The sequence below is a fragment of the Bufo gargarizans genome, chromosome 1, assembly GCF_014858855.1.
Source record: "Bufo gargarizans isolate SCDJY-AF-19 chromosome 1, ASM1485885v1, whole genome shotgun sequence".
Classification (NCBI taxonomy): domain Eukaryota; kingdom Metazoa; phylum Chordata; class Amphibia; order Anura; family Bufonidae; genus Bufo; species Bufo gargarizans.
Genome location: NC_058080.1, coordinates 745917532 through 745989620, shown reverse-complemented (window position 1 = coordinate 745989620; position 72089 = coordinate 745917532). Strand labels below are relative to the sequence as shown.

The following is a 72089-nucleotide window of genomic DNA, read 5'->3' as shown; positions in this document are numbered from 1 at the left end:
TATTGATGATTTTGGCTACAGCTCATGAAAACCCAAAATTCCTATCTCAAAAAATTAGCATATCATGAAAAGGTTCTCTAAACGAGCTTTTAACCTAATCATCTGAATCAACTAATTAACTCTAAACACCTGCAAAAGATTCCTGAGGCTTTTAAAAACTCCCAGCCTGGTTCATTACTCAAAACCGCAATCATGGGTAAGACTGCCGACCTGACTGCTGTCCAGAAGGCCATCATTGACACCCTCAAGCAAGAGGGTAAGACACAGAAAGAAATTTCTGAACGAATAGGCTGTTCCCAGAGTGCTGTATCAAGGCACCTCAGTGGGAAGTCTGTGGGAAGAAAAAAGTGTGGCAGAAAACGCTGCACAATGAGAAGAGGTGACCGGACCGATTTCAGACCTCAGTCCGGAAGCAGTGGACTGAGTCTGGAGTATAAACATCCAGAGCCACCGTGTACAGGCGTGTGCAGGAAATGGGCTACAGGTGCCGCATTCCCCAGGTCAAGCCACTTTTGAACCATAAACAGCGGCAGAAGCGCCTGACCTGGGCTACAGAGAAGCAGCACTGGACTGTTGCTCAGTGGTCCAAAGTACTTTTTTCGGATGAAAGCAAATTTTGCATGTCATTCGGAAATCAAGGTGCCAGAGTCTGGAGGAAGACTGGGGAGAGGGAAATGCCAAAATGCCTGAAGTCCAGTGTCAAGTACCCACAGTCAGTGATGGTCTGGGGTGCCATGTCAGCTGCTGGTGTTGGTCCACTGTGTTTTATCAAGGGCAGGGGCAATGCAGCTAGCTATCAGGAGATTTTGGAGCGCTTCATGCTTCCATCTGTTGAAAAGCTTTATGGAGATGAAGATTTCATTTTTAGCACGACCTGGCACCTGCTCACAGTGCCAAAACCACTGGTAAATGGTTTACTGACCATGGTATTACTGTGCTCAATTGGCCTGCCAACTCTCCTGACCTGAACCCCATAGAGAATCTGTGGGATATTGGGAAGAGAAAGTTGAGAGACGCAAGACCCAACACTCTGGATGAGCTTAAAGGGACTCTGTCACCAGTTTCTAACCCCCCCTTTTATAACTATGGTTCTCTCCATGGTCCCCTTCTCATTACAAAGCTGTTGTTAGAAGTTAAATCCGCCGTGTAGTTTTCATAAAAATCGCTTTTATCTAACCTGTCAATCTTCAGGATAAGGTGCCCAGGGCGTTTCTGATGGTCTGAATCTGCCGCTCTTCGCCGCCGCCGTTGGTGCCCAGCTCCTCCCATGATCCTTTCAGCGCCACCTCGATGTAATGCAATCCGCCTCCGGCTCTCCTCAGTGCCCCCTCCTCCTTTTCAAAGATCTCGCGCGTGCGCACAGGCCTGTGCCTGATGCGCCCGTGCGGACGTTTAGATTCTGCCTCGTTGAGCGAAGTGCGCATGCGCGCGAATGCGCGAACGCGCGCGAATGCGCGAACGCGTGAATGCGCACTTCGCTCCACGAGGCAGAATCTAAACGTCCGCACGGGCGCATCAGGCACAGGCCTGTGCGCACGCGCGAGATCTTTGAAAAGGAGGAGGGGGCACTGAGGAGAGCCGGAGGCGGATTGCATTACATCGAGGTGGCGCTGAAAGGATCATGGGAGGAGCTGGGCACCAACGGCGGCGGCGAAGAGCGGCAGATTCAGACCATCAGAAACGCCCTGGGCACCTTATCCTGAAGATTGACAGGTTAGATAAAAGCGATTTTTATGAAAACTACACGGCGGATTTAACTTATAACAACAGCTTTGTAATGAGAAGGGGACCATGGAGAGAACCATAGTTATAAAAGGGGGGGTTAGAAACTGGAGTCCCTTTAAGGCCGCTATCGAAGCATCCTGGGCCTCCATAACACCTCAGCAGTGCCACAGGCTGATTGCCTCCATGCCACGCCGCATTGAAGCAGTCATTTCTGCAAAAGGATTCCCGACCAAGTATTGAGTGCATAACTGAACATAATTATTTGAAGGTTGACTTTTTTTGTATTAAAAACACTTTTCTTTTATTGGTCGGATGAAATATGCAAATTTTTTTAGATAGGAAATTTGGGTTTTCATGAGCTGTATGCCAAAATCATCAATATTAAAACAATAAAAGGCTTGAGCTACTTCAGTTGTGTGTAATGAATCTAAAATATATGAAAGTCTAATGTTTATCAGTACATTACAGAAAATAATGAACTTTATCACAATATGCTAATTTTTTTAGAAGGACCTGTATATATATATATATATATGTAATAAGGCCATTAGGCCTGTATTTGTGGGAGGAGTTAGTCCCCTACTTAAACGCCCAGCCCCACTCACCTCTGCCGTCCAGTCCAAGTGTCCAAGCACTTCCGGTTTGCGCATTCGCGGGTCCGCGTCACTTCCGGTTCGGGCGTCCGACGTTTGGGGCGGCTCAGCGTGTTCGGCGGTCCGGTCTGGCTCCAGCCTAATCGTAAGTTGTGCTACTCCGGTCCCCACCTCACCGCACGGCAGTCTCATCAGGGACCGGAGCGCACATGCCGGCAATTTACAGGGGTCTCCACCCGCAGTCCACCCCCCCCCCCCCCACGTCACCATCTGGGCTGGTCAGTGCACGTCTGGGGTGGGGAGGGTCATAACACTTTCCTTAGGCCGCAGCACGTGGGAAGGCCAGTTCTGCTTCACAGTCCTACCTTCCTCTAAACTTTCTTTCACTCCGGGCTCATTTTCAAATTGCATCCTGTTTGGCCTGCCAGCGCCACCTAGTGGCTCTCAGGTGCTCTTCTCTTTTTTTTTTTTTCTCTCTCCCCCCTTTTCTTCTCTTCCCTGTCCTTCCACATCATGCATTTCCCCGGCACCAAAGCAGTAGCCAGTTGCACGCTTACCTGGAAGTCACCACGCATAATCATTCGCACAATAGTTTCCATGCCTCACGTGCACAAGTACACTCAGCCCTGCATAAATATGCTTTCTTTTCTCTACAGGTCATACTGTGCGGAAAAAATAAATAAATAAATAAATAAATAAAGGGGTTCTCTTTCCAAAATAGCACCGTCCGGTTCGGTTTCCTCACGTGTCAAACCCTGATTCTCGTTCATAATCCAGGTATAATTCCTTTTTTTTTTCTCCCAACGCTTCACTTTCTCACATAGTACGCCCATACATCACGCTCGCTCAGATTCACATCTGTCTTAAACCCCCAGGTCTCTTCCTCATGAAAACCATCTAACAAACCGAACTTCTCCATAAGTTAAAACGCAAGAACCTGGTTCTCGTTCCTTTATCCAGGTATAGTTTTGTTCCGTTATATTCAAAGCCGCAGTCAGCCCCCATTGTCATTTACCACGCTCGCATACCTCTCATTCATGCCCCCAGTGGTTCTCCAGGCGCTCACACGCCACGCTCACAGATTTACATCTGTCTCAAACCCCCTAGGCTTAGTCGGCGATATCAACTACCGCTGGGCCTGTCTTCCATATACCCAAGATCAAATCCCTGGGTATAATCACCATCAAGGTTAGTATTCTACCATCTCACAATAATTCGCCAATTATCCCATAGATGGTACATGAACTGGCTCACAGGGTCTGGACTTCAGACCTAGCTCACCGAGGCATTTACCAACCATCTCCCACCTCAACACGGAGGTACGGCCCAACGCCCAAATCATAGTTAGTCGCCTCATTCGCTCTTCTATAGGGCCTTAGCCAGGGCCTCACCTCTCACGGCCACACGTTTTTGAACCTTTTTAACAGTCATCGAGAGGCCAACATCCCGCCACCACATCTGTGGCAACGTAGTTCACCTCGCCCAAACCATAGTTAGAGCCTCTCACCGCCGCTTGGCATTAGCAGGGCCTCATCCGTCACCAGTCTAAGTTAAAATTTTTCGCTTCGGCATTAGCCTTACAGTCCAGTTCACAGGAGCAACCCCCCCCCCCCCCAACCCCTTGAATTTATTTTATTTTTCTCAGACAGCCCTACTAAATCCAACTCATTAATTCATTTTCTAGAATGTCGCAAGACGCGTCTCCCATGATTGAGGTACCTGATGAGGACATAATATCCACTCCCGTCAGACCAGTTTCCCCTGGAGTATCTCTCGCCCCTTCCACCCCCACGTCGTTGAGAGCATGGACCATACCCAAAATCACAGCCGAACTTAGACTCAGGGGCATCCCCTTTCCTGCTACGGCTAGAAAGGCGGAATTATACAGACTATTAACTAACCAAGCCCCTGAGCCTAGGCCAGGCAGTAGCTCTCAATGGCAACCTTCCGGCGCCGGCATTGCCACCCAGGACACCCTCGCGGCAATCCTGGCCAACCTACAGACCTTAAACAGCAGGTTAAGCAAGGTGGAAAGTGCTATAGCCTCCCCAGGTAACCTTCCTGATCCTTCAGCCCTTGTCCCGGCGGTACCCACGGCACCAGCACCCGCCCCCGCGCTTCCCCCCCCAGCCCCTGCTCCTGTCACGTCACCTTTCGTGTCACCAGCTCACTCTGTCCCAGACTCCATTAGGAAGGAGATCCTTGATGGGAAGGACGTGTGTCTGGTGTCTTTACTCATCGCCTCCCAGGACGTACTGGAAAACAGGGCTTACAATTTTGGCGATATCTCGGTGGTCCTAAAAACCAGAGACCCAAGGCTCAACAAGAAATTGTCAATTCCTAATTTCGTGTTGGCCTTCGGAATATACCGTGATGTCATCTGCTCCGTGTATCCCCACAGGAGAGAGGAACTGGACCTCTATCTCCATAAAGTTGTGGATTTGGGCGTCAAGTACGGGGGCTCATCTTTTTATGATTACCATAAATCGATATCAGCGAAAGCGGCGACACATTTGAAGCAGTTCAATGTCAGAATCAACTGGTGTCAAATGGACACAGAACTCTTCTGTCGCCATTTCGCTGGTCTGAGGCCCCCGTCCTGCTCCATTTGCAATTCCTCTACCCACCTGGCCGATTTGTGCCCTTCCATGGCCGACCCATCTACCACCACCCCTCAATCCTCTTCCACTCCTCACCTCAAACAGGAAGGCGGACAGCGGGATAAACTAGGGAGGCCCATCTCCTTTTTAGGGAAGGCGCAGGTGTGCAACAACTTCAACGCAGGTTCCTGCAGCTTCAGCGCTTGTAGATTGTTGCACATCTGCTCCATCTGTTTCAGGGCACACACCAAGACCATGTGCCCGGCCAGGTTGTCCCCCAACAAATGACTAACCGACATTAATATCGACAACCTGGCTTTTTATTTAAAAAGTCATCCGAGTAAACATCTGGTGGAGTATTTGATAACAGGTTTTACCCAGGGCTTTCTCACGGGTCTCGTGGCCATTCCCCCAGGGATACTGGAATGCCCCAATCTCCTATCAGCCTGCCTAGACCCGGAGGCCACGGACGTTCTCCTCTCCACAGAAGTAACTCAAGGTTTCATGATCGGCCCCTTCATCTCCTCACCATTCTCCTCCTGGCGCACTAACCCTATTGGCATAGCTGTACACAAATATTCCAATAAAAAACGTATGATTATTGATTTATCGGCACCGCACTCCTCTTTTGTCCCTAGCATCAACGCACTCATTCCCGCAGACGAATTCTCACTACAATACGCAAAAATAGACGACGCAATACAAACCATAATTTCATCTGGTAGCAACGCTTGGCTTAGTAAAACAGACATTACCAACGCATTTAAATTACTGCCCATGCACCCATCACTTTGGCACTTGCACGGTGTTAAATGGCGAAACAGATACTACTTTTCAACGCGTCTCACCTTCGGGTCCAGAAGCAGCCCAAAACTGTTTGATATTTTCGCCGAAACTCTTTGCTGGTTGCTCCTGAACATTATTAGATGTTACGCCGTCATTCACTACTTGGATGACTTCCTCATCATAGAACCGAGCACACGCACACCCACAGATATCCTCAGCACCTCTGCTCTCTTCGCCACCCTCGGGGTACCCTTGTCCCCCGCTAAAACCATTGGCCCCACCACCAAACTCACTTTCTTGGGGATAGAGCTGGACTCTGGTACCTTCCGCGCCAGCCTTCCCCCTGAGAAACTGGTCCGCCTAAGAGGGGATATAGATATGTTCCTGCAGAAGGATGCTTGCACCAGGAAAGAACTTCAGTCCTTATTGGGGTCCCTGAATTTCGCGATGCGCATCGTTCCGCAGGGTAGATCCTTTGTGTCCAGGCTCCTCTGTCTACTTCACGGGGTTCCAGACGCCTGCCCTATCATGTTGGACCAACACGCCAAAGCTGACCTACTCATGTGGGGGAGGTTTTTGACCCAATGGGACGGCATCTCCATGTTCATTCCCCCTCTCTCCGATTCCTCTCCCTGCATCTACACTGATGCTGCAGCCAACACAGGCTTTGCAGCCATATTTGGCAATCACTGGTTTAGGGGTCACTGGCCAGCAGAGACGGATGCCTTGCCGGGGTTTAGAGAAACTTCAGCTCTGTTTGAGATTTACCCTATTGTGGCGGCCGCATACACTTGGGGTCACCTCTGGTCCGGCAAGGCAGTAAAATGTTATTCCGACAACTCGTCAGCTTGCGACATCATCAACAAAGGTCGCTCTTCCTCTCTCACCATCATGCGGCTGATTCGCAAGCTGACCTGGTTGGCAGCAACCGTCCAGTTTCACTTAATTTGCATTCACATCCCGGGCATTCACAACACGGCTGCTGACGCTCTGTCTCGATCTCAATTTCAGGTGTTTTTCCAGACACTCCCGTCAGCCCACCATCAACCATCCAGAACACCGAATTTTCACGAGCTAATCTTGGATTGAACGCACTCATGCACCACGCTAGGACTCTCACGCACCAAGCACTATCACCAAACACTACTATCACCTACAATAGGGCACTTACCATTTTCAACAAATTCACAGCCGAATTCGGATTACAAGGTGATTTCTCGACCCAAACCATGGTGGCTTTCGCCTCTTTTTGCCACTTACACTTAAAACTCTCCCACAACACAATTAAATTATACCTCACGGGGGTACAGCACCACAGCCTAACTAATTTCCCTAACAATACCCCCTTTCTGTCATCATACCCCATCAAGAAAATCTTAAAGGGGATCTCTAAAGTATCGGTTCCACCTATCATCACCAGACTACCTATAGATGGCCCTATCTTTAGAGCACTTAGCAACCTCCTCGACGAATCCCCTTTTGATCCTAACACTAACCTAGTGATCAAATCAGCTATCTATTTGGCTTTTTATGGGTTCTTAAGACCTAGGGAATTTACTGTTGTCTGTCAAGGAGATACCACCCACAGCCTTAAAACCTCACAACTCACTAAAACAGATGACCATTACATTCTCTCAATCCCATCTACCAAAACTAATCAGTCCTCACACCCCACTATCATTTCTCTCTTTCCAACAGATAATGCTTGGTGCCCAGTTAAGACACTAGACCTCTTACGGTCAACAAATAGCACGCACTTATCAGACTCTCCACTCTTGCAACTGCAAGGGCGCCCTCTCACTACAGCAAAGTTCACCACACACGTTAGAATCCTACTGGGGAAATTGGGTCACAACCCAACTTCGTTCTCCGGACATTCCTTTCGCATAGGAGCCGCTTCATCAGCCTCTAGCACTAACACCCCGGTCCACATCATAAAGAGACTGGGTCGCTGGAAGTCCTCCATATACAATGCGTACATTCCACAACCAGAAAGAGAACTTCGCCTAGCCTTCAGGAATTTAGTCATGTAAAGAAATGCAATAAAGTGTGGTTTTCTGAACTTCTCTTTGCCCTCTTTTATTTACAGGCCCACTCGGACGTTGGTTTCGGCACACCACAACCAACTTATTTCTCTGGCACTATCCAGCTCATATTAAATTCCGAGCACAAGTAATAAGGCCATTAGGCCTGTATTTGTGGGAGGAGTTAGTCCCCTACTTAAACGCCCAGCCCCACTCACCTCTGCCGTCCAGTCCAAGTGTCCCCACCCACCAGCACCCTTGGCACATACAATCCTCCTTGGTGGGCCCTCTTTTATTTACAGGCCCACTCGGACGTTGGTTTCGGCACACCACAACCAACTTATTTCTCTGGCACTATCCAGCTCATATTAAATTCCGAGCACAAATATATATATATATTTAAAAGCAAATCATTTAATGCTTTGCTAGATTATGAGTCTTGATTCTTCTGCAGGTAGAATGAAGTCTCATAATATCCTAAGACTACATCTCAATATGGAGATGATCAATTAATTAATTAATTTATTCGCCAATCTAGATGGTATAATTTCACCCACACTATCAAATTAGTCTTAATAAAATGAAATATCATTTTCTGTATCTCTTACCAAGTCCTAGTAGAAATCTCACTTCTGCTCCTAGGAAAGCTGGGTGGTTCATCATAGAGCATCTAACCATGGCTTTCATCCTGATAGACCCCTCTAGAGAGCTCAACTTGTCTCCTTCTCCTCCCTTTCTTGTGTGTGTTTGTCCTTTCTCCCCCCTGTGTATCGTTTATGATCACAAACTTATCAGTTAGACACACCTTCCTAGTTTGGAACTTTCCAATCATAGTCGGATGGGCGTGATCATTGATAAAAATGTGACATCCTAACCTTACCCAGAATGCACTTTTGCTACTGTTGTAATGTCACCTACTCATACCTAAGTGGCACTGCTGTGTAAGCTATTTGCATCATAGTAAAAAAAGGTTTACTTATGTAAGTCTGAATAAAACGTATTCTATACATTTTGACCTTAAAAGCTTTAATTCAAAGCTATAGGGATTAATTCTGACACTTGTAGCAATTAGAGACAGACCTCTAGGCGTGTCTCTGAATGTTTCTCACACTGTTTATTTAGGGATCATAAATAACTTCACTGGCCTTGTTTTCTCGCAGAGGATATCAAAGAGGTGAATAATTGTTACAAAACACACATTTTCACAGACACTCTTTTAGAGACAAAGATTCTCCTAATGAGAAATATATATAATATACTGGATACATGTCTTCATAACATATAAAAATATAATATATAGTAATATATATATAGTTCAAGAAAATATATATATATATATATATATATATATATATATCCTACTGATTGTCTTATGCTAAGGACTAAGGCTCATTAAATGAATACATGAATATTATATATTTGCTTCATTGATAAATGCCTAATTGTATAGGTAATTATCACCAGCTGCATAGAGCTCATCTTTATCTCCCGTTATAAATTTAAAAGTAGACAAGGAGGATTCTTCTCAGACTGGTACACTCATGAGAAGAATAACACTAAAGAGCAGAAACCTTTGTATGACCTTTCCTTGGCCTACTCAAGACATACCAAAATTGTAACTATAGTCGAGCATGGCTCTTAAAGGCAATGCACATTCATCTTGACTAAAATAATTGGATATCAATGCATTTACCTATGAAAAGGCACAACAACCTATACCGCAGTAGGATCTCTCAGTGGTGCTTAAAGTGTTGAGTAGTCCTCCCTTTGAACCCTTGGAAGAAGTGGACTTTAAGTTTTTATCCTGGAAGGTAACCTTTTTGTTGGCCGTAACTTCGGCCAAACTCATTTCAGAGCTTCAGGCTTTTTCGGTGTATGAGCCATACACTTTATTTTTACCGGACAGAGTCCTTTTACGTTTTTTACCAACCATTAATCAAGTTGTGTCTTTGCCTGTGTTATATTCCTCTTCTTCCTCTGCAGAAGAAACTTCCCTCCATACTCTGGATGTGGCCAGATGTTTGAGAATCTACATTGAGAGATCCCGGGAGTTCAGAAGGTCAGAGAATCTTCTTATCCGGTTCTTTGGCAGGAATAAAGGGAAGAAGGCCCCTAAGCCTACTCTAAGTAGATGGGTCAGAGAGGCCATCAGAGAATCTTTCGCTTCCCAGAATAGACCTCCTCCTGCCTTTGTCACTGCTCACTCCACCCGAGCAGTCTCTACTAGTTGGGCCGAAAGGTCTCTTATTCCACTAGAACAGATCTGTTCCGCGGCCTCCTGGAGCTCACATTCTACCTTTGTGAGCCATTATAGACTCAACCTCAGGGGTTCAGAAGACACTGCCTTTGGGCGATCTGTTTTGAATTCCATTCAGCATTGAAGTCCCTACCCTTTAGGCTAAGTCCCCACATGTGCTGCTGGTTAGGACGTAAGGGAAGCGTTAATTTCTTAACGATAATTTGTTTTCCCTTAGTCCTAACACCAGTTTCTTGTTATGACACACTGATGTATGGGGGGTTTGGCCTCTTATAGTGAGGCAATGGGGGCGTGGATTTATTTGATTACTTTACTTCATTAAATATTCCGTCTGTCCTACCAGTTTCACTGGGGCGGATAAACCCCACATGTGCTGCTGTTAGGACTAAGGGAAAACAAATTATCGTTAAGAAATTAACGCATATAGAGATCCAAGTGCACGAGTTATGGTCAATAACACACTGTCCCCCACCTTTTCAATAAGCAATGGGACTAGGCAAGGTTGCCTGCTCTCGCCACTACTATTTATCCTCTCCATGGAGCCCCTCCTACAAGCCATTAGGCTTAACCCAAAGATACAAGGAATAAATATCCATAATGATATACACACCCAAGCAGCATTTGCGGATGATCAACTTTGGATTATTACAAACCCTATGGAAGCCTTCCCAGAAATACATACACTGCTAGATGATTTCGGCTTATTCTCTAACTTTAAAGTAAACTTTGCTAAATTCCAAGTATTAAATTACTCTAGATCTTTTAACACAGAAATTGCTTGAGAGAATTTCACCTTTTACATGGGCACCACGTAGCATCAAATTCTTAGGCATTAACCTCACTTCCCAGCCCTCAACACTATACTCTGAGAATTATAAAAATCTCCCACACATATTGACGCCCTCATCAAAACTTGGGACATACCATTCACCTCCTGGTTCGGGCGTAGATCTCTTATTAAGACAACAATACTTCCAAAAATATTGTATTACCTACAGGTTTTGCCGATCTCCCTTCCAGGACACTTTTTTTTTAAACAAAAGTAAAAAAATACCCATTTCTTATGGAATGGTAATAGACCTAGACTACCGTATGCCTAAACTGTCAAATCAATTAAAGCTAGTGGTCTAGGGGTCCCAGATTTTCATTTATATTACAAAGCTGTACAAGGTTTACGAGTACTAGAATGGATACATAATCCGCAGGACAGAATGGACATATCTACAGAACAATCGTTGACATGTATATCATTAAGATCTCTGGTCTTGATGAAAATATATAAAAGAGACCTGATGAGGGAGGTGGATTACCCAATGACCCGTAACACTGTCACATTATTGCATTCTGTTCTGGCAGATACCCTACTCACAAACCCATTAACTCCACTGCTACAGGTCAGAGATATAATGTGGGATTCCCCCCAGGAATTTAGGGCTTCATTAACTGACTCATAAAAAGAATAAAATAGCAATATGGGATATCCTAAATGAGAAAAATGAAACCCCAGGAACCGACCTTAAGGGTTCACTAGCACCTGATCTTACTTACTTTCATAATTCACATCTCCTACAAGCCCTCAAAAAAATTGAAATACCAAAAGGGGTGGACTATACTGGTTTTGAGCAGATGGCACTAAGTACTAGAGAACCAGCAAAGAAAATATAACTTTAGTAGCTTTAAACGCTACTTCTTACAAAAGGTCTAACCAATAAACCTTCTTTCCTTTCTCACTGGGAAAGTGACCTAAAAATAAACTTTACAGAAAAAGAAGTAAAAACTCTTTTAGCATACACACCTAAAATATCTAGGTGTGTCCGTCTTCAAGAGAATTATGATAAAATGCTCACTAGATGGTATTACACCCCGGAGAGATTAAACAAAATGTATCCAACTGCATCGCCAATATGCTGGAGATGCCACAAAGATATGGGCACACTTGGTGGTCATGCTCAAAACTCTGTGAGGATCAGATAGAATTGGATGAGAAACAGATCATCAATTTATCAAGGCATGTCCTAACATCAATTAACAAAAGTTTTAGAAAGGGCTCGACCAGCAAACTACTGGAGCACAGCCTTTCAGTTACCAACTGAAAAGAAGAAATAAATCAATAATAATATAGGTTGGCTCACAGTATTTTTGCATAAATGTTTTAATGATACACTAAATCAAATGTTAAAAATAAACTAGCTTTGTGACATCATATCAGCATACATACATACATAAATGTGTACAAATAGGCTATTATGTGCGGAGCTCACGCACAGACCTAAATGATTGGAGTACTCCTAGAAATGAGACCAAATAGCTACGGTGGGGCTGCGAGAAATATTCACTTGAATTAGACCGTTTAAATGTCCAGGGCATAAATATCTCTTTGCCAGATGATTGAAACAAAGGTTGCAAAATTTCTTTGCTAGTTGCCACAGGAAGGTTCTCCGTTCAAATGTCCTGTAACAAATCGTAACTGCACTTGTTTGGCAGTGTTCCACTTACTGTTTGTTTATGTAGTAGAACTTCAGACTCGCTCTCTCAGCGTCTCACTGCCTCAGCGTCCCACGTGTCCAACAAGTTGGTCAATCACTGGTTGATGACGTAGACGCCTGGAGCCGTCGAGCCCACGAACACTGCTTAGGCTTAGATGGTAATTGCCTAAACCTGTCAGGTCAGCGGCAGTGGATGCAGCAAGATTTTACCTTCTGTTTGCGGTCATAATAAATATACTGTCCCAGGTTTTGATCCTCTTTAGGGATAGATGTTGACAATAAGATATATATTGTTATAAATTTGTGAATAATCCTTGTGCACATTGTGAAGGTATTAATTGTGGCTGAGCAATCAGGTCAATTCACAATCCAATCCATATTTTATATTGAACCCAAGAGGGTATTTAAAGTCATGCTTTGTACCTACATTCAGCATTCTGTGATTACCTACTGAGGAAGGAACTTGTTTCCGAAACGCGTCTAGTGTGTATAGAGACCAAGGCTACTGGTGCGGTTTTTATTGAAAAAAGCGAGAAGAGGACTTTCTTCAATTCCAACATCTCTATATTCTTATAAAGATCTGAAGACGTCCCAGACCATTGGAAAGGTTCAACATCTATCCCTAAAGAGGATCAAAACCTGAAACAGTATATTTATTATGACCGCAAACAGAAGGTAAAATCTTGTTGCATCCACTGCCGCTGACCTGACAGGTTTAGGCAATTATCATTCAAGCCTAAGCAGTGTTCGTGGGCTCGACGGCTCCAGGCGTCTACGTCATCAACCAGCGATTGACCAACTTGCTGGACACGTGGGACGCTGAGGCAGTGAGACGCTGAGAGAGCGAGTCTGAAGTTCTACTACATAAACAAACAGTAAGTGGAACACTGCCAAACAAGTGCAGTTACGATTTGTTACAGGACATTTGAACGGAGAACCTTCCTGTGGCAACTAGCAAAGAAATTTTGCAACCTTTGTTTCAATCATCTGGCAAAGAGATATTTATGCCCTGGACATTTAAACGGTCTAATTCAAGTGAATATTTCTCGCAGCCCCACTGTAGCTATTTGGTCTCATTTCTAGGAGTACTCCAATCATTTAGGTCTGTGCGTGAGCTCCGCACATAATAGCCTATTTGTACACATTTATGTATGTATGTATGCTGATATGATGTCACAAAGCTAGTTTATTTTTAACATTTGATTTAGTGTATCATTAAAACATTTATGCAAAAATACTGTGAGCCAACCTATATTATTATTGATTTATGTCCTAACATCATCTGAAAAAACTATTTTAAGTAAGGGCTTTACCTTCACTCCGGTACCACAGTGCGATAAATTCCTATGGATCAAGGATGTGAACCTCTTTGCACGTAAGATGGCCCTGCACAAGGTACATAAACAAGAAGAAAATGATGCACGCAGGCTATATGACAAAGAGATGAGATGCATGGAGATTTTGGAGTCCCTACAGAAGGAGAGTGAGGGCTATCAAATTAGCCTTGACCCCCCTTTCTCAACATTAAAACCAAAGTAAAAAATGACTCCACAGTTTACGCAGTTTCAAGAAATAGAGACTTTTGTGCAGTTAGTTACCCAGGACATTAAATCCCTACAAATGAGGAAAGATCACATTGCACAAAATCTTAGCAAAGAGGAACAAAAAGCTTTAGAAACCCTTAGGAAGAATGAGGATGTCATAATAAAATCGAGTGATAAAGGGGGAAATATAGTCATTCAAAACAGAAATGACTATGTTGATATGGTGCTGAGACTCCTAAAGGACAAGCAGACATATCAACCCCTGGCGAGTGACCCCACAAAAGAATTTCTGAATGAACTAAAAAAAATACTAAATGAAGCACTTCAAGAGAACATCATAACAAGGGATGAATTCCAATACCTCTATAATAAAAATCCAATGATCTCCACCTTTTATGCTCTCCCTAAGGTGCACAAGGGTAAACAACCTGTCCCAGGAAGACGAATCGTCTCAGGTAACGATAACCTTACGCAATCGGTTAGCGAATATATTGATCAAATACTAAGACCTTTCGTAACCACTCTACCTTCGTATATCAAGGACACTGAAGACCTTCTCTTAAAGATCAATGATATCACAATCACATCAGACACGATTTTAGCAAGTTTGGATGTTGAATCACTCTATAGCAACATCCAACATTCACTGGGAATACATGCAGTAGAGTCCTATCTAAACACTAGAAGTCAGAATTTCAATAAGCACAATGAATTTGTTCTACTATCACTAAGGTTTGTTTTGGAGCACAACTATTTTATTTTTCAGGGTCAATTTTATAAACAAATTAATGGGACCGCTATGGGGACGTCATGTGCCCCCACTTATGCTAATTTATTTTTAGGGTGGTGGGAAAACAATCAAGTGTTCACGGAAGGAATGTCGTCCTATATCTGTCACATTATATTTTGGGGCAGATATATAGACGACATCCTTATCTTATGGGATGGGGGTCACTCACTTTTTCATGAGTTTACACAGAAATTAAATAAAAATAACATAGGTATGAAATACACCTATGAGATTCAGGAAAATGAGATTGTATTCCTTGACTTAAAAATAAAAAAGACAGAGAGTGGCCACCTAGTGACAGAGGTCTTTAGAAAGCCAACATCAACTAATAGTTACCTGCACTGGGATAGCTAGCACCCAACGTCTCTGAAAAAGGGAATTCCTGTAGGCCAGTATTTGAGGGCACGCCGGAATTGCTCGTATGAGGCCTCGTTCTCCAGAGAAAGCGGACAACTCCTTCAGAGATTTAGGAAGAGAGGATATCCGAAAAAACCTCTAAAAACTGCATACAACAGAGCCAATAGAGCTAAGAGAGAAGATCTTCTTAAAGAAACTCCCCCCCAAAAAAGTGATGTCATCAGGTGTATAGGTACCTATGATGGGTACAATAAAGAAATATATGGAATCTTAAGGAAACATTGGCATATAATAAAATCAGACAGAGATCTAAATATGATTGGAAGAGTCAAATTGGTGGTGGCTGCTCTCTATGTAGCTGTATGGTATGGTGCTGCAAATCCAAAGAGAGGACACCCTACCTCTCAGAAGTAGATAAAGTTTAAAAAAGAGTGTGAGGACGAGCACTCTCACAATTGGCATACATTTATTGAGAAATTGATACAATTAGTTAGCTATAAAATGGATAAAACAATAATACAATAAAATACTATAAAATAATACACGTGTATTCAAATGGCCACAATGGGATGCTTATTGATGTCAAACAATTTGACAATCTCTATCAGTCCTATGAGAAAATGAAGAATAGGCCTAGTATGGCCTGATATCCACAGGAGTCCAAGAAAAGCCCCAAGAGATAACACTATTAAAGGTGTAGCTCCACAGGTTCTGGTTGATGTACCAATATTGAATATAGCAGATGATAGTCCCGTCACATATATTGGTATTGTTGACAGATGAGAGTAAACTTATCAGCTTTACAATTGTCGGCTTTACAACCGCTTACCTCCCCTCCGTATACCACCTCAGTCCTGCGGTTTGCTTCAGACTGGATAAATGGGGCTCGTCGAATACGGCTTATCCCGTTGTTGTATTTGGTGGCCGGGCTTATCGACTGCCGATCGCTTACTTCCAAAATCTGTTCTCTTGTGGTACGAAGCAGGCGTGAGGAACCCCGGTTGGTAAAGGGCTGGCGTCTCACGTGGTTCTGTTTGGTATCCGCGTTAGATACTTGCGGGGTACGATTTACGTCACTTCCTGTGACGTATTCTATCTAGTACATCCGATACCTCCAGGTTATAATTTTCGGATATCAGAAGATACAGTACCAAAGTTCGATTTGCATGGCCATGCAATTGAAGAAATGCCGATAAGTATATGGCGCAATCCCAGACGCGTTTCGGGAGTTATCACACTCCCTTCCTCAGAGAGATCTAAATATGGTACTTACCCCGAATCCATCAGTCACATATAGGAGAGGCACCAATCTTAAAGATCAATTGGTGCACAGCCACCTTACGGAGAAGGGAAAAAAATCAGAAAAACCTGTTGATAGATATCGAGGATCATCGCTATGTGGAGAGTGCTCTTTCTGTAGATATGTCCCCCGTATAAAAAGGTATATCAACCCTACGGATAAAAAAGAGTACGAGATAAAACAACTCATCACATGTAAGACACAGGGGGTGGTGTATCTGGCCTCCTGCCCATGTCCTAAATTATATGTGGGCAAAACAATACAAAAGCTAAGACGCCGCATTTCAGGGCATATTAGTACCATCGAAACAGGAAAAGATACATCAATAGCCAGACATATTAAATATTTTCATAACAACAGGAGCTCCGTCCCTAGATTCTGGGGCATAGAGAAAATATCCCTAGGACCAAGAGGGGGAAACTTGGATAAGAAATTATTACAGAGTGAGGCTCGCTGGATTCACAGACTAAATACAATGAGCCCACAAGGCCTGAATGAAGGCTTCTCCTTCACAGCCTTTATCTAGAGGAAAGTACACCAGAAGAAATAAATTAAAATTAATATTACAACGAAGAAAGTAAAAGAAGTAAAAAGAATAAATAAATATAACTTACCTGGAAGAAGAAGGTTAAGTGGCCTGAATCCACCCGAAATCATATAATCGGATCCCTGACTAAAATATAAGGATAAAAAGAGTCGAAGTGAATCTCAGAGCATCAATTCAGTGCAGATGTATGTGCCTTATTAAGGTAATAGAAGCACGTTATGGATGAATCTATATTGGAACACTGCCGAGTATAGCCATACCTGTGATTAAAATGCTAAAATTACTATGCATGCACAGTACCCCTTTCTTGAAAAGGAATGACCTAATGATATAAAAAATTCTCCTTTTTAAAAAAAAAAACATCTAGTTTAAGTGGTATGTCTAGTATAGTTGCATCCCTGATCAAAATGCTAAAATCTTTACAACTAAATGTACTGTTACCTGCAAACCAGGTGCATTATCTGCAAACCAATGATGCAACAACCAGGAGATGTCTGAGTATAGATCCAGGCTCAATATCGCTATGTCTTCGATGAAAACTCTAAGTCCTTGCGCATGCACAATGGGTAATATCTTGTATCCAATTTCCAAGTTTGTGCGCATGCGCAATGCGTAAGTACGGACGCAGGTTGAAAAGTATAGGCGCATGCTCAGTACCGTCACATTTCTGATTAAAAACTAAAAGTTCTTGTGCATGCGCAGTAGGTAACAAGAAACGCAAGACGCGATTATATCACGCAATTTCTTGCGCATGCGCAATAGGCAATATCTTTGGATCCAAATTCGAAGTTTTTTCGCGCATGCGCAATATGTAAGCACGGACGTAGGTCGAAATGTATAAGTATAGGCGCATGCTCAGTACTGCTATACTTCTGATTAAAAACTAAAAGTTCTTGTGCATGCGCAGTAGGTAATAAGAAACGCAAGACGCGATTAGATGACGTAAATATAGTAATGAAGGTGTTTGATTGGGCCACCAAAACTGTCAATCAAGATGTGCAGCAGCGATTGGCTGCAGAATACCTAATGAACCACCCATAGAGGATAAAAGAGCTTTTTTGAGAAACAATCTTGTTGATAGTAGCTCCATTCCCCTGAAGAAGCCTCGCTCAGTGGTGAAACATGTTGGGGGAGCTTTTGTCTTAAGGTTTTAGATTAGGCAGGTAGGACCAAGTATCACGGTGAGGAGTATCTGCAGACTCCTCTACACCCTGATAACAAGTGGTGGAGAGTCGCGTTTAAAGATTGATAGACATTGAAAATAAATGTTTAAAGCGACTGAATAGGTGACCTCCAAACAGAAATTCCATCAAGGCGAATAAAGCATATCGCTAAACAGAAAGCAAAGATGGACGCTTGTTATGGAGATAGAATATATGGGTGAAGTAACCCTTATCTCTGCCCACAGAGCCCCGCTGTACCTAGAATTTTAAAATTTTCCTTTGTTCTCCCACTTTATATTATTCTTAATAAACACAAATAAACGTTATATTTTAAATAGACCTGAAACGGGAGTCTATTAGTCTAGGAAACTAGGCTATTTGAACTATATAATTTGAATATCCTGGGTCCAAAGGGTCTTTGAAACATTACATGCTCAAAACTCACACCATTCTGGGTCTGAATATGTCAGGTTTTGACCAAATGACATAACAGGGTATTTAAACAATCACCACAAATGTGTCTTTTAAGCCTTATGGATGGCGCAAACTACACCAGGCAAGAAAGTCGCCTATACCATCATCTCTTAGCAGCGGCAAGACTACTAATTGCCGCAAACTGGAAATCAACTAGCCCCTCTTTAACCATGGTTAGCCAAATGTGACGAGATTTGTCGTATGGAGCAACTTGCCCACTGGGAGGAAAATGCCCGAGGTCTGTTTGAAAAGACATGGGATCCATGGCAAAAATTTTGAAACTTTGCCCAACCGACTTAAACAGAAACCACTAAAGTTTCTAACTTCATATCAATATACACTTTCTGCTGTCTCACCAACCAATTTTGCTAACTTGTTAATTTTAGTTTAGCAACACTATTGCCTTAGAATATTAAATACAGGAAATTGACTGGTTAAACACTGTATTTATTATAGCAATGCAGATGTAAGAAAAATATATGTATCAATACGGTATATATGTATATTCAACATGTTTTGAAAACCAAACATCTATACAATATGCTTCTGTATTGTAAACTAACCTGTATCGCTACAGACGTATTTACAATAAAAACATTTTAAAAATTAAAATTATCCCAGTGAAATCTGCCCTCCAAAAACCACATGCCACTCCTTTCCTTCTGCGCCCTGCCGTGTGTCCATATAGCAGTTTACGATCACAAATGGGGTGTTTCTCTTTAAGTTGAGGGTATTAACATCCAAATCAGGTGAACGGTGTAGGAATTACAACCATTTGCATATGTGCCTCCCACTTGTTAATGGACCAAAAGTAATGGCACAATTCGCTTCTCAGCTGTTCCATGGCCGGTGTGTGTTATTCCCTCATTATCCCAATTACAATGAGCAGATAAAAGGTCCAGAGTTCATTTCAAGTCTGCTATTTGTATTTGGACAAAACAATAGCTGATCTTAGGGAGACGAGCTACAGAAAACACTGTGGAGCCTCATTTAAGAGTCTCGACACAGCAATCCAAAGTGCAAAGCTCCCTGGGAAACAGTGATATGCAAAATAACCGTGGAGCCCCAGTTATGGGTCTTCAACACAGTGAAAGCCAGATATCCTTCAAAGGAAGGAAAACCGAGCAAAGGGGTGTCCCCATTACAGAGATCACCAAATCCACCATATTAAGTGGCCCCTATGTCAAGATCCCGCTCTTTTACAAGTTAAAGGATGTGACGGGGAAAACCTAAGCCAGTTATCCATCCACAGACAGCTGTTTCAGGGTGTTGCCCCTCATCAGTGTGGCGTAGGATTCTGGCTAACCGGGAGCAATGCCTTGGAGACTACTCAAACAAAACAATAGCTGATGGCGCTCCACGGTTATTTTGAATATCACTGTTTCCCAGGGAGCTTTGCACTTTGGATTGCTGTGTCGAGACTCTTAAATGAGGCTCCACAGTGTTTTCTGTAGCTGGTCTCTCTAAGATCAGCTATTGTTTTGTTTGAGTAGTCTCCAAGGCATTTCTCCCGGTTAGCCAGAATCCTGGCTTAGGTTTTCCCCGTCACATCCTTAAAGCTTGTAAAAGAGCGGGATCTTGACATAGGGGCCACTTAATATGGTGGATTTGGTGATCTCTGTAATGGGGACACCCCTTTGCTCGGTTTTCCTTCCTTTGAAGGATATCTGGCTTTCACTGTGTTGAAGACCCATAACTGGGGCTCCACGGTTATTTTGCATATCACTATTTGCATTTGGAATCTGTTGCTGTCAACTCTCAAGATGAGATCCAAAGAGCTATCACTATCAGTGAAGCAAGCCATCAATAGGCTGAAAAAAAAAAAAAAACCCCATCAGAGAGATAGCAAAAACATTAGACGTGGACAAAACAATTGTTTGGAACGTTCTGAAAAAGAAGTAACACACCAGCAACAGAAGTTCAGCAACACCAAAAGACCCCGGTGGATGACCGAATAATTCTTTCCCCAGTGAAGAAAACACCCTTCACAACAGTTGGCCAGATCAAGAACACTCTCCAAGAGGTAGGTGTATGTGTGTGAAAGTCAACAATCAAGAGAAGACTTCACCAGAGTGAATACAGAGGGTTCACCACAAGATGTAAACCATTGGTGAACCTAAAAAACAGGAAGGCCAGATTAGAATTTGCCAAACAACATCTAAAAAAGCCTTCACAGTTCTGGAACAACATCCTATGGACAGATGAGACCAAGATCAACTTGTACCAGATCTATAGGAATAGAAGAGTATGAAGAAGGAAAGGAACTGCTCATGATCCTAAGCATACCACCTCATCAGTGAAGCATGGTGGTGGAAGTGTCATGGCGTGGGCATGTATGGCTGCCAATGGAACTGGTTCTCTTGTATTTATTGATTATGTGACTGCTGACCAAAATCAGCAGGATGAATTCTGAAGTATTTTGGGCAATATTATCTGCTCATATTCAGCCAAATACTTCAGAACTCATTGGACGGCGCTTCACAGTGCAGGTGGACAATGACCCAAAGCATACTGCAAAAGCAACCAAAGAGTTTTTTAAGGGAAAAAAGTGGAATGTTCTGCAATGGCCAAGTCAATCACCTGACCTGAATCCAATTGAGCATGCATTTCACTTGCTGAAGACAAAACTGAAGGGAACATGCCCCAAGAACAAGCAGGAACTGAAGAGAGTTGCAGTATAGGCCTGGCAGAGCATCACCAAGGATGAAACCCAGCGTCTGGTGATGTCTATGCGTTCCAGACTTCAGGATTTGCAACCAAGTATTAAAAAGTGAAAGTTTGATTTATGATTATTATAATGTCCCATTACTTTTGGTCCCTTAACAAGTGGGAGGCACAGATGCAAACTGCTGTAATTCCTGCACCGTTCACCTGATTTGTGTGTTGACCAGACTCTTGGCTACTGAGACTGGACTTGCAGGTGAGGGCCTGCTGCCGCTTTGTTGACTCTGGCAATTTTTCAACAAGGACCTTCTGGTATAGCACCGTTTTGCTTGTCCTCTCCACCAGAGGAATGAGAGATGAGAAGTTCTCTTTGTAGCGGGGGTCGAGAAGGGTGAACAACCAGTAATCCGTGTTGTCTAAAATATGTGTAACGTGCGGGTCGTGGGAAAGGCAGCCTAACATGAAGTCAGCCATGTGTGCTAGAGTACCAACACTCAAGACTTTGCTGTCGTCATCAGAAGGTGAGATGACCCTGTAAAAGATTGTAGGTGAGGGCCTGCAGGTGAGCTGACCCTGTAAAACATTATATGCGGGGCCTGCAGGTGAGCTGACCCTGTAAAACATTGTATGTGAGGGCCTGCAGGTGAGCTGACCCTGTAAAACATTATATGCAAGGACATATATGCGAGGGCATTTTATGCAATGAATAAGCATGTTGATATGATGGAAGAGGAGAAGAAGGAGGAGAAAAGGAAAATTCAACCATATACACATAAAGGAGGCCTCATTCACAATGTGGTACAATAGTTCAGGTAGTGGGACTCCTACACTCATAAAGACTATGCACTAAGTGAAAGGACTGCCAAAAATTACAAGGAATCGGCACTCCAAAACACCCTTTGTTACACATAAAGGAGGGCATCATACACACCCTTGAAAAATTATGATTGGTGGCCTGCTTGTGACCCTCAAAAACATTTGGAGCAAGGGCTTGCTGATCTGACCATCCAAAATATGAGGGGCGAGGGGCTGCTGCTGAGCTGACCCTCTAAAACATTAGGGTCGAGGGCCTGGTGGTGAGCTGACGCTCTAAAACAAATATGTTGTATCGAGTAAACCAGCTGTGGGGTAAACCCATTGAACAGTTGGTGGTGCCCCAGGCTTATCGCAAACTCGTGTTAGAGTTAGCCCACCAACATGTTCTTGGGGGTCATCTGAGAATGCACAATACACCTTCTGAATATACGTCAGAGCACGGAACCATAGTGGTTGTAAGTTTGGGCAGGTCAGCAAACCGTGTAAGAGGTTTGCCTTTGGCAATGCACATTTAGGGCAGTGTCTCAAATAATGAGCTGGAGCCTCCCTGTAGGGCAAGTCGAATGCGTACGTTGCTTTATGCAGTATGCACAATTGCGTGTCCCTCAATTGCTCGTTTAAGATTGATTTCCTGATAAATTCAAAGCCTTCCCTCATCTTTTTGGGTTCGTCCTGATCCTCTAACTCTCTCTCCTATGTGTGAAAAACTCTATTTACCAAATCTAACGTTTGAGTACTGTAGATCCTATTATACAATTCTGACATACATAGTACATAACATATAAGGCCGAAAAAAGACATTTGTCTATCCAGTTCGGCCTGTCATCCTGCAAGTTGATCCAGAGTAAGGCAAAAAAAAAAACCCTGTGAGGTAGAAGCCAATTTTTCCTCACTTTAGGGGAATAAAAAATTCCTTCCCGACTCCAATCAGGCATCAGAATAACTCCCTGGATCAGCGACCCCTCTCTAGTAGCTATAGCCTGTAATATTATTACACTCCAGAAATACATCCAGGCCCCTCTTGAATTCCTTTATTGTACTCACCATCACCACCTCCTCAGGCAGAGAGCTCCATAGTCTCACTGCTCTTACCATAAAGAATCCTCTTCTATGTTTGTGTACAAACCTTCTTTCCTCCAGACGCAGAGGATGTCCCCTCGTCACAGTCCTGGGGATACATAGATGATGGGAGTGATCTCTGTACTGACCCCTGATATATTTATACATAGTAATTAGATCTCCCCTCAGTCATCTTTTTTCTAAAGTGAATAACCCTAATTTTGATCATCTTTCAGGGTACTGTAGTTGCCCCATTCCAGTTATTACTTTAGTTGCCCTCCTCTGGACCCTCTCCAGCTCTGCTATGTCTGCCTTGTTCACTGGAGCCCAGAACTGTACACAGTACTCCATGTGTGGTCTGACTTATGATTTGTAAAATGGTAGGACTATGTTCTTATCACGCGCATCTATGCCCCTTTTGATGCAACCCATTATCTTATTGGCCTTGGCAGCAGCTGCCTGACACTGGTTTTTGCAGCTTAGTTTGCTGTTTATTAAAATTCCTAGATCCTTTTCCATGTCAGTGTTACCGAGTGTTTTACTATTTAGTATGTCCGGGTGGCTTGCATTATTCCTTCCCATGTGCATAACTTTACATTTGTCAGTGTTAAACCTCATCTGCCACTTATCTGCCCAAGACTCCAATCTATCCAGATCCCTCTGTAGTAGTATACTGTCCTCTGTAGTGTATATACAGTATACTGTCCTCTGTAGTATATATACAGTATACTGTCCTCTGTAGTATATATACAGTATACTGTCCTCTTCAGTGTTAATTACTTTACACAGTTTAGTGTCATCTGCGAAAATTGATATTTTACTATGCAAGCCTTCTACAAGATCATTAATAAAATGCACCAGTGTTCGTTGTCATAACATACACCTGCCCATACTATAACCCCACCGCCACCATCGGCCACTCGATCCACAACGTTGACGTTAGCAAACCGCTCACCCACATGACGCCACACACGCTGTCTGCCATCTGCCCTGAACAGTGAAAACTGGGACTCATTCGTGCACAGAACACCTCTCCAATGTGCCAGTCACCATCGAATGTGAGCATTCGCCCACACAAGTCGGTTACGACGATGAACTGCAGTCAGGTCCAGACCCCGATGAGGACGACAAGCATGCAGATGAGCTTCCCTGAGACGGTTTCTGACAGTTTGTGCAAAAATTCTTTGGTTATGCAAACCGATTGATGCTGCAGCTGCCTGGGTGGCTGGTCTCAGACCATCATGGAGGTGAACATGCTGGATGTGGAGGTCCTGGGCTGGTGTGGTTACATGTGATCTGCGGTTGTGAGGCCGGTTAGATGCACTGCCAAATTCTCTGAAACGCCTTTGGAGACGGCTTATGGTAGAGAAATGAACATTCATTGCACGGGCAACAGCTCTGGTAGACATTCCTGCAGTCAGCATGTCAATTGCACGCTCCCTCAAACGTTGCAACATCTGTGGCATTGTGCTGTGTGATCAAACTGCACATTTCAGAGTGGTCTTTTATTGTGGGCAGTCTAAGACACACCTCTGCTATATTCATGCTGTCTAATCAGCGCCTTGATATGCCACACCTGTGAGGTGGGATGGATTATCTCGGCAAAGGAGAAGTGCTCACTAACACAGATTTGTGAACAATATTTGAGAGCAATTGGTTTTTTGTGTATGTAGAAAATGTTGCGTTTATATTTTTGTTAATTGTATAAAGAGCTGGACAATAATCCAACGGATAAATGCCTTCCAGAACTGAAACAAACACTATCTGAAGCAAGGGATAAAGAAGTTATGACCAAGGATGAATTCACACGCCTGAATAATATACATCCGACAACTGCTACATTTTACGCTGTCCACAAGGTCCATAGGAAATCGAAGTCCGGTTCCTGTGTCATGGAATAACAATTTTAAGGCTGTATCACACCTGCCGATTTTTCGGCAGAGGATCGCTAATGAGCATTCATATTGCAGTATAATACTGCCGCCGATTGTCCGATAAATGAGCCGGCGGCAGATCATGCTGTTTAATTACGATCTGCTGCCGGCAAACCACTAAAGCAGGGATCAACAACCTCTGGTACTCCAGGTGTCGTGAAACTACATTTCCCATCATGCATACTTGATTGGCTGTTCTCTGAACTCCCACAGAAGTGAAAGGAGCTTGCTGGGAGTTGTAGTTTCACAACAGCTGGAGTGCTGAAGGTTGCTGATCCCTGCACTAGACAGTATGGGGACAAGCGTTGGCATAATAATTGCTTCTCCATATACTGGGGAAGAGAACGCAACATGTGATAGCAGCAGTCTCTTCTAGTAGCGGCCTGTGTAATACAGGCTTTACTAAAATATCTGCAATTAATTCCTATCACCACCTGTCTCCACTCTGCCATCTTTCTTGAAGGACACAAAGGACACTGTCACCCGGCTCCAGGAAATTCCCATCTCTCCTAATAGGAGCTGGCCATTATGTACCAACATACATCATGAGCCGGGAAATAAAGCTTTTTTTATGCACAAAACATCTAAATCATAATAAATTTGTCCCTACGCTTTTTCTATTTCTTTTGACACAACTGCTTCATGTTTAATGGAGAAAATAATCATCAGATCACGGGAACAGCTATGGGGGCGGTGGGAGCACCAAATTATGTAAATTAGCTTTAAGGGTAGTGGGAAACACCTTAGTATTCACGGGGGAATTAAGTTAATTCACAAGTCACACCTTGTTTTGGAGGAGGTACATCGATGATGTACTAATATTTTGGGATGGCACAAAGGCACTTTTTCATGAGTTTGTCATTAAACCAAATAACATAAGAAGGACAATTATATCGTAAATACATGACAGAACAATTTTTTGGATGTGAGAATCACTCTGGTGCCTGGTGGCAGTGTCCATACAGAAATTTTTGGGAAACCAACATCTACCAATAACCTGCTACACTGGGACAACTGTCATACTCTTACATTGAAATAATTGGGATCCGTACTGGAGAATATTTAGGAGCAAGACAAGTGTTCAGAAAGGATAACATTCCAACAAGAATGCCAATTACTATATTGGAGATTTAGAACAAGAAGTTACCCTAAAAAACCCTACACAGGGCGTGTGCCAGGACTCTGGCTACTGATCGGAATGAATTACTAGGAAACAGAATGAAAGATAGAAATTATAAATTTATTGGATATATCGGCACATCCGAGCAGCACAGAGCAGATAACAGTATCTTATGCTGACATCGGCACATTTTAAGAACTGATAACGATCTAAAAGACGCTTTAACGTTGGAAACATCTATTACCTACCGTACAGATAGTAATCTTCTGGACAAGATCGGTCGGACATGGCTGCAATCCCCAGTGACTGGTTCATACCCATGTAGGAGATGTTCCTACCTGAAGAAAACCAAATAATTTACAAATCGAATTCATAGTAAAATATACCGTCTAGAACTTCACCAGTTGTCAAAGTACAGGTGTCATATACATCGCAGAATGCACCTGTCCAAAAATATATGCTGGCAAAGCAATCCAAGAACTAAGACACAGAATTTCACAATTGAGAAGCAACATTATTACGAAGGCAAACTGTCATGGCTGTAAGTGAGCAACAAGAGCCTACACGGTGAAAAGCAACTGACCGGACCCAAACTAGGGAGGATAAAGGGAGACCCCTGTCAAAGCCTAAAAGCTCTCCCTAAGCTGCTCAGCCTATGCGAACACCCCAATGGTGGATGATCGCATATCCTCATACCTCGACTATATAACACCTGAACACCCTACAATAGTGAGGGGACACGACCACCGGATCCCTACACTAGACACGGAGGGAGTCAGGGTCACCTGGGATCCAGCAAACAGAAAATCACAAATGAATGTACACTTAACTGAAGGAGGTGCAGCTGCAGTGAAAACAGATCCAAAGTCAGCAGACAATATCCGAAGTACTTGCTTCAGCAGAACACAGATCCAGTGAAAAGATATCACACAGGTGAAGATACTCAAGCAAGAGATACAGCTCAAATGAAAAGTATAATCCGCACCTCTACAGAGGAGGAGGGGTGATTTAAAGGCAACAAAATCAAACACAGGAGAGACAGCTGGGAGGAAGGAAACAGAAAGTAAAGACCTCATCACAGGGGCGGAGAAACAGGGCAGAGGGAACTCCTCCAAGCTCTAGTAGTGACATCATCACAGGGGTGGAGAAACAGAGCTGTGAGAACGTCTCAAAGCTCTGGTAGTGACACAGACACCTCCATATACACCATGTGAGACAAGTTCATGGAGGTGACCCTAAAAGTATTATCTATTGTGGAATAAGTCAGAAGACACTTGCACGGAGGAGAGGTAATCTAGACCGGCCATTACTACAAGAGGGAACACGCTGGATCTATCGCCTAGAGAGCCTGAGTCCTAATAGACTAAATGAAGGACTTACGTAAGCTTCATGTTTGTAGGAAGAAAAATATCCTAGTATCAATTGTAAATGACATAATGAAGAGAAATATAATTGGAGGCCTCAATGAAGCAGGATGTGGCAAGTCATAAGAACCCAATGTCCAAATTCCCAAAAGACAGACACACCGTGATGGCTCAAAAGACAGAAAATAAGTCTTTTGTTTGGATCCATATCCCAATGTAGACAGTACCACAAAGGATGGAACAGTTTTCTGGTCTTTTTTATGGAACTTAAAGTCACAATAAAATGTCCTTCCCTTTCCACAAACACACTGATGACACTGCTGCTGACAATTTTCTGTGGGAATAATGCAGGAGCGGCGCTGTCTTCTGTGCATTTAAATATTCAGAAAAAAAGCTTTTTCTAGTGTAAGACACAAGTAGTCACCCTAAAATCAGATTATCCCCCACCACCACGAGATCTGTCTGAAGATGTCCTGACACAGATTTCCATTTACTATTTCAGGTGTTTTCACAGAGATAAAAAACGTTACCCCAGAACTGTAAAACACACGTTTTACACTAGTATTGAGATTCTTCCCTCCACCAACACTTGTACCGTGTAGAGATGAGCGAATTCCTCAAAAATTTGATTTGGTCGGTTCGCCGAATTTTACGAAAAGATTCGATTCGATCCAAATTTATTTGTGGCGAATTGCATTAAACAGCAATTTCCTGGCTGTAGAGAGCCTGTATAGTGGTGTAGAACACTGTGCCTTGCAGTAACGCGCATATGGAGTCTGCTGTGGTAGTGAAATAATACTGTGAGTCAGTATGACATGCAGATGACAGGCGTCCCTCTTAGAATCACTGCACACTTCACTTATTTGAGCAGTTACGGGGCAAAAACTGACCAACTAACTCAAGTTTGAACTCAGCCTTACAGGTCGATGTTAGTGTCAAGAAGAAGCGCACTCTTTTTACACCGTCATCAGCTGATTCCACATAGATGTCTACAGAACCATTTCTATTAAACGCTTATACAAGTAGAGCCCCCCGACAGAGGGGAGAGGGTGTCAGCAGTAAGTTTGTGTTGACGTCACTTATTATTTTGCCCTTCCTTGATCCGTCAGAGCAATAACCCCCCCCAAAAACGGATCCTGTCTGTTGAGCATCCGCCTTCACATGGTCAGCATTTGGTCAGTAATCCATCAGTATTGCTAAAGCCCAAAAAAACAGGAGTGGATCCAAATCAGAGATGAAACGTGAATGGAATATTTGCATGTCTTCTGTGGTTGTGTGTCATACAGGCCTTACAGCTGCTACATAGACAGGATCCGTTGTGCGTCTCACTTTTCCTTTCTTCTGACAGATCAGAATAAGGGTCAAATAAATGATAATAGTGGCCCAGTGATGAAGTGGGGAGGGTGGGAACAGCATTAGAAGTCCACAGAGTGACCCAATGACATAGTGTTGAGATGGCAGCAGCATGAGGAGACGACAGAGTGGCCCAGTTAAAGAGTGGGGAGGTGGCAGCAGCATGAGGAGACCACAGAGTGGCCCAGTGACATAGTGTTGAGGTAGCAGCAGCATGAGGAGACCACAGAGTGGCACAATGACATGGTGAGGTGAGGTGAGGGGCAATGGTGAGAGTGGTGAGGTGAGGGGCAATACCAGTACCAGCTGAAGATTATGGTTGGCAGTAATAGCACCTGGTATCAGGTGTGGCAACAGGCATGTTGGAGCATCAGAATAGTAGCTGAAGAAGGTAACCAGTAGAAACAGGCCTCTTTGGTCAAAGTGTAGGTGTGGCACCATGGATGATCTAGTCCAGGGATCAGCAACCTTCAGCACTCCAGCTGCTGTGAAACTAAAACTCCCAGCATGCAACATGCTCGGCTGTTATTCTAACTCCCATAAAAGTGAATGAAGCACTCTGGGGGCTGTAGTTTCTGAACAGCTGGAGTGCTGGAGGTTGCTGATGCCTGATCTAGTCTGATGCATCAGGTACTGGTATTTGAAAATCCTGGCTGATCCACGCCTGCTGATAGAGCTGGTACTGTTCCTGCCCCCCCAGCAGCCAGTGGAACATAAGCGCAGAGGGCCCCCTCCGGGCAGACCTACATGAGGATGGGTGATGCCACACATAGGCAGCGGCCAACTAACTACATAGGATGTCTCGACATTAGTTCAGTTTCTCCTCCCTCTTAGCGGGTGTAAAAAAAGGCCCCCATTTTGGACCGGTAGTGAGGGTCTGACATGGTGGAGAGCCAATAGTCATCCCTCTGCCGAATGGTGGCAATTCGGCTGTCATTACGTAATCAACTGAGCATGCATCGGGCCATTTGCGCAAGTGACTTGGAGGGACTCCCTGCCTCCATATCCACTGCATACTGCCACAGTGTGTCTGGGTCATCTGCCTCGTCTTCCTCATCGCTCTGCAGCTCCTGCTCCTCCTCTCACCTGTGTAAAAAAAACACCCATTTCTCTACGCATTGCTTGTGCTCGAATGTCCTCCTCTAGTTTAGCCCCCAGTGTAGTCGCCACATCTCCTGTCCCCTGGCCAGCCAGATTTAGCAGCATCTGTTCCAGGACATGAATCAGTGGAATGACGTTGTTCATCCCATAGTCCTGGCGACTGACAAATATAGTGGCCTCCTCAAAGGGCCTGAGCAAATGGCAAGTGTCACGGATGGGCTGCCACTGGCAAACATTGAAGTTACTCAGGAGAGTACCTCTGTCCGCCTGTATCATCAAGAAATCGTATATGGCCTTTCTCTGTTCATATAATCGGTCCAACATATGGAGGGTGGAATTCCAACGTGTGGAAATGTAGCATATCAGCCTATGTTGGGGTATACCATTCTGCTGCTGCAGCTCAAGGAGGGTGTGCTTTGCGATGTACTTTGCACAGTGGATGAATGCATGAAAAGTTTCCTGGCCATTTTCAGGATGTATTGCAGATGGGCGGAAGAATTCAGGAACCGCTTTACAACCAGATTTAAAGGGAATCTGTCACCTGCTTTTACCATTTTAAGCCATCACCATCACTATGTTCACTAAAGTACCTTATTTCCTGCAGTCCTCTTTTTACTTTATTTCATTTTGTCCTTTTGATATAAAAGCGCTTTTTATGATATGCTAATGAGGCACCAAGGGCACCAAGGTGCCCAGAGAGGCGTTTTTTTCCTTCTCCGGTGCCAAGTTACGCACTTCTGCAGTGCCCAAGAACGCCTCCTGATCATCAAATAACCTCCCACAGCCCGGCAAACAGTTCCGCCCCCTCCCCACGTCATAGTCTACCTTCTAGAAATGCCCCCTCCTTCTTCCTCTCGGCGGCCAGAAAACTCGCGCAGGCGCAGTACCACCTGCGGCCTGCGCAATCATCAAGCTCCTAAGGGCAACAGCCTCAAAAGTCTCACTGGGCATGCGCTGAGCCCAGTGATGTAACCTGAGCGCTGTTGCCCTGAGGAGGTTGATGATCGCGCAGGCCGCAGGCGGTACTGCGCCTGCGCGAGTTTTCTGGCCGCCGACAGGAAGAAGGACGGGGCATTGCTAAAAGGTAGATTATGCCGGGCTGTGGGAGGTTATTTGATGATCAGGAGGCGTTCTTGGGCACTGCAGGGGATAGTCACTGGGCACCGGAGAAGGAAAAAAACGCCCCTCTGGGCACCTTGGAGCCTCATTAGCATATCATAAAAATCGCTTTTATATCAAAAGGACAAAACGAAATAAAGTAAAAAGAAGAGTGCTGGAAATAAGGTACTTTAGTGAACATAGCGATGGTGACAGCTTAAAATGGTAAAAGCAGGTGACAGATTCCCTTTAACATGTGTGCCATGCACGGAGCATGGCTCAGCCCTCTTTGACGCAGCACCGACACCATGTTCTTCCCGTTGTCGGTCACCATGGTTCCGATTTTGAGTTGTCGAGGAGAAAGCCAGGATTCGATTTCTTGATGAAGAACGAAGAGCAGTTCCTCCCCTGTGTGACTCCGTTTGCCCAGGCAAACTAGGTGCAGAACAGTGTGACACCGCCATGCCCTGCATATGTGGTATAATGGTGGGGCACTTTAAATTGTCCCTGCAGTAGAGGCTGAGGACATGGTGGAGGATGAGGAGGCAGAGGCGGACATTGTGGCAGGAGCAACTGCGTGAGAATGTGGAGGCGGAAGCAGCGTCACCTGGCCAAGTTGCAGGTGTGGCTGGGCAGGAACCATATTTACTTAGTGGGCCATCAAGGACATACACTGAACAAAAATTTTGCAATGGCTGAACTTAAAGATCTGAAACATTTTCTACATACACAAAAGACCCATTACTCTTAAATATTGGTCACGAATCTGTCGAAATCAGTGTTAGTGAGCACTTCTCCTTTGCCGAGATAATCCATCCCACCTTACAGGTGTGCCATATCAAGGTGCTGATTAGACAGCATGAATATTGCATAGGTGTGCCTTAGACTGCCCACAATGAAAGACCACTCTGAAATGTGCACAGTTTTACCTTATTGGGGGTGGGGGGTCAGAAAACCAGTCAGTACCAGGCAGGGACTGGAACACGCTGTCGTATATGCCGATCCAGAGCATCCCAAATACGCTCAATGGATGACATGTCCGGGGAGTATGCTGGCCATGCAAGAACTGGGATGTTTTTAGCTTTCAGGAATTGTGTACAGATCCTTGCAATATGGGGCTGTGCATTATCATGCTGCAACATGAGGTGATGGTCGTGGATGAATGGCACAAAATGGCCCTCAGGATCTCGTCACAGTATCTCTGTGCATTCAAAATGCCATCAATAAAATGCACCTGTGTTCGTTGTCCATAACATACTCCTGCCCATACCATAACCCCACCGCCACCATGGGCCACTCGATCCACAACGTTGATGTCAGCAAACCGCTCACCGTCACAACGCCACACACACTGTCTGCCATCTGCCCTGAACAGTGAAAACCGGGACTCATCCATGAACCGAACGCCTCTCCAACATGCTAGACGCCATCCAATGTGAGCATTTGCCCACTTATGTCGATTACGACGACGAACTGCAGTCAGGTCCAGACCTCGATGAGGACGACGAGCATGCAGATGAGCTTCCCTGAGACGGTTTCTGACAGTTTGTGCAGAAATTCTTTGGTAATGCAAAACGATTGTTGCTGTAGCTGTCCGGGTGGCTGGTCTCAGATGATCATGGAGGTGAAAATGCTGGATGTGGAGGTCCTGGGCTAGTGTGGTTACACATGGTGCAGTTGTGAGGTCGGTTGGATGTACTGCTAAATTCTCTGAAACACCTTTGGAGACGGCTTATAGTAGAGAAATGAACATTCATTGCATGGGCAACTGCTCTGGTAGACATTCTTGCAGTCAGCATGCAATTGCATGCTCCCTCAAACGTTGCGACATCTGTGGCATTGTGCTGTGTGACCAAACTGCACATTTCAGAGTGGCCTTTTGGCACACCTGTGCAATATTCATGTTGTCTATTCAGCACCTTGATATGCCACACCTGTGAGGTGGGATGGATTATCTCGGCAAAGAAGAAGTGCTCACTCACACAGATTTAGACAGATTTGTGAACTATATTTGAGAGTAATAAGTCTTTTGTGTATGTAGAAAATGTTTCAGATCTTTGAGTTCAGCTCATGCAGAATTGGAGCAAAACCGAAAGTGTTACGTTTATATTTTTGTTCAGTGTATATTGTCCTTGACCGTAGTTACAGCTCCACACGCCGATGCTGCCGTGCACTTTGGTAGACACGGACAGGCCCAAGGACTGGCCCACCTTCCGTTCTACATATGTGTGCAGGGCTGGTAATGCCTTTTTGTCAAAGGAATGACGGCTTAGGACTCTCCACCTCGGTTCGGCACAAGCCATCGGTTCTCTGAAAGATGCAGAGTCCACCACTTGGAATGGGAGGGACTGCAGCACCAGCCAGGAGAACATTCAGCTTCTCCGCCGTTGGATGAGTGCACGCATACTGTTGTCTCTTGGAAATCACTTTGGTGATCGATTGCTGACAGAATGACTGACGAGGAGTAGGAGGAGCATCAGGACCAGCAGATGATGGGAAAGACTCCCTTCGCTGAAGTGGTGAAGCCTTGAATGCATGAAATTGGGTGCAAGCTACTGGGTGATGCAGTGGTTTCTTGCGACAGGCTGGACCACCACATCGGAGCCACGGTTCGCCCAGTTCACTTTATGGTGATGCTGCATGTGTTGACGCAGGGCAGTGGCACCCTGCCCATGCTTCACCTTTAGCCCACAAATTTGGCAAATGGCAATGTTCACCTCCTCTGGTGGCCTAACAAAAAATTGTCACACCGTCGAGTATGGCATTTTCCCCCCAACACTCCGTACTGACTGCCTGCTACAGCTGCCTCTGTGAACCCCTGCACTGCAACTTCCCAGGCAGGTAGAAGCGGGCGGCCTACCCCGGGCACGTTTGGCTACAGACCTCCTACTGCTGCCACCCTGCTGATTCCTGGCCACGCTACCACCTGGCTGGCTCAGCTGCTGCTTCACGCGCAAGCTGCCACCCTCTTCTTCTGATGATGATGAAGCACCTTCTTCACCCAGCTCTCAAGTGCGATCGGCTTCATCATCATCCGCTACTGTCTGCACCTCACTGATGTTGTCACAACCAGACAGCTGAGAAGCTCTGACAGAGGCCTTTCAGAACCTCCTCCTTGAGTTTTCTTTGTTGTGGTATTCAGTTCCTCATCTCGTTAGCCTCTCTCAGCTGTCATGTAGTTGGACTGATTGCTTCCCTTTAAATTCCTCCCCATAATGCTTTACTGGGCGGCTTATACTTCTTCCTGGAGTGTGTGTGCATGCTGATCCTGTTTCCCAGTCTGCTACAAAGTTAAGTGCTGTACATTTATCTGCTATTTTCTGTTTGCTGGATCCCAGGTGACCCTGACTCCCTCCGTGTCTGGTGTAGGGAGCCGGTGGTCGTGTCCCCTCACTATTGTAGGGTGTTCAGGGGTTATATAGTCGAGGTACGTGGATATGCAACCATCCACCTTTGGGATCTTTGCATAGGCTGAGCAGCCAGGGAAAGTGCCAGCTCTTGTGCAGGGGTCTCCCTTTTGGTTCCTTAGCTTTGGATCCAGTGAGTCATATATGCATGTTGCTTTGTCTTGTTTCCTGTACACCGTCCGTGACATTATAAGCCGCCATAACCGTCTCAAGCATGGATCCGGTTTCACTTTTGGCTGAACGCTTCCAGGGTCTTTCATTGGAGGTAGCTGATCTCCGCAGGACTTTTTCTCAGCTTCAAGTGACGGGTTCAGCTGGCATTCATGGAGTTGTGAGTGATGCTCATGTTGAGGATGCTCATGTTGAGGATGTGTAATGTTTCGTCCTTAGCGGTTTGCCTACTCCTCTAGTGTTGGGGCTACCCTGGCTCACTAAACATAATCCCACCATTGATTGGCAAGCGAGGCAAATAAATGGTTGGAGTGACTTTTGCAGAGAGAATTGCCTCACGACATCTGTTTCTGAGGTTGCTACTAAGACTGTACCATCTTTTCTCTCTGAATTTTCGGATGTCTTCTCTGAGAGTGGAGTTCAGGATTTGCCCCCGCACAGGGAGTACGATTGCCCTATAAATCTCATCCCAGGCGCCAAGCTGCCTAAATCTCGTTTATACAATCTTTCCCAACCTGAAAGGATCGCTATGCGTGCTTATATCTCTGAGAGTCTGAGAAAAGGACACATACGACCCTCGAAGTCACCTGTTGCCGCTGTTTTTTTCTTTGTTAAGAAAAAAGATGGTTCTTTAAGACCTTGTCTGGATTTCAGGGCGCTGAACAGTATCACTATTCGTGACCCTTATCCGCTTCCTCTGATCCCGGACCTGTTTAACCAGGTTGTTGGGGCTAAAGTATTTTCCAAATTAGATCTAAGAGGGGCATACAACCTGGTCAGGGTCAGAGAAGGAGACGAATGGAAGACGCTGAGGGCCATTTTGAGAATTTGGTTATGCCTTTTGGTTTGATGAATGCCCCAGCCGTTTTTCAGCATTTCGTGATCAGCATTTTTTATCATTTGATGGGAAAATTTGTATTAGTGTATTTGGATGACATTTAGATTTTTTCTCCTGATTTCAAAACTCATAAGGAACATTTACGTCAGGTCTTGCTCATTCTGCGGGCGAATAAATTATATGCGAAACTGGAAAAATGTGTGTTTGCAGTTCCAGAAATTCAATTTCTGGGGTTTCTTCTCTCCGCTTCTGGTTTTCGCATGGACCCCGAGAAGGTCCACGCTGTGCTTGAGTGGGAGCTTCCTGAGAATCAGAAGGCGCTGATGCGTTTTTTGGGCTTTGCTAATTATTACAGGAAGTTTATTTTGAATTATTCTTCTATTGTTAAACCACTCACTGATATGACCAGAAAGGGGGTAGAGTTTTCTTCTTGGTCGGTAGAGGCGCGTAAGGCTTTTTCTAATATCAAGGAGAGTTTTGCTTCCGCTCCCATCTTGGTGCAACCTGATATTTCTTTACCCTTCATAGTTGAGGTTGATGCTTCTGAGGTGGGTGTGGGTGCGGTCTTGTCTCAGGGTTCCTCTCCTGCCAAATGGCGACCGTGTGCCTTTTTCTCGAAAAAACTCTCCTCCGCAGAGAGAAATTACGATGTGGGAGATAGGGAATAGTTGGCCATCAAGTTGGCTTTTGAGGAATGGCGCCATTGGCTGGAGGGAGCCAGACACCCTATTACCGTATTTACTGACCATAAAAATCTGGCCTACTTGGAGTCAGCCAAGCGTCTGAACCCGAGACAGGCCAGATGGTCTTTGTTCTTTTCTAGGTTTAATTTTGTTGTCACGTTCCGCCCTGGAGTTAAGAATGTGAAGGCAGATGCCCTGTCACGTTGTTTTCCGGGAGGCGGGAATTTTGAAGACCCGGGTCCCATTTTGGCTGAAGGTGTGGTGGTCTCTGCTCTTTTTTCTGAATTGGAGGCAGAGGTGCAGGCAGCCCAGTCAGAGGCTCCTGATCTTTGTCCTCCTGGGAGGTTGTTTGTGCCTCTCGCTTTAAGACACAAGATTTTTAAGGAACACCACGATACGGTCCTTGCTGGGCACCCGGGGGCAAGAGCCACACTGGATCTCATCGCTCGGAGATTCTGGTGGCCTGTGCTTCGTAAGTCGGTTGAGGGTTTTGTGGCAGCCTGCGAGACTTGCGCTCGTGCCAAAGTCCCTCATTCACGGCCATCAGATCCTCTCCTTCCCTTACCCATTCCTTCCCGTCCTTGGACACATCTGTCCATGGACTTCATAACGGACCTGTCTCGCTCCTCGGGGAAGACTGTGATTCTGGTGGTGGTGGACCGTTTTAGCAAAATGGTGCATTTCATCCCTTTTCCTGGTTTGCCCAATGCTAAGACGCTGGCGCAGGCATTTATTGATCACATTGTCAAATTGCACGGTATTCCTTCAGACATAGTCTCTGATAGGGGCACACAGTTTGTTTCCAGATTCTGGAAGGCTTTCTGTTCTCGCTTGGGGGTTCGGTTGTCATTCTCTTCTGCTTTCCACCCGCAGTTGAATGGCCAGACAGAGCGCGTCAATCGGAATCTGGAGACATATCTGCGCTGTTTTGTGGCGGAGAATCAAGAGGATTGGTGTTCTTTTTTGCCCCTTGCTGAGTTTGCTTTAAATAACCGTCGTCAGGAGTCCTCTGATAAGTCACCATTTTTTGGTGCATATGGGTTTCATCCGCAGTTTGGGACTTTCTCGGGAGAGGGGTCTTCTGGTTTACCTGATGAGGACAGATTCTCCTCGTCTTTGTCATCTATTTGGCAAAAGATTCTGGATAATCTAAAGAGCATGAGTGAGAGATATAAGCGTGTGGCAGATAAGAGACGTGTGCTTAGTCTGGACCTGAATGTTGGTGATCTGGTGTGGTTGTCTACCAAGAATATCAAATTGAAGGTTCCCTCCTGGAAGTTGGGTCCTAGGTTTATTGGGCCTTACAAAATCCTGTCTGTCATCAATCCTGTTGCCTACCGTCTTGATCTTCCTCAGACTTGGAAGATCCATAATGTTTTTCATAAGTCCTTATTGAAACCTTATGTTCAACCCATTGTATCCTCGCCTTTGCCTCCTCCTCCGATAATGGTTGATGGGAATCTTGAATTTCAGGTCTCTAGGATTGTGGATTCTCGTCTTGTCCGCGGTTCTCTTCAGTACCTTGTTCATTGGGAGGGTTATGGTCCTGAGGAGAGGATGTGGGTCCCAGTGACGGACATTAAGGCCTCTCGTCTCATCAGGGCTTTCCATAGGTCCCATCCTGAGAAGGTGGGTTCTGAGTGTCCGGAGTCCACTCGTAGAGGGAGGGGTACTGTCACAACCAGACAGCTGAGAAGCTCTGACAGAGGCCTTTCAGAACCTCCTCCTTGAGTTTTCTTTGTTGTGGTATTCAGTTCCTCATCTCGTTAGCCTCTCTCAGCTGTCATGTAGTTGGACTGATTGCTTCCCTTTAAATTCCTCCCCATAATGCTTTACTGGGCGGCTTATACTTCTTCCTGGAGTGTGTGTGCATGCTGATCCTATTTCCCAGTCTGCTACAAAGTTAAGTGCTGTACATTTATCTGTTATTTTCTGTTTGCTGGATCCCAGGTGACCCTGACTCCCTACGTGTCTGGTGTAGGGAGCCGGTGGTCCTGTCCCCTCACTATTGTAGGGTGTTCAGGGGTTATATAGTCGAGGTACATGGATATGCAACCATCCACCTTTGGGATCTTTTCATAGGCTGAGCAGCCAGGGAAAGTGCCAGCTCTTGTGCAGGGGTCTCCCTTTTGGTTCCTTAGCTTTGGATCCAGTGAGTCATATATGCATGTTGCTTTGTCTTGTTTCCTGTACACTGTCCGTGACAGATGTCCCCCTCAATGGTCTCAGGTCCAGGAGCCTGACTGCTCACAACATCAGCTCCCATGGGACTCTCATCATCACTATTTATCCACCTACCAGAGGATACAGTGGATCTCTCCTTCAGATTTTGGCTGAGCAGTAGTTGCTGACTGTCCTCTAGTTGCTTGTCCTCGCTGTATAATGGAGCTGAGCCCACAGTGAATAGTACTTTTCTGGCTGAGGGAACAGAAAAGGACATAGAAAAGTTGAGGACAGGTGAGGGCACAGGGCCTGCTCCCAGGCCATGCCAACTAAGCGTTTTGTCTGAAGAACCCGCGGACTCTTGGATTGCTGGTTAAGACACGACTGCTAGATGAAACCGGGAGCTCAGGTCTTTTGCTGCGACTCCTGCTGCCACCATCCCTTCTTCTGCTGCCTGCGACAGAAATATTTTGACCACTGCCCATTCCCTTTGAAGGGCCTGTCACCTTTCTGACATACTGTATAATAAAATAATTAAATTAAAAGTAAAATAATACCCCCAAAAAAGGCAAATAAGATGTACATTTTTTTTATACTTATACACCCAAAAAAATGCTGTAGTACAAAGTAACTGCACCGCACAATGGCAAATAATACGTACTACTATGAAGTCTTTCCTAGCACTGTCCCTAGCGCCTGCAGACATCTCTCCCTCCACTAGGTATACTGGAAAATGGCAGAATCCAAGATGGCTGAGGCTATTTATAGGGCTATGACATCACAGGGCTGGCTGGCTGCATGCATGGCATTGTGGGTGATACCTCGTTCCCAGAGTTCTTTGCTCCATGTCTTAACACGTGCAGCAGCCATTTCAGGAAAAAAATGTGATTCGTTACTGTAATAGAAGCCCTCTGTTTGTCTGTTGGAATATTGTGGATTTTGGGGTACTTTTTAATGCGTTATAAAAAAATGTGGTTTACTGTCTGGAGATGATTGGGTTACCTACAGTGTCTGGCCTGATTATCTCTCAGTCATGGGGGAGACATTGTACGTCCTGTATGGGAGTCTTTATACACAATGTGGTTTTACTGTCTGGAGATGATTAGGTTACCTACAGTGTCTAGCCTGATTATCTCCCAGGCAGAGGGGAGACATTGTGTGGGATTGTCCCGGATTGTGTGATTATTTCTATTAGTCTGTGTGTTTGTCACACAGTTCTCCATCAGGTCCCCAGGGGAGGTCCCCTTCCATGGAGACTGGTATATAAGGCCAAGGGTGGCACCAATAAATGTTCTTCTTACCCTCAACTCGCAGCCTCTTCTCGTGTTGTAGGGAACAGCTACCCAAATCGTTGCTTAGATGGACCTGCAGGTAAGTTATCCATTATGCCAACTTTCACTACACCGCCTCCCCAGTCTAGGTGAACGTGGGCAATAGGCAGGTGAAATACGGCTCCCCCAGCCACTTGAACAACTACTGGTTGGCCTGTACGCGTATGGGCTGGAACCAAGTGCCTCTGTACCAGTGTAATGGTAGCCCCAGTGTCCCAAAATCCTTGGGCAACCTGTCCGTTGAGTTTGACCTCTTGTCGGTGCTGCTGTCTATTATCCACGGAATCAGCATGAATGGGATTGACCTCATACAATACCTCCAGATATTCCTCAGGGTAAGTGTCCATGTCCATGCAGTGGACAGCTGGGGTACGGGATGAAGCCGGGTTTGACACAGGGGATGAGTTGTTCCAGGAACGTCGGGGAGGGCCAAAAGGGAAATTGGCCACTAAGTATCCTGGTTTGTGGCATCCGTGACATTTCACCTTGGAATACGCTGAACTATTCCTAGAAGGACCAGCTAAACAAGGGGGGCCGGGCAGAACAGGGGCCCTAATTTCCGGTCAGGGAGGGCCATAAGGGCAATTGGCCACTAGGTGTCCTGGTTCGTGGCATCGGTGACATTTCATCTTGGAATACTCTGAACTATTCCTGGAAGGACCAGCAAAATGAGGGGGGCTGGGCGGAACAGGGGGCCCTAAACTCCGGTTGTGGAGCGGGTCTGGATACAATGGGGACCCGGGCATCGGCTCAAGGATTAGGTCAGGAAAAGGCTGGGTCCAGTCGCCTGGAATCTGCGGCCAGGTGTGCCACTTCTGTGAGGGTGTGGGGACGTCGGTCTCTTACCCAGTTGCTTAAGTCCTGCTGTAGATTATTGAAGAAATGCTCCAAGAGTAAAAGTTGTAGCACCTCCTCGGTAGATACGGCCTGGCATCCATTAATCCAATGGATGCAACCTGTTAGTCCATTTCATGTGGGTGTCACATCCCCACTTTTTGGTATCTCGGAATTTCCGCCGGTATGCCTCAGGAGTGCATACCATTTAAGTAAGGTGTCTTTGACAAGGTGGTATTGTTTTACCTCGTCCTCTGGGATGGCCCGGAAGGCTACTGCTGCTCTCCTGGATAGCTGGCCGGATAGAATGGTAGCCCATTCCTCTGGGGGTACCTGGTGAAGTACACACTGCCTTTCAAAGTCCGTCAAATAGCTGTCAATCTCCCTCTCTGCCTCCCGGAACAGTTAAAATGCAGCAAACGGTACCTTACACTTTTCTATGCTGGCCGGAGTAAGGGTGATTGGTGGTGGTTCTGGAGGTTGCTGAGCAATAATTAGTTGCAGCTTGTATTCCTTATCTTCTCGAGCTTCCGCTGCTACCTGGGCAAAAATTTGTGCAATCCGTTCTTCAGAGGGGTTTGGCCCATAGATCACCTACCGCTCCCTCACTATGTGAGCCGTTTTGTCTCCAGATGGGGTAGGGGTTTCAGCCATGGCAGTATTCTGATCCAGCTGCTGTAACTCCGCAATCAGCTTCCTCTTAGGTCGGTTGCTGGCACTCCCTCCACGAATTTCCAGTAGATCCTTGAGGGTCGTCCTTTTTAGCTGCTCATTTCGGCTTTCTATTCGACCTGCACACCTCCTGGGGTAGAAGGACCATCCCACTGCTTGCCACCAAATGTAACAGTAGCTAACGTAGGTAACGTCCTTCTCCCCTGGTCAGCGTGGCGCTGTAGAGCTGCTCCCGAGACTTCCAAGCCGAGTGGCGATTTCCAGTAGCTGTGCAGCTCTTACAAGAGCTAGTAGTGATATAGCTGTTCCCTACAATACGAAACGACGCTGCGAGTTGAGGGTAAAAAGAACAACATTTATTGGTGCCACCCTTGGCCTTATATACCAGTCTCCATGGAAGGGGACCTCCCCTGGGGACCTGATGGAGAACTGCGTGACAAACACACAGACCAATGGAAACAACTATATCACTACTAGCTCTTGTAAGAGCTGCACAGCTACTGGAAATCGCAACTTGGCTTGGAAGTCTCTGGAGCAGCTCTACAACGCCATGCTGAACAGGGGAGAGGGACGTCGCCAACGGTTGAAACCGTTACAGTTACCACAGAGCGTCAGGAAAATTCGGCTTTGATGCAAATCAAATCAAATTTTTCCTAAAATTCGGATCGAATTCCACTTCGTCAACTTCGATTCGCTCATCTATAGTACCGTGCTGAGCAGGCGGCCTGATCTTTAAGTACGGTGTCAATTATATTCAGACAGGATGAAACAATCACAACTGCTGAGCAGCAACAGCAGATGTGAGATGCCTGGAATTAAAATGGATTGTTTGAGGATTTGCATTATTTAATTTACAGAACATGTCCACAACTTTGAGGATATTTTTTTTTTTTTCAACAAATAGGACAACATAAAAAGTCAATGTGCATAACTATTCCCCCCCCCCCCCTACAGTCAATAGTTTGTAGAGCCACCTTTTGCGGCAATCACAGTTCCAAGTCACTTTGGATAAGTCCCTATGAGCTTGCCATATCTTACCACTGTGATTTCTGTCCATTTCTCCTTGCAAAACTGCTCCAGCTCCTTCAGGTTGGATGGTTTGAGCTTGTGAACAGCAATCTTTAAGTCTGGACACAGATTTTTTATTGTATTGCGATATGGGCTTTGACTAGGCCATTCCAACACATTTACATGTTTCCCCTTAAAAGTGTTGCTTTAGCCGTGTGTTTGGGGTCATTGTCCTGCTGGAAGGTGAACCTCTGTCCTAGCCTCAAATCAGGTGATGTGATGTGTTGGGTTTGCGCCAGACATAGTGTTTTCTTTGATAGCCAAAAAGTTTAATTTTAGTCTCATCAGACCAGAGCCCCTTCCTCCATACATTTTGGGAGTCTCCCACAGGCCTTTTCGCAAACTCACAATGTGCCTTTTTGTTTTTGCTGAAAGTAATGGCTTTCTTCTGGCCACTCTGCCATAAAGCATAACTCTATGGAGCGTGCGGCTTATTGTCGTCCTATGTACAGATAGTCCTGTCTCTGCTGTGGAACTCTGCAGCTCCTCCAGGGTTACCTTAGGTCTCTGTTCTGCCTTACGGAATAATGCCCTCCTTGCCCGGTCCGTGAGTTTTGGTGGGCGGCCGTCTCTTGGCAGGTTTGCTGTTGTGCCATGTTCTTTTCATTTGGTTATGATAGATTTGATGGTGCTCCTGGGGATTATCAAAGATTTTGATATTATTTTATAACCTAACCCTGACTTGTACTTCTCCACAACATTGTCCCTTACTTGTTTGGAGAGTTCCTTGGTCTTCATGGCATTGTTTAGTTAGTGATGCCTCTTGCTTAGGTGTTGCAGCCTCTGGGGCCTTTTAAAAAGGTGTGTATATGTAATAACAGATGATGTGACACTTAGATTGAACACAGGTGACATCATTTCACTAATTATGTGACTTCTGGAGGTGATTGGTTGCACCAGAGCTTTTTATGGGCTTCCTAACAAAGGGGGTGAATACATACACACATGTAAATGTTCTGTTTTCTATTTCTAAACAATAGTTTTATTTATATATTTTTCTCATTTCACTTCACCGACTTAGACGATTGTGTTCTGATCCATCACATAAAAGTCAGATTAACAAAACATTGAACTTAAGGCTGTGATGTAACAAAATACAAAAAAAGTCAAGGGGGGGGGGGGGGAGAATACTTTTCCAAGGCACTGTACGTGATTATTTTTCTACTCTGTCCCTGATTAGGGTTTTCACAATACCCAAATTTTGATTTGATTTCATAAAACAGTATTGCAATACTTGGTATCATTCGATACTATGCGGAAAAAAAAAAAAAACACCAAAAAAGCAGCGCGCATTCCGCATTTTATGGAACGTACGGCCCATAATAGAACAGTTGAATCCAATTTTTTAGGGGGTCCAGGTGACAAAAAAATTGTGAATCTCAAGGTTTTTTTAAATTTTCTGTTACGGCGTTTAACGCATAGGAGATATTTTTTAATAGTTCGTACTTTTTCGGATGCGGCGATACCTAATATGCTTATTTTTCTTATTGTTTATATATTTTTATATGTAAAATTGGGAAAGGGAGTGATTTAAAATGTTAATATTTTGGTGTTTTTTTTTATAACTATTAGCCCCCCTTAACCCCTTAGTGACCACCCATATGCCTTTTTACAGCGGTCACTAAGGGGCCTTAGGCTGAGCTGACACTTCCTTTTACGGCGGCCCAGTCTAAGCGGTACATGGGAGCCGTGGCCCTGCTCTAACAGCCCGGACCGGCGGGAGTGCCGATCCGGGCTGTTTAACACTTTGCATGCCGCAGGCAATGGCGCCTGCCGCATGTAAAGTGCTGACAGAAGGAACGGACTCCCTCTGCCTCACATCGGCACCCCGCAAATGCGATCGATGGGTGCCGATGTGTGTGAAGCCTACCTGGGGTCTGATGTAGGCCCAAGACCAGCTTTCTGTAATTTCCAGCAGGCCGCACCTCTCTGGCGCAGCCTGCTGGTCCAAGTCAGAATAGCATTGCCATTAAAAAGCAATGCACTAAAGGGACTAGATAAATATCACGTAAATTATCCCGTACGGTGAACGCCGTAAAAGAAAAAATACAGAATTGCTCATTTATTCTTAGCTGCCACAAAAAAAAAACTAATAACAAGTGATCAAAAAGCGCCACTTACTCCAAAATGATAACAATGAAAAATACAAGTCGTCAAAATTCAAGCCTTCACACAACTCCTTATAAAGAAAAATAAACCATGGAAGTCTTCAGTAGCGTCCTGGCTGCCATGGTAACCGATCCGAGCCCCGCGATTACACTGCTGCCACTGCCACCAATGAATATACTAAGGAAGAGGGGAGGCTCCTATGGCCACTGGGCCACCAATAAATATGATTAACCCTTGAATACAAATGAGAACAGCGGGCATTAATCCTTCCGGATAAACAGATACTAACGGAAAAAAAATGCCCATTTCTATCAGTCCTCACTGACAAATGTAGTCGGGGCCATTTCTTCAGTTCTCATTTTTTTTTCTTTGTCATGTTTTAAAAAAAAAAATGAAAACACTGAGCGGACAGACGGCGCCTTATGTTTTTCCGAAAAAAAGAATAAAGTACTCTGATGGTTTTTGTCCGGTCCCTGCCGGTTACGACCACCCTTGGATCAATAACGATGACCTCACATTGATCGCTCACGTGTCGCTGCAGCCAATCACTGCTCTCAGGCTTCAGAGCCGCAGCGCGGAGCGGAGGGCGGTACGAGGAGGCTTTCTTATTGATTTCTTAACTGCCTTTCCTGCCCTTCTGTATTTTTTTTTTTGAAGTTTTTAAGAAAACTTCTTTAGGTAATCTTATAAAAAGAAATGAAAAATCACCACAGGATTCTATATAAAATAAATGTCCTGTAGCCCAGACCAGGACCTGCCCAGTGTCTGCTGCACTGTGTGTGGAGCTGAAGGACCTGGGGTGACGTCAGCGTCATGTGATCAGGTTAGGGGGCGGAACTAAAGAGTATAGTCATTGATCACATGACTGTGACGTCACCCCAGGTCCTTCAGCTCTGGCAGTGCAGCAGACACTGGGCAGGTCCTGGTCGGTAGTCAGGGCTCTTGTTCTCTCTGGTATCAGCCATTCCTCCAGCCTGCAGGTAAGATGAGCTGTGAGGAGACAGTGTGGTGGAGAGCTCAGACATGTCACTTCTGGAGATTCTCCTCCATTACACACAAGGAATCCTTCTCTGCTCCTCAGCTTAGTATGATGGGGGGAGTAGTTGTGGGAATAGTGGGGCTTGTCATTCACTGGCCCCTGACTGTCCTGGTGAGGGGCCCCTGCCTCCAGGAGGAGAATGAATGGAGCGGGGCCCGGCCTGAGCTCAGCTCTCTCCAGTCTCTTCTCTAGGAGTTCTGGACACAGCTGAGCACAGCCCAGAGGTGGGACCTGCATCTATCAGACATTTATCTCCTGTGGAGCCACCAGAGATCTCCATGTGGGGGCCCCTGGAATCCATGTGGTGGGGGCTCTGAGAAGCAGGGCCCCTCCAGGCTCAGGAAGTGCGGTTCTGGAGGTGACATCTGGTCTTGTCCCCTGGATGATTTCCTCTCCTCTTCTCATAAAGGCGCCTGCAGTACTAGAAGCCTCCAGCTCCTCCAGTTCTCTCCTCTTCTCCCGAATGACCACCAAGGATGGACAGGAAGGAGATCAGCAGAAGAATATTAGACCTCACCTTGGAGATCATCTCCCTGCTGAGCGGAGAGGTAAACTTTTCTAGATTTCTCTTCTCTGTATTGTATTCTGTAACAAGTCAGACATCGGGAAGGAGAATCCATCATAGGAAGTGATAGGAAGAGTCCAGGGTCCTGGAGAACGGCCTCCAGACCTTCCAAGTGACGGAGAACCTGAAGATCAGCCCCCAATATGGTGAGTGATGTGTCATGTGACCAGTGACCAATAGTCATGTTGTAGGAGCCATGAGAAGGTAAGTAGGTACGTTGTACCAGGAGGAGAGGGCCGGAGGAGAGCACATGGCCCCTGAAGGGTTTATTCCCTAAGTGTCTCTCTCCATCCACAGGAGTACACAATAGTGAAGAAGACATCGGGGGACTGTGTGACTCCCATCATCCATCTCCAGGAGTCAGGAGGGCGGAGCAGGACCCCTCACCCCATCACAGAGACTCCCCCTCACCCCCTGATACATGAGCAGAAGATCCTAGAGCTCACCCACAAGATGATGGAGCTGCTGACTGGAGAGGTGACACTGCTGGGAATGCTGGGAAATTCTCCAGTAACAGCACTGGAGGGGTCTGGGTGATGACGGTGTCATTGTGTTGTCAGGTTCCTATAAGGTGTCAGGATGTCACTGTCTATTTCTCCATGGAGGAGTGGGAGTATATAGAAGGACACAAGGACCTGTACAAGGAGGCCATGATGGAGGAGCACCAGCCTCTTATATCACAAGGTAAGAGCCGTCATGTGCAGTGTGTACACGTGTGTGCAGTGACATGTAATGGAGGCGCTCCACAGTTTATTCTCACATTACATTAGAGGCTACGTGTTCTTTATATGTCAGTCATATCCATAGGTCTCCAGTCTCATGATGGGAGCGTGTCCTTCTGGCCTCCATCGGGCCGGTATAGTAGACTACACTGCTCTATCTGAGGCGTCCTGTGAGATCCGTGTTCCGCAGCGTATACATTGTAGATTATACATGGAGCTTCTGGGCAATGTCCGCCCCTGTGTGACTGTATAGAGCCTGACGTCGGAGCTTCTGTCAGAGGGAGATATCAGGAAACCCTCCAGTGTTATCTCCTCCGATCACTAAACCTAGAAGTGAAGGAGCTGAGAGAAGAGTCTGATCTATAGACAGATCTACAGGAGGCCATGTATTCAGTCACTGCGTGCTTGTGTCTCCACAGATGGATCCAGGAGGAGAAATCCACCAGAGAGATGTCCCCGTCCTCTGTATTCCCAGGACTGTCCAGAGGAGAAGGTCCCAGAGAACCCTCAGGTAGATGGAGCTAAGCCCTATACACATCTATATAGGGGGGTCCTGCAGTCATAGAGGGGTCATAGATTGTGGGGGTCTCTTATGTGGATCTGTTAGATTTCCCACCTGTCTGCTGTATTGTACTGAATTGTTACAGATGACAAATCAGGGGGAAGATCTGATTATTATTAAAGTGGAGGATGAAGAAGAGCGGATGATGGGCGATGCCCCGTGTAAGAGTGAGGAGGAGGAGGACATTCCAGGAGATGTCACTACAGGTATGGAATCATGAATGGAGAAAGTGACTTCAGGTTCTGTTCTTGGTGCCTTCAGGGCAGGAGGAGAATCTGATCACCGGCTGCTGCTGCTCTAGCGTTAAGCATCATTTTGGTGATTTCCTTTAAATCAAATAAATTAGTGAAGAAATCCCCCAATAATAACAGCGGAGAAGAAAGCTCCTCATCTTCTATATTTCATATATGAGGCTGGGGGCAATAACTGAGGAGGCATCTGACAACACACAAGGTCTCCTGACAACTCTGCCCACAAGTCACAGGGGGACATGTTGTCTTCAGGATATTCCTATAGAACAACCTTAGGCTGTGATATCAGCAGTCAGATGTCTATAATCTAGTGCCCACTATACAGCTCTCCGGGAACATGTCTTCTGGGGGTCTCCTATAAGGTCTATGAGGGAACCTTTCCCCCCTTATGCCCCCTCTCTGAGCGGTGACAGGCTGATGTCTATAATCTAGTGCCCACTATACAGCTCTCCGGGGACATGTCTTCTGGGGGTCTCCTATAAGGGTCTATGAGGGAACCTTTCCCCCCTTATGCCCCCTCTCTGAGCGGTGACAGGCTGATGTCTATAATCTAGTGCCCACTATACAGCTCTCCGGGAACATGTCTTCTGGGGGTCTCCTATAAGGGTCTATGAGGGAACCTTTCCCCCCTTATGCCCCCTCTCTGAGCGGTGACAGGCTGATGTCTATAATCTAGTGCCCACTATACAGCTCTCCGGGAACATGTCTTCTGGGGGTCTCCTATAAGGGTCTATGAGGGAACCTTTCCCCCCTTATGCCCCCTCTCTGAGTGGTGACCGGCTGATGTCTATAATCTAGTGCCCACTATACAGCTCTCCGGGAACATGTCTTCTGGGGGTCTCCTATAAGGGTCTATGGAGGGAACCTTTCCCCCCTTATGCCCCCTCTCTGAGCGGTGACCGGCTGATGTCTATAATCTAGTGCCCACTATACAGCTCTCCGGGAACATGTCTTCTAGGGGTCTCCTATAAGGGTCTATGGAGGGAACCTTTCCCCCCTTATGCCCCCTCTCTGAGCGGTGACCGGCTGATGTCTATAATCTAGTGCCCACTATACAGCTCTCCGGGAACATGTCTTCTGGGGGTCTCCTATAAGGGTCTATGGAGGGAACCTTTCCCCCTTATGCCCCCTCTCTGAGCGGTGACCGGCTGATGTCTATAATCTAGTGCCCACTATACAGCTCTCCAGGAACATGTCTTCTGGGGGTCTCCTATAAGGGTCTATGGAGGGAACCTTTCCCCCCTTATGCCCCCTCTCTGAGCGGTGACCGGCTGATGTCTATAATGTAGTGCCCACTATACAGCTCTCCGGGAACATGTCTTCTGGGGGTCTCCTATAAGGGTCTATGGAGGGAACCTTTCCCCCCTTATGCCCCCTCTCTGAGCGGTGACCGGCTGATGTCTCTGGTCTATCACATATGTGTGACTCTGCAGTAGTTCTGGAGAAGTCACTGATGGTGGCAGTGCAGTGTGAGTGCTAGGAGTCCGGAGATGAGGCTCTTACTGCCCACCTGCCGCTGATTGACAGCTTTATCTCCATTACTGTCAGTCAGTAGTATGAGGGGGGGGGGGGGAGCCCATATCTGATGAATACACTGGACTCATAATGGAAATGTTCATCAGATCTGTAGCAACATCTAAGTGGTTGAGACAAGGCTGGATCTCCATCTGTCTGGCCATAGGCACCCCAAAATGTCATTGTGAGGTTTCAATCAGGTACAATGGCGCCCAGAGGCCTCACAAAGACCCCAGACCTGCTGTGTAATAGGAGACCCCAGCGGTGCAGCCTAATAGATGGCCGGTCAGTGTACCACCGCCAGTAATGCTATGGAAAACTATCAACTGCAAAGCATTATACAAGTGATAAAAGGATCACAGCTTTAAGTGCCCTAGGAAGAAAGACATGTAGGATTCTTCCCCCTCCGCACAAAAAAAAATAATGAAAAAAATGTATACAATGAAAAATAACGTCCTTAGAATTGTTCTATATATTTGGTTCAGACACATTTATAACGACTCCTAGAATAAAGAGAACGTATTCATATAGAACAGAGCAGTGTGTGAAAAAACAAAAAGCTGGATTCACAACTTTTTTTCCATTCTCCACCCCCCAAAAAATTGAAATTAGTCAATAAATTATAAGTTCCCCAAAATGGAACCATTAAAAATGACAACTCGGTAAAACAATAAGAGCCTCGTACCAGTCCATGGACGGGAACAGGAAATATTTGTGTCTTGTAAGGAAAAAAAAAAGCACTTTGTTCATAAAATATATTTGTATTGAGCAAAACATCATAAATCTCCATCTCTGGTGTCACTTCATTCGTGCCGTCCCATTTACTAAAGGTCACACGTTGTTTTTCTGCGCAATAAACGGCAAAAAACCCACAAGGAACATTGGAGGAATAGCGGGGCTTTATGTGTTCCTTCAAATAAAATCAATAAAACCTAAACCGATTACATGTGCCCCAAAATGGTGCCATCAAGAAATACAAGTCATGACTATAAACCCGAGATCTGGTGACTGTGCGGCCATTAGACCTTACAGACCTCATTGTCATGTCCGTGGATTCTCCCTGAGACGTGCGCTTCACCTCATGGTGCATGATCTTAGTAAATGTAGGATTGTGTGGTCAGGACCAGATTGTCCATAATATTATAGAGGATCTCTGTGGAGGAAATGACTGCAATCAGACTAAACAGATATGAGGCATTTAAGACCTTGTGGGACCTATGGAGGAAGCACCCCCCAAAAACCGCTCCAACATAGGGACGAGGACGATGAAGATAGAAGAGCGGTCTTAGTTTGGGGAAATCTCAGACACTCCCTCTGACTCTCGATCTCGGACTGTTGTCGGAATTAGGTGAGATATAAGACTCTCCCTACAGACTCGGACCAGATCTGATACTTGAAAGGTTTATTACTTTCATTTTGTTTTATTTATGTTTCTTTTCCTATATGTCTCTATCAGGCAGTTTACATGTGTAATATAAATGTAATCAGGTGATAATGGAAGATTTTATATATTTATTACTTATTACTGCTGTAACAAATGTGAAGCTGCTACATATTTGTTGGATGTAAAACTTGAATAAAAAAAAGGTCATTTTAAAATAATAATATAATAGAGAATCACAAAATTTCTGAATACAGGCGACATGTAGTATTAAGAAGATCTCCTAGACCTGATGAGGCCGGTGTACTTACTTACTTTGAAATTCTGTGTCAGAATGGCTGATCTTAATATGAGCATTTATGGCCCCATCTAGAAAGTAAGAGCGCTCCTGAGTCCTGTATTCATGACCTCTCCTCATTCTCTGACCATCTATGGCCTAACTGACGAGCTCCTCTCAGTGCACCTCCTCTCCTGCTGATATCTCACACATGCTCAGTACAATGTGCAGTAAAATAAAGCAGCAGATGGAAGTCCGCACTGAAACTGCTCCTGGAGACGGGCGCTCTCTCACCAAAGAGCCAGCGAGACTGCAGCCTGTACTGAGCAGTGTGAGATCTCAGCAGCAGCAGGGGAGGAGGTGCACTAAGAAAAGACAGTGTGAATACAGCTCTAGGTGTGTATTATGATATGGATTCTTCTAGTGAGTCCACCAACATCCTCAGGGCTAAGATCTGTTAAATAATGAATGCAGGTTGTGTTGAGGAATGTGCTGACGGATTCTTTTACATAAACTTAGTAAATTAAAGTGTTGTCCAGTTGGTGTTGAAGGGTAAAATGTGTCGGAAGAGTGCAGGGCTGGTTGTCAGAGATGGTCGGACGTTTATATATAAGTCATGACCGGGTGTAGAGCAGAATCCTGGATTCTGTCAGGAACTTATAGAAAGCTTTATAAGGCTGGGATCACACGTGGAGTTTGGTCTGGGCAATTAATAGAAATAGAATAGAAACCAAAATGCAGACTCAGTAACTGACCTGATCGTGTCCTCGCCCTCACCGGCTCTGCTGCACTGTAAGGAGTCCCGTCATAGGGATGGGGATTTCCTCAGGGAAGGGCCCTTCAGCAGAGCTGTAAGGAGTCCTGTAGAAGGGATGGAGGTGCTTAGGGAAATATTGCTGGGTCTCAAATCCAGGATCTGCTTTATGGGAAGCAAAACTGTATTAGTTGAGCCATTGAAAGCAGCTAAGGATGGTGGTGGTGGTAGTCCTGTAATATCATGCTGAAAATGCTTCATTTCTTATATATTACACATAGCTGAGTGTATTGCACTGCATAGAAGGGTGGTACTCCCAGCTGCCACCAAAATAGTCTTGTCTTCCAAGGACAGGGGGTACTCACATATAAAATAAGCTGAAGCTGGTGGAGGTACTCCTACCATATCCAGCTGCTGTTTCCTGAAGGATACAACACATATATGTATATTTCCCTCCACTAAAAGGTGGTACTCCCTCTGCTCTTTGATTGAATTGTGTTTCCTTGGGACAGATGGTAAAGGAGCAGTGCCAGTGATATGTCAGGGTATGCTTGCTATGCATAACATCTTCATATATCCCAGAGAAACCACTGCCTGCAGGGATGGAGACAGCAGAGAGGGGTGGCCGCAGTCTGCCCGCACATTACTAACGAAATATCAGTCCATTAATTGTAACCACAGAAAAATGTTCAATTAATCGTTATTTGGATTTAAGCTATGGCTTCACGGTGATGGTGTCATGCAACAAACTCGTAATGTATTTTAATGGTGTCACCATGCTGTGACTGTGATGAGAGTCTCAAAAAATCCAAGTGGCCGTGTACCCTAGCTTTAAGGCAATATCAATTCAGTCCTATGTGCAGTTTTTGGTGCTGATTTTTTATTTATTTATATTTTTACTCAAATCCAGGAGAATGGCTTATGCTTCTCCTTGCTGTTGAATCCACTTCCAGCCTAATAGTAATGTTATATTTATCTAGTTTGGAGGAAAAAATGCAATTTCTCATTTTTATCTTAACAGAAAATCCCAGCAAGAATTCTGAGGAAAAAGTTTTGTTATCACTAAAGGATGAAGATATCCTGCAGCGCTCTTCAGGAGAAAACATCATTACCCTTAATGTACATCCAGGACTTCACAGTACAGATATATCCTATAATCCTCCTAATCACGAGGGACCTTCTCCTGACCAATCACAGATTGTTAACAGAAGTACAAGTCAGAAAGGGGGTGAAAGGTTTCACGTTGGTATAGAGTCCACAAAAAGCTCAAGTCTTTTTACACACAGAGGAATTCACACATTAGAGAAGCCACATTCATATTCAGAATGTGGGAAATATTTTACACACAAATCAACTCTTGTTACACATTCAAGAAGTCACACAGGTCAGAAGCCATATTCATGTTCAGAATGTGGGAAATGTTTTACAGACAAATCAACTCTTGTTATACATGAGAGAAGACACACAGGAGAGAAACCATATTCATGTCCAGAATGTGGGAAGTGTTTTTCAAATAATTCAAAACTTGTTACACATCTGAGAATTCACACAGGAGAGAAGCCATATTCATGTACAGAATGTGGGAAATGTTTTGCACAAAGATCTAATCTTGTTACACATCAGAAAAACCACACAGGAGATAAGATATATTCATGTTTAGAATGTGGGAAATGTTTTAAATATAAATCTTTTCTTGTTATGCATGAGAGAATTCACACAGGAGAGAAACCATATTTATGTTCAGAATGTGGGAAATGTTTTGCAGGAAAATCATATCTTTCTTCACACAAAAGAATTCACACAGGAGAGAAACCATATTCATGTTCAGAATGTGGGAAATGTTTTACACAAAAATTAGATCTTGTTAATCATGAGAGAATTCATACAGGAGAGAAGCCATATTCATGTTCAGAATGTGGGAAATGTTTTACATGGAAATCATATCTTGTTAAGCATGAGAGAATTCACACAGGAGAGAAGCCATATTCATGTTCAGAATGTGGGAAATGTTTTACACAAAAATCACATCTTCTTACACATGAGAGATGTCACACAGGAGAGTAGCCATATGCATATTCAGAATGTGGGAAATATTTTACACATAAGTCACAGCTTGTTACAAATTCAAGAAATCACACAAGAGAGAAGGCATATTCATGTTCAGAATATGGGAAATGTTTTACACAAAAATTATATCTTGTTAATCAAGAGAGAATTCACACAGGAGAGAAGCCATATTCACGTTCAGAATGTGGGAAATGTTTTACATGGAAATCAGATTTTGTTACACATAGAGAAGTCGTATTAATGTTCAGAATGTGGAAAATGTTTTAAAGATAAATCAAATCTTGTTACACAAGAGAATTCACATAGGAGAGAAACCATATTTATGTTCGGAATGTGGGAAATGTTGTACCCAAATATCAAATCTTTTGGCATATAAAAGAATTCACACAGGAGAGAAACATTTTAACATAATTTAACATATTAGGTTATTCATGGGCCTTAAAAAGTCAATAAGAATATTTTTTTTGGGGGGGCTATTATCTTGGATTTCTTGTTTGGTGCAAATAAATAATGAAAGTTTTTGAAGACAAGGAGTGCCGCAGTTTTTTCTAATATTGGCAATTGGGAGTGCAGCAGGCCGGGACTCAACACTGCAGGCACCGCCACCGAATGGTCCTTTTTGAAAAATCTCAGTGAGTAGTGCTGTCTTATACTTTATATATATATATTTTTTTTTCTCTGGCTTGTTTGGTGCAAATAAATAAGGAAACTTTTTGAAGACCAGGAGTGCCGCAGTTTTTTCTAATCTTCTTATTATCCTGGCTCTCCCCCATGACCTAATGATATTTTTCTGAGGTCAATTGACCGGTATCCATGGAGGAAAAGTATTGTGGATTTAACCCCTTAAGACTCTTGCAGTACATGTACGTCACTTAAGGACCAGTGATGTACATGTACGGCATGGTGATCGGGCAGGTACAGGAGCTGCGCCCGCCCGATCAGCGGCACGGACCCGGCAGTCACTGACAACCGGGTCCCTGCTGCATACGCTGCTGACCACGGCACGTGCGGTATCCTGCCGGGTGCGGGGTGTCCTTCGGGTCCCCGCGCTGCTGTGACGGGGACCCGATGGCAGGGAAGGCAGCCCCCTGGGTCTCACAGGCTGAAAGCTGTAAGTGTATTACACAGTGTAATACACTTACAGCCAATGCATTATGTAACGGAACGCCTAGCACCCCGACCGGGTACCTCCGTCGATAGATGCTCCTAGTGCTTCCAGAGGACTCAAAGCACTCCACTTGACACCGTCAGCACTGCAGACCCCACGAACTTCCGAAGCTTGGTGGAGGTCTCGCCGTCTCCTACCCACCCTGGACCTACGACCAGGCTCCAGTGGGTGAACATCTCCTAAATGCAGAGACAGGAACCAGGAACAAGCTCTTACAAGAGCTTATACTCAGGGGAGTATTGTGATATAGCAATCGCCAACAGTGTAGTTATCGCATTCCCCAAACATGAGCCAAAACTTCATGAAGGTATAAAAGCAGCCACTTTATTGAGGGCTACCCGCCCGTATTTATGCAGGTCCCCATCTGGTGACCACGCCCCTAGGGGACCAGAAGGAAGACTGTGACACAGGACAGATATGTAGCAATTCAGTATACACAGACACAACACATCCCCACAATGCATCATGGTTTCCTCCTCTCTGCCCTAGAGACACCCGAGGAGCAATTCAATTATCTCTCAGGACAAAGGGAAATCGCCAATACACATGTGGAGACAACAGGATTTGAAATCACCATTTAAACACACAATGTCACACCCTTACAGTAAACACAGACATTCAACATATCCCCAGATAGCTCAAGTCTGAGTGCATATCATTAGGCGAATGGCACTCAGACCACACAAATACAATAAAACTAGCCATCTGGGTACCCTCACATAACAAAATACAATTCCAAAGACAGATTTAAGCTGTGCGGCCGGCCTGTCTTCTCCTTTAAAGTTAGTATGGGCCATAATCCTGAGGCAAGAGGCTGGTAAACAGGCCTCTCCAAAACCCAGTGGCGAGGTTGGTTTCGCCACACATTACAATACATAAGTATTGTAAAGGGGATCAGACCCCCAGAAATTGAAGTCCCAGAGTAGGATACAAATAAAAAGTAAAAAAAAAAAACAGTCTTTTCCTTAATAAAAACAAAATCAAGTTTCAGGTAAAAAAAACACTCCCCTTTCCCAAAATAAAACACATACAATGTTAAAAATAATAGAAAGACAGACATATTTGGTATCGCCGTGTCTGTAACGATCGGCTCTATAAAAATATCACATGATCTAACCCCCCAGGTGAACACCGTCAAAAAAATAAAATAATAATTGTGCCAAAAAAACATTTTTTGTTACCTTAAATCACTAAAAGTGCAACACCAAGCGATCAAAAAGGTGTATGCCCCCCAAAATAGTACCAATCTAACCGTTATCTCATCCCGCAAAAATTATACCCTACCTAAGACAATCGCCCAAAAAATAAAAAAAATATGTCTCTCAGACTATAGAGAAACTAAAACATTATTTTTTTTTGTTTCAAAAATGCTCTTATTTTGTTAACTTTTAATAAATAAAAGCATACATATTAGATATTGCCGCGTCCATAACAATCTGCTGTATAAAAATATCACATGAACTAACCCCTCAGGTGGACACCATAAAAAATTAAATTAAAACTGTGTTAAAAAAGCATTTTTTGTCACCTTACATCACAAAAAGTGTAATACCAAGCGATCAAAAAGTCATATGCACCCTAAAAGAGTCCCAATCAAACCGTCATCTCATCCTGAAAAAAATGACCCCCTACATAAGACAGTCACCTAAAAAGACACTAAAAAAATTCTTTTTTTTTTTTAAATGCTTAATTATGGAAAACTGAAACACAACCAAAAAAAGTATACATATTTGGTATTGTCGTGTCCATAACAATCTGCTCTATAAAAATAGCACATGATCTAACCTGTCAGATGAACGTTGTAAATAAAAAAATTAAAACCATGCCAGAACAGCCATTTTTTGTTACCTTGCCTCAAAAAAAGTGTAATATAGAGCAACCGAAGATCATATATACCCTAAAATAGTACCAACAAAACTGCCACCTTATCCTGTAGTTTCCAAAATGAGGTCACTATTTTGGAGTTTCTACTCTAGGGGTGCAGCAGGAGGTCTTCAAATGTGTCATGGCAACTTACAATTATCCCAGTGAGGGGGGCAGAGCCTGGCAGCGGAGCTGCATGCAAGCAGCCGTGTGAGCTCTGCGGAGGATTAGCAGGGAACGGGCATATTTAGCTTATTATCAGCAATTATGGGCAAAACTACGAAGGAGAAGTCCAGAGATACCCGTGGAACTATTAAGACGGCAATGGGACAGGGAGATCTAGATAACTTTGTGAGGAAAGCAAGCGCACTGCAGCCGAGGAGATTAGACAAGATGGCGCCAAACCCAGAGCTTTCCCAACAGCGCGATGCCACAGATTCAGAAGAGGGAGAGGGCAGTGAAGCGGCAGCACCTACCTCTGGAGAACACCTCCCGGCAGTGTCGGACTGGGGTACCTAGGGCCTACCAGTAAAATGTATTTTGGGGGCCCACCGTACGGATACATTCGAATATAATAAATAATTTAAAACTTTTTTTTTTTATATGAACATAGGCTGTTTGAGGTTCTGTACATTGAATATATGTATGTAGTGCAGTAAGTCTACTGTGTTATGTGCCACTTGTGCAGGGGGTGGGGGACTCGGGGCCCACCTTGTTTAGGGGCCCACCGGGGGATTCCCCTGTACCCCTGTGGGCCAGTCCGAGCCTGCCTCCTGGTATTAAGAAGGACAACACAAAATGAAGGGAAAAAAAAACCTGTATACGGCGCCAAATCCCTCACAGGTAGTCAGTTGCTGATTTTAGAATGGTAAAAAAGGGGGTGGTTGAGTGCTAAAAACAGGCGGTTGTCAAACTCACTATTAAAAAATCCCAGATGCTTGTGTACCCCAGCAGGGTTATTATTAGGATTAATAGTGATGCTAGTGTATTAAAATGAAGCATGCTCCTGATGAAGGGGATCCTTGGTGACCCCGAAACGCGTTGAGCCTACCTTTACCTTTACCCTACTCTGTGCTAATAAAGAGGAAATTTACCAGACGTTCCAGCTGTGACTGCCGTTTATTTCCAGACGATCTTTTAGGCGACCCAGGCCCAGGGGGAAGCAGAGTGGGTGTTATGTGCTTTATCCCACCCTGCCCCTTCTGGGTGAAGTGAGTTTTTTTAATTGAAAATTTCCATTTGAAAAATGCATTTTGTAAAAGATCTTTTTCAAAGAGAGTATCTTTTTTGAAAAATTTCTTCTGTTCCCACGGGGACATTTTTAATATACCTTTCTTAATTATACCATTTTAATACACTAGCATCACTATTAATCCTAATAATAACCCTGCTGGAGTACACAAGCATCTGGGATTTTTTAATAGTGACAACCGCCTGTTTTTAGCACTCAACCACCCCCTTTTTTACCATTCTAAAATCAGCAACTGACTACCTGTGAGGGATTTGGCGCCGTATACAGGTTATTTTTTTTTCCTTCATTTTGTGTTGTCCTTCTTGTACCATGTCCAGTTTAGATTAATTCTGTCTGGACATTGCACCTGTGGCAGCCTTCAACTTCCCCAACAACCAAATCCAATAAAAAATATATGAAAAATAAATATCTATATAAAAAATACAAAAAATAACATAAAGAAATAAATAAGTATTCACCCGAAATATATATTTTTGGACCCTAGATATATCATATTACCACCTAACGGTCCGTTCCCTTTGGCGCCCTGCCTGGATATCCCAGACTCTCTAGACACCAAGGAGTCTGCGACTAATCCCCTCTTCTTTTTTCCCTATATCTCTGTCCCGGTATTAAGAGCATTCATGTGCCAGCTCCTAGAAGACACCTTAGACCCTCTCATCTATAAGCTTAACGTTTTTAAACATGACCTCAAACAATTAGGTGACCGAGTAGAAGCAGTTGAGGCCGCACAATCTGCCATGATTGAATTTGAAACGGAGGTCACGCACATTATGGACCATGCCCCAGCGCACCTAAACCACCTCTATAATCAACTAGAGGCTCAAGATAAACGCCGAAGACGTAATAACCTGAGATTGAAGGGTTTCCCGGAATCTGTCCAGGCAGATGTCGTCATGCCTATGCTGTTGGACTTTTTTAAAGACCTTCTGGGTGCAGACACAGTCACTGACATATCACTGGAAAGAGCATATCGTGCACTGAGACCCCCACCAAGTCCCACACAACAGCCCAGAGATATTATATGTAAGCTGACCCACTTTAAAACAAAAGAAAAAATCCTGAAAGCAGCGAGAGCATCAACATCCATATCTTATGCAGGTGCTACTATCGCTATTTATCAAGATCTGTCCCCGATGACGCTAAAGAAAAGAAAAGCATTAAAGCCATTACTTAACATCCTGTGAGAATGCAGGATTCTTTATAGATGGCTGTATTTATTTGGGCTCCTCATTAACACACCTGAAAGGAAATTGGTGATTCGGTCACATGTGGATCTAAAGCGAGTTTACGAGTATCTGGATATCGTAGACCAGCAGATCAACGACTGGAATCCTGTACAGGAACTGATGGCGTTTCCGGCATTGCCCCTGATTACTCCTTGGATATCAAGAAGAACAGGAAAACCTCAAAGACAAATACAAAAGCCAGGAACTTTTATCCCACGGAAGATTGCTCCTGAAATAGAGTGAGAATGAGCTTTGGGACTTTCGCTGTGCCATGACTATAGGAAGTATCCATAGGGGTGAGATAATATGGAATGCCTATATTCCTGTTTACTTGCTATCCTCTCCCCTCTATCTCTCCTTTCAATTTCCTTACATTAGCTATATCTAGATGTTACACTTTTCTTTTCTTTAGGGCATATTTTCCTGTGCCATAAACTGCCCTCCTCCCCTACAAGATCCTCTAGAGGGCCGTCTACGTCCACTACACCTACCTCACTTACTTTTCATTATCATAAGTGTTATTATGCATTTATCGGCCATCTGTTAGTGAACACTAGCTTGCCTCAGATGAGATTAATAGATGGCAAGATTATTGTTTATTTCTGTATAACAATACGTTCTATTATAAATGGTGAGACAGCTGAAAATAATGGTAGCCCTGGGAAGAGGTGGAATAGAGAAGACCTGTAGTTAAAACTTCCTGTTTTACTATAGGTCTCCATTTATGCGCATCTTCAACAGGTTGCTTCGTGGTATGAATGCAGCTGCCAAGCGGAGCCAGATATGAAATATACTAAAGAAACAGAAAGCAGAAGTATTACTTCTGCAAGAGACTCGTTTTCGGACGCAGCACGTGCCCCGTTTGATATACAATCAATGGTTTCATAGCACTAATTCTGCCTCCAAAGGAGTCAGCATAGCACTTCAGAAACAGCTCCCCCTGGAGGTGCCTTCAACCTACACAGACAAGGAGGGTAGATATGTATTTATTAAGGGAGTATTGTGATCACAGACGTACACCTTTGGCAAGAATTATGCACCAAATACGTCACAAGCCCCTTGGCTGAGGGAAGCATTAGATAATTTCGATTTAAGATTTGCTGAAGGTATAACAATCTTGGGTGGTGATTTTAACGTAGCCTTGCATCTAGAAATTGATACGTCTACAGGTACATCTTCCATGTCGCAAACAGTACTCAAATATATACGCAATAACATTGCCAGGGCAGGTTTGGTAGATGAATAGTAATGGGACGGCTCACTCACTAAATACATGGATTGGTGCCAATTTCCCAAAATTAATCGCCCCTTCAAAAACAGTAATTGAAATAGTATTAGAACGGCACTCAAACATATGGGTTCACGCAGAGAGCCAATACAGTAAAGTAGTGCAATTTATTAAAACATGTTTTACTGTATTGGCTCTCTGCGTGAACCCATATGTTTGAGTGCCGGTCCAATACTATTTAATTTACAGGTTTGCTAGATGGCTGGAGAACACTGCACCCAAAAGAAAAAGATTTCACATACTACTCCCCAGCACATGTATCATATCAAAGGCTAGATTATATGTGTGTCCTCCTCATTGCTGCCCTACTGCAAGAGTGCATCCATTAGGCCAATGACCTTATAAGATCATGCTCCTCTATAAATACTCCCAAAAGGGAGATGATATGGAGACTTAACGAAATGATCCTACACAATCTTGATAACGTAAAACAAATGGAGGGGAAAATTTAAGAACACTTTACACTAAATGATACTGAAGGAGTATCACGGAGTGTGATCTGGGATGCGCATAAGGCGGTGGTCAGGGGTCACTTTATTTCACTTGGAACACACATAAAAAAGAGAAAAGAAGCTAAAGTCTTCAAATTGCAAGCCCAAATTGGATAACTAGAATTTCTACACAAGCGACAACTTACCCCACATGTGTTACATGACTAAGATCTCTTAACATCTCGATTAAAAAATATACTTGATGAAAAAACAGCCAAAATGTACCTTTCAGCTAAATTTAAATACTACACACACGGGGATAAAGCCACTTAATTTATGCTCTCTCAACTAAAAAAGAGGAGAGTGCACTCCTATATACATAACATCCAGGCTTCTTCAGCCCAAATGCTTTATTACACAGATTAAATAGCTAAAAGGTTTACTGAGTACTATACCCATCCATATAATATTAAAAGTTGGTTACAGGCGCAAGATGAAAGACAAAGAACTAGCAATATGGGAAAGTGGCTTACCTCCCTTGACCTACCTAAATTAAACACAGATCAAGCGCAAGTACCGATCAGACCTTTCACATTAGCTGAATTAAAAACCGCGCTAAAATCAACGCCGATGCAATAAAGCCCAGGCCCAGGTGGCTTACCTATGAAATATTACAACACTTTCCAAGACCTGTTATTACCTAGATTACTCCTGGTATACAATTCACTCTGGGAGGGGAAACCTCTTCACTCACATATGCTAACAGCTCAAATCACTATCATACCTAAAAAGGGGAAGGACCCAACGCAGTGCTCCAGTTGTTGGCCAATCTCATTACTTAACAATGATCTAAAGCTGATGCCAAAATATTAGCACATAGACTACAACCTTTCCTCCCACAGCTTGTCCATATGGAACTGGTAGGATTTGTAATGGGGAGAGAGGGGAGAATGAATACTAGCAGGGTAATTAATATTATACAGCATCCACCCCCCTAGTCCTTCTCGGCACAGACGCCGAGAAGGCATTTGATAGAGTAGATTAGTTGTATATGACAAGAGCTCTGCAGAGCTTTCAGATACCAGAGGGCTTTATTAAGGTGGTAATGGCAATGTATAGAGATCCAAGTGCACCAGTTATGGTCAATAACACACTGTCCCCCACCTTTTCAATCAGCAACGGGACTAGGCAAGGCTGCCCGCTCTCGCCACTACTATTTATCCTCTCCACGGAGCCCATCCTACAAGCCATTAGGCTTAACCCAAAGATACAAGGAATAAAGATCCATAATGATATACACACCCAAGCAGCATTTGCAGATGATCAACTGAAAATTGATCATTACAAACCCTATGGAAGCCTTCCCAGAAATACATACACTGCTAGATGATTTCAGCTTATTCTCTAACTTTAAAGTAAACTTTGCTAAATTCCAAGTATTAAATGTTACTCTAGATCTTTTAACACAGAAATTGCTTGAGAGAATTTCACCTTTTACATGGGCACCACGTAGCATCAAATTCTTAGGCATTAACCTCACTTCCCACCCCTCAACACTATACTCGGGAAAATATAAAAATCTCCCACACGTTATTGACGCCCTCATCAAAACTTGGGACATACCATTCACCTCCTGGTTCGGGCGTAGATCTCTTATTAAGACAATAATACTTCCCAAAAAATTTTTTTACCTACAGGTTTTGCCGATCTCCCTTCCTGGACACTTTTTTTTTCAAAAATGAAAAAATACCTATTTCTTATGGAATGGTAATAGACCTAGACTACCGTATGCCCAAACTGTCAAATCAATTAAAGCTAGTGGCCTAGGGGTCCCAGATTTTCATTTATATTACAAAGCTGTACAAGGTTTACGAGTACTGGAATGGATACATAATCCGCAGGACAGAATGGACATATCTACAGAACAATCGTTGACATGTATATCATTAAGATCTCTGGTCTTGACGAAAATATATAAAAGAGACCTGATGAGAGAGGTGGATTACCCAATGACCCGTAACACTGTCAAATTATGGCATTCTGTTCTGGCAGGTACCCTACTCACAAACCCGTTGACTCCACTGCTACAGGTCAGAGATGTAATGTGGGATTCCCCCCAGGAATTTAGGGCTTCATTAACTGACTCTTGTAAAAATAATAAAATAGCAATATGGGATATCCTAAATGAGAAAAATGAAACCACAGGAACCGACCCTAAGTGTTCACTAGCACCTGATCTTACTTACTTTCATAATTCACATCTCCTACAAGCCCTCAAAAAAATGGAAATACCAGAAGGGGTGGACTATACTGGTTTTGAGTACATGGCACTAAGTACTAGAGAACCAGCAGAGAAAATATCTAAGCTTTATATGCTACTTCTTACAAAAGGTCTAACCAATAATCACTGGGAAAGTGACCTAAAAATAAACTTTACAGAAAAAGAAGTAAAAACTCTTTTAGCATACACACCTAAAATATCTAGGTGTGTCCGTCTTCAGGAGAATTATTAGAAAATGCTCACTAGATGGTATTACACCCCGGAGAGATTACACAAAATGTATGCAACTGCATCGCCAATATGCTGGAGATGCCACAAAGATATGGGCACACTTGGTGGTCATGCTCAAAACTCACACCATTCTGGGTCTGAATATGTCAGGTTTTGACCAAATGACATAACAGGGTATTTAAACAATCACCACAAATGTGTCTTTTAAGCCTTATGGATGGCGCAAACTACACCAGGCAAAAAAGTCGCCTATAACAGTCTTGCCGCAAACTGGAAATCAACTAGCCCCTCTTTCACAATGGTTAGCCAAATGTGACGAGATTTGTCGTATGGAGCAACTTGCCCACTGGGAGGCAAATGCCCGAGGTCTGTTTAAAAAGACATGGGATCCATGGCAAAAATTTAGAAACTTCGCCCAACTGACTTAAACAGGAACCACTAAAGTTTCTAACTTGTATCAATGTACACTGTCTGCTGTCTCACCAACCAATTTTGCTAACTTGTTAATTTTAGTTTAGCAACACTTATTGTCTTAGGGCTCTTTCACACTTGCGTTCTTGTCTTCCGGCATAGAGTTCCGTCGTCGGGGCTCTATGCCGGAAGAATCCTGATCAGGATTATCCCCATGCATTCTGAATGGAGTGAAATCCGTTCAGGATGCATCAGGATGTCTTCAGTTCCGGAACGGAACGTTTTTTGGCCGGAGAAAATACTGCAGCATGCTGCGCTTTTTGCTCCGGCCAAAAATCCTGAAGACTTGCCGCAAGGCCGGATCCGGAATGAATGCCCATTGAAAGGCATTGATCCGGATCCGGCCTTAAGCTAAACGTCGTTTCGGCGCATTGCCGGATCCGACGTTTAGCTTTTTTACAGTGGTTACCATGGCTGCCGGGACGCTGAAGTCCTGACAGCCATGGTAAAGGGGAGCGGGGGAGCAGCATACTTACCGTCCGTGCAGCTCCCGGGGCGCTCCAGAGTGACGTCAGGGCGCCCCAGGCGCATGGATGACGTGATCGCATGGCACGTCATCCATGCGCATGGGGCGCTCTGACGTCACTCTGGAGCGCCCCGGGAGCCGCGCGGACTGTAAGTATACCGCTCCCCCGCTCCTACTGTGGCAACCAGGACTTTAATAGCGTCCTGGGTGCCATAGTAACACTGAAAGCATTTTGAAGACGGATCCGTACGGTATCAATACGGTATATATGTATATTTAACGTTTTGAAAACCAAACATCTATACAATATGCTTCTGTATTGTAAACTAACCTGTATCGCTACAGACGTATTTACAATAAAAACGTTTTAAAAATTTAAATTATCCCTGTGAAATCTGCTCTCCAAAAACCACATGCCACACCTTTCCTTCTGCGCCCTGCCGTGTGTCCATATAGCAGTTTACGATCACAAGTGGGGTGTTTCTCTTTAATTTGAGGGTATTTACATCCAAATCAGGTGAACAGTGTAGGAATTACAACAGTTTGCATATGTGCCTTCCACTTGTTAAGGGACCAAAAGTAATGGGACAATTGTCTTCTCAGCTTTACCATGGCCAGGCGTGTGTTATTCCCTCATTATCCCAATTACAATGAGCAGTTAATTTCAAGTGTGCTATTTGCATTTGGAATCTGTTGCTGTCAACTATCAAGATGAGATCCAAAAAGCTATCACTATCAGTGAAGCAAGCCATCATTAGGCTGAAAAAAACAAAACAAACCCATCAGAGAGATAGCAAAAACATTAGACGTGGCCAAAACAACTGTTTGGAACATTATTAAAAAGAAGTAACGCACTCGTGAGCTCAGCAACACCAAAAGACCACGGAAAACAACTGTGGTGGATGACCGAAGAATTATTTCCCTGGTGAAGAAAACAGCCTTCACAACAGTTGGCCAGATCAAGAACACTCTCCAGGAGGTAGGTGTATGTGTGTCAAAGTCAACAATCAAGAGAAGACTTCACCAGAGTGAATACAGAGCATTCACCACAAGATGTAAACCATTGATGAACCTCAAAAACAGGAAGGCCAGATTAGAGTTTGCCAAACAACATCTAAAAAAGCCTTCACAGTTCTGGAACAACATCAAATGGACAGATAAGACCAAGATCAACTTATAACAGATCTATGGGAAGAGACGAGTATGGAGAAGGAAAGGAACTGCTCATGATCCTAAGCATACCACCTCATCAGTGAAGCATGGTGGTGGTAGTGTCATGGCGTGGGCATGTATGGCTGCCAATGGAACTGGTTCTCTTGTATTTATTGATGATGTGACTGCTGACAAAAGCAGCAGGATGAATTCTGAAGTGTTTCGGGCAATATTATCTGCTCATATTCAGCCAAATACTTCAAAACTCATTGGACGGCGCTTCAGAGTGCAGATGGACAATGACCCAAAGCATACTGCAAAAGCAACCAAAGAGTTTTTTAAGGGAAAAAAGTGGAATGTTATGCAATGGCCAAGTCAATCACCGAACCTGACACCGATTGAGCATGAATTTCACTTGCTGAAGACAAAACTGAAGGGAACATGCCCCAAGAACAAGCAGGAACTAGAGTACCCTGAAAGATCAAAATTAGGGTTATTCACTTTAGAAAAAAGACGACTGAGGGGAGATCTGATTAATATGTATATGTCACTGCCACTTCTATGAGAAGGTCTGACAGACGTCCTTCTCTACCTCTTGCATGATGTTCTTTGCTTTGGTTTCACTTTCTCATCTCATTTCCTTCTCCCAGCTGTCACCTATTTAGACTAATCCTCTTTCCTTTATATTCCCTCCCATACTGCCTCACTTTGCGGTTTATACTACTTCCTGGATTGAAGTGTTCACTGCTGGAGGCTTCTGCTGCTGCTTGTTCAGATAATTTCTTTCATGTATTGTGTTTCCTTGCTGGCTTGATTCTAGGTTACCCTGACTCCCTCCGTACGAAGTGCAGGGAGCCGGTGGTCGTGTCCCCTCACTATTATAGGGTTTTCAGGTGTCACAAAGTCTTAGGTACGTGGGCATACAATCGTCTACCTCTGAGACCCTTGTATGTGCTTTGCAGTCAGGGTGAGCTCTTAGGGTTTTATAGGGCTCACCTATATGCTCCTTAGTTTGGGATCAAGCCACTCGGACATTTATTCATAACTTCCCGCTGTCTGCAACATCATCCGTGACATTATAAACAGCCATTACCGTCTTAAGCATGGATCCGGTTTCAGCCTTGATTGACCGCATGCAAGGTCTTTCACTGGAGGTAGCAGATCTCCGTAAAACTGTGTCTCAGTTTCAGGTAACCGGTTCTGCTTGCATTCATGGAGTTTGTTCAGAGCCTAAGATCTCGCTTCCGGATACGTTCTCCGGGGGTAGTGAGAATTTTGTTCGCTTTAGAGAGGCTTGCAAACTCCATTTTCGCCTATTTCCCCATTCCTCTGGTGATGAGGAGCAGAGGGTGGGGATCAATATCTCACTGCTCAGGGATAGCGCTCAGTCTTGGGCCTTTTCGCTGCCGTTGGGGGCAATGCCCCTCCGATCGGTGGATGAATTTTTTGTAGCCCTGGGGCAGATATATGATGACCCAGATCGTATTGCTCTGGCTGAATCTAAACTGCGTCTTTTATGCCAGGGTAAACAGTCTGCAGAGATATAGTGTTCTGAATTTCGGAGATGGGCAGCTGATACTGGTTGGAATATAAAATAAATTTATCACCAGTCCGTAGTAATGTTATGCAGCAGGTCCGAAAAGTGATATGGGATCAGTCACACTTTAAACAGGTAAGATATATAGAGTTCGGGCCGCGCTTATCATCAAGGCCAGTATGCAAACAATTTTTCTTTCTTCCTTCTTCCTTTTCCAAGAGAGCCGAGGGCTGCAAATATCCTTTAAATGGATATCCTGCAACTAATAAAGATTAAAATAGTGTAAGTCCGTATGATAAGATAACCTGCACTGCACAGATTATACTCACACAGCACTGTATAAAACAAGGCGTGCATATAATCCCTCCGTAGCCAATTGTCTATATTCTATCGGAAATCCACATTCTCATGCAAACCCGCAGGATCTACACACGGACTCAAATCAGGTATACCCCAGGTGAATCCGCAGTTATTTTCTTCGATTTCTTTTCCTAGAGGTTTCTGTGAATACAAGTGGCTTCTGCAATAGTGAAGCTCCGTTGATATTTAATTAAAAGTTTTTTATTTGTCCATACTCACAAACAACTCTTTAAAAATTGGCATTTAAAATCCCAGCGTCTACTACTTTTGCCCGACCCGGGTTTCACTCCTTGCCCCTGACGAAGCTCACCTGCCAGGGTGGCGCTAGAAAGCAAGAACATTGTGAGATTTTTGTAGATAGTGGAGCAGCTGTCACTCTCATTGATAATCAATTTGCTATAACACATGGTTTCCAGGTATGCACTTTGGAAAAGGATATACCTGTTTTTGCTATCGATTCCGCTCCACTTTCTCAAAGATCGTTAAAGGACATAGTTCTTGACTGTGGGTGACGCTCATGTTGAGGATTTGTCATGTTTCATCTTAAGCGGATTACCTACTCCTCTAGTGTTGGGGCTACCCTGGCTCACTAAACAGAACCCCACCATTGATTGGCAAGCAAGGCAAATAAATGGTTGGAGTGAGTTTTGCAGAGAGAATTGCTTCACGGCATCTCTTTCAGAGGTTTCTACCAAGACTGTGCCATCTTTTCTCTCTGAATTTTCGGATGTGTTTTCCGAGACTGGTGTCCAGGAGTTGCCCCCTCACCGGGGGTACAACTGCCCTATTAATCTCATCCCAGGCACCAAGCTGCCAAAATCTAGACTATACAATCTTTCCCAACCTGAAAGGGTCGCTATGCGTACTTTTATCTCTGAGAGCCTGAGAAAGGGACACATCCGAACCTCGAAGTCACCTGTTGCCGCTGGGTTTTTTTTGTTAAAAAAAAAGATGGTTCTTTAAGACCTTGTCTGGATTTCAGGGAGCTGAACTGTATCACGATTCGTGACCCATATCCGCTTCCTCTGATCCCGGACCTGTTTAAACAGATTGTTGGGGCTAAAGTTTTTTCTAAGTTGGATTTAAGAGGGGCATACAACCTAGTCAGGGTCAGGGAAGGGGACGAATGGAAGACTGCCTTCAATACCCCTGAGGGTCATTTCGAGAATTTGGTTATGCCCTTTGGCTTGATGAATGCTCCGGCCGTCTTCCAACATTTTGTGAACAGCATTTTTTATCATTTAATGGGGAAATTTGTACTGGTGTATCTAGATGACATTTAGATTTTTTCTCCTGATTTCAAAACTCATAGGGACCACCTACGTCAGGTCTTACTCATTCTGCAGGAGAATAAATTGTACGCTAAACTGGAAAAATGTGTGTTTGCGGTTCCGGAGATTCAATTTCTTGGTTTTCTTCTCTCCGCTTCTGGTTTCCGCGCTGTGCTTGATTGGGAGCTTCCTGAGAATCAGAAGGCGCTGATGCGGTTTTTGGGTTTTGCCAATTACAGAAAGTTAATTTTGAATTATTCCTCTGTTGTTAAGCCACTCACTGATATAACTAAAAAGGGGGTTTTCCGGGAGGGGGGAACTTTGAAGACCCGGGTCCCATTTTGGCTGAAGGGGTGGTCGTCTCTGCTCTTTATCCTGATTTGGAGGCAGAGGTTCAGGCAGCCCAGGCAGAGGCTCCTGATCTTTGTCCTCCTGGGAGGTTGTTTGTGCCTCTCGCTGTACGACACAAGGTTTTTAAGGAGCACCACGATACTGTCCTTGCTGGGCACCCGGGGAGTAGAGCCACAGTGGATCTCATTGCTCGGAGATTCTGGTGGCCGGCTCTTCGTAAGACGGTTGAGGGTTTTGTAGCAGCCTGCGAGACCTGCGCTCGTGCCAAGGTCCCTCATTCACGGCCATTCACGGTTCTCTCCTCTCGTTACCCATTCCTTCCCGTCCTTGGACGCATCTGTCCATGGACTTCATTACGGACCTGCCTCGTTCCTCGGGGAAGATTGTGATTCTGGTAGTAGTGGACCGTTTTAGCAAAATGGCGCATTTCATTCCCTTTCCTGGGTTACCCAATGCTAAGACGCTGGAGCAAGCATTTGTTGATCACATTGTCAAATTGCATGGCATTCCTTTAGACATCATTTCTGATAGGGGCACGCAATTTATTTCCAGATTCTGGAAGGCCTTCTGTTCTCGCTTGGGGGTTCGGTTGTCGTTCTCTTCTGCTTTTCACCCACAGTCGAATGGTCAGACCGAACGCGTCAATCAGAATCTGGAGACATATCTGCGTTTTGTGGCAGAGAATCAGGAGGATTGGTGTTCTTTTTTGTCCCTTGCTGAGTTTGCTTTAAATAACCGTCGCCAGGAGTCCTCTGATAAGTCACCATTTTTTGGTGCATATGGGTTTCATCCGCAGTTTGGGACATTCTCTGGAGAGGGGTCTTCTGGTTTACCTGATGAAGAGAGAATTTCCTCGTCTTTGTCATTTATTTGGCAAAAGATTCAGGGTAATCTGAAGAGGATGAGTGAGAGATATAAGCGTGTGGCGGATAAGAGACGTGTGCCTGGTCCAGACCTGAATGTGGGTGATCTGGTGTGGTTGTCTACAAAGAATATCAAACTGAAGGTTCCCTCCTGGAAGTTGGGTCCTAAGTTTATTGGGCCTTACAAGATCTTGTCCGTCATCAATCCCGTTGCCTTCCGTCTTGATCTTCCTCAGACTTTGAAGATCCATAATGTTTTTCATAGGTCCCTATTAAAACCTTATGTCCAACCCACTGTACCCTCCTCTTTGCCTCCTCCTCCGATTGTTGTTGACTGTAATCTTGAATTCCAGGTCTCTAGAATTTTGGATTCTCACATTATCCGTGGTTCTCTCCAGTACCTCGTTCATTGGAAGGGTTATGGTCCTGAGGAGAGGATGTGGGTCCCAGTGGCAGACATTAAGGCCACTCGTCTCATCAGGGCTTTCCATAGGTCCCATCCTGAGAAGGTGGGCTCTGAGTGTCCGGAGTCCACTCGTAGAGGGAGGGGTACTGTCACCGCCAGCTCTCTGAGAAGGTCTGGCAGACGTTCTTCTGTACCTCTTGCATGATGTTTTTTTGTTTTGGTTTCACTTTGTCATCTCCTTTCCTTCTCCCAGCTGTCACCTATTCACACTAATTGCCTCTCTTTATATTCCCTCCCATACTGCCTCACTTTGCGGTTTATACTACTTCCTGGATTGAAGTGATCACTGCTGGAGACTTCTGTTACTGCTTGTTCAGATAAGTCCTTTCTTGTATTGTGTTTCTTTGCTGGCTTGATTCTAGGTGACCCTGACTCCCTCCGTATTAAGTGCAGGAAGCCGGTGGTCGTGTCCCCTCACTATTATAGGGTTTTCAGGTGTCACACAGTCTAGGTATGAGGGCATGCAATTGTCTACCTCTGAGACCCTTGTATGTGCTTAGCAGTCAGGGTGAGCTCTTAGGGTTTTACAGGGGTCACCTTTATGCTCCTTAGTTTGGGATCAAGCCAGTCGGACATTTATCCATAACTTACAGCTATCTGCAATATCATCTGTGACAGCAAGGCACGTAACACAGGAGGGAGGATTCTGTTGCCCATATACGGCACAGGTCCACCCCGTCTTCTTCTTGATGACACCATAATAATAAGGTGGCTGCCCAGGCATACAGTAATATCTTCCTGTCTTTTCATTATATGTCTGTTCTCCCACCGTCCGTTCAAATTCTTTGCTGCACTCAAGCCACACCTCCACTACACTTACTATCTTTTCATCAGCAAGTTTACCTTTCTTCTCATTTAACAATTCTCTCCATGTATCAACACAAAGAGTGCCACCTTCTCTAACCTGGGTAAACACTTTACAAAGCGTTTCCCTCTCTTGTCCGCCACATATTGTTCTGGTGAGCAGCATCCCTTCGGGACACTTTCAACATTTCCCATAATGTAATATCTCCTGGAGCCGTATAGTCTGTAACCTGGGCTTGCACCCTGTGTTCCTGAACTACCTGAGATCTTCTTTGAGTCAGACACGTAGTACATCTTTGGACCGGTTCTGACTGCCTCCTCCCCTTCTACTATCCAGACAGATGCCTCTGGCTGTACCGTGATGTAGGCAAATGAGGTAGGCTTCCTTATTTTGTAACTCGGTAGTTTATACACAGGTGCTCAAGGTCATAATGACATCAGAACAACACATAAAACACAGTGTATCAAAATCTCATCAATTACTGTGGGGTTCTTACTTGCGTGTCCTCAAAAGCGTCCCAACTGCTGCCACAGCCCTTCCTCAGACAGATGATAAGAGGCTACACCAGGGGACACAGTATAGGCAAGATTACTCTGTTTTGTTACCTCATATCACGGGTAGTGCGCCCCTCCTACGTCTGATCTCCAGAGATCCGGTAACAGGGGGGTCCAACCTTCGAGCTCCAGGCTGGGTACCAGAATGTTCTGGTTCTGATCAATGTTCAGCTAGGTTGATACATTTCTCCAAATTAGATAGATATGTGCATGCATGGCGAGAGAAATAACACTGACACTCTATATAAAAGCATAACTCTAATTTATTAGGTGGGGGCTTCACATTATATACCCTCCATATTAGTGGGAGGAGTGGGCACACATGATTGTTTTTTTTAGCAAGAAGGAATGTAAACAGGAAATAAGTTTAAGGCATATGTATGATAGACTCAGAGGAATTCCAGACAGTTTCAAGTTTTTGCTGCAAATAGTTTCAATCATAGAATGCATACTGGGGGTTGTATCTTGGACAGACACCATTTTGTA

At 44.5% G+C, this 72089-nt stretch overlaps 1 protein-coding gene across 1 annotated transcript; it reads left to right on the top strand.

The window, feature by feature from the left end:
• Window positions 1-13851: 13851 nt before the first annotated feature.
• Window positions 13852-54200, top strand: LOC122930517 (oocyte zinc finger protein XlCOF6.1-like). The gene is made up of 3 exons (XM_044283977.1): window positions 13852-13954; window positions 47472-47525; window positions 52519-54200. Exons 1-3 carry the CDS (start codon window positions 13852-13854, stop codon window positions 53559-53561), a joined length of 1200 nt encoding a protein of 399 aa, XP_044139912.1. The 3' UTR covers window positions 53562-54200.
• Window positions 54201-72089: the final 17889 nt, after the last annotated feature.

Coding starts and splice junctions, on each gene's coding strand:
- LOC122930517 (XM_044283977.1), top strand. CDS start 13,852: ATGGCCCTGCACAAGGTACATAAACAAGAAGAAAATGATGCACGCAGG. Junction 13,955..47,471: donor GGAGTCCCTACAGAAGGAGA/GTGAGGGCTATC, acceptor GGATGATGGGCG/ATGCCCCGTGTAAGAGTGAG. Junction 47,526..52,518: donor TCCAGGAGATGTCACTACAG/GTATGGAATCAT, acceptor TTATCTTAACAG/AAAATCCCAGCAAGAATTCT.